This window comes from Hevea brasiliensis, chromosome 12 (assembly GCF_030052815.1).
Source record: "Hevea brasiliensis isolate MT/VB/25A 57/8 chromosome 12, ASM3005281v1, whole genome shotgun sequence".
In the NCBI taxonomy this organism is placed as follows: Eukaryota; Viridiplantae; Streptophyta; class Magnoliopsida; order Malpighiales; family Euphorbiaceae; genus Hevea; species Hevea brasiliensis.
The window spans coordinates 33,213,968-33,286,056 of record NC_079504.1 but is presented as its reverse complement, the minus strand read 5'-3'; the positions used below and the strand labels follow the sequence as shown (position 1 = coordinate 33,286,056).

Here is a 72,089-nt window from a genome sequence, read left to right as displayed (position 1 = left end):
GAAAGGGACTGTCATGCTAACTGTGGTTTCAAAACAGTTTCAAAAAAAATTTCCACTCAACAATCATGTTTATAAACCAATAAACACATTTAAATTCATCATAATATCCATATAAAAGTGGCAACACTCAAATTTCTCAAATGCAAGAGAAAAACCATATTTCAGTCAAAGTAAACTTGTTCAAAGCAAACTCATTCAAATAAACACATTCCAAACAATTTACAAGTTTAAAAACGAAGAAAAGGTTAGTTGTGCACAAACCTTCAATAATTCTCCTTCCTTGTTACCTACTTCTCCTTGTCCATTCCAACTTCTTTTTCTACTAAAAATACACAAATAGAATACCTAAATACCAATCTCAATTGCTGCCAAGAACTCATTACATGCATGTCTAATGCAACCCAAGTTAGCTTTGAAAATTTTAGAATATTTTGGTTTTGGGACAGCTTGGTGCCCCAATCTTTGAACCCAATTTGTACCTATTTTCGATCATAATTTGGTGAGGTGTTCTTCATAAAAATTGTTCATTTAGGTCTTAACTTTATTTTTCTTTTTGAATCGCCTAATTCGGAGCTGTGTAGCTCAAGTTATGACCAAAATATGATTACTATTCACGTCACTGTTCATGCTGCAGATTTAGTTCTGGTATATCAATCCAACTTCGTTCAGTAATTTAATCAAGTTAAGTCCATAATTTGGTCAATGTTCTACATACGAAATGTTCTACTATATCTTAAGTTTCCATCGGTTCAAGAATCGCCTAAATCAGCTTTTTCTAGAGAGAGTTATAGCCTTGCAAAGTTTACTGTTTATTTGGTCAATTTTAGGTGCCCAGATTCTGGTAGATTCGGTGACCCGAATTCATTCCGCAATTTGGTTGAGTTAAGTTCATAATTTGGCCTAACATTCTTCATATGAAATGTTTTACTATATCTTAGGTTTACATCGGTTCAAGAATCACCTAAATTAGTGTATTCTAGAGAGAGTTATGGCTTTTTAAACTTTATTGTTTACGTGCATAATTCTGCAGGTTCCAGAATTTTATCTCCCATTTCAAGGCTCATTTCGGGTATCTTAAGGTCATTTTCGGGGCAAGGTATCTTTATGAAAATTCTAGCCCTATGTCTTAAGTTTCGTTTCCAATTAGTTTCACACCAATTGGAGTTGTGTAGCTTAAGTTATGGGCTTCCAAACACACTGATATCAGTGAGCAAAATTCTGCCCTAAGTTCAAATTTTCATTTCTTCAATTACTTCCATTAACCAACCTCAATTCACATTTAATTCACCCAAAATGACTATAGTTTAGCATTGACACATCAATGGCACTTCCTAGCACAAACTCCACAATTTTCAAACACCAAAGTTTGCAATTTTTCCTAATCCTACCATTTCATTACTTCCATTCATCAACCCAATGTCAATTCAAACTAAATAAACCTCAAATGATCATAATTTATCACTACACACACTAATTTCACTCTCTATCACCAAAACCCAATTTTCCCATGAATCCTAATCTCCCATAATTAAATTTATACACATTTCATGCAATTTCTTTGCTCTAATCATGTATACTACCTCAATTTAACTTAGATTTATCATCAATTTAAGTAAAATACATCAAAACCCTAATTTTCCTTAAGTTGGCCAAAACCCTAGTTTAGATTTCCATGCATGTTTCCTTACATTTTCTTATGAAATTTCATCATAATCTAACTTAATTTAAGGTTTGTATAACAAAATGAGCATTAAAGAATTTACCTCTTGATGACTTCCTTCCAACTCCCCAAATCTTCAATTTTCTTCTAATCTCTTGTTTCCCCTTTGCTTTTAATCTCTAAATCAAATATTAATTTGATGCTCTCTACCAATTAGATTCAAAACCCATAGAGAAAAAGCAAGGAATTGAGTTTTGAGAATGGGTGTCAATGGAGAAAGAAGGAAGAAGAAGAAAGAAAGAAAGAGAGAAGGAGAGAGAGTGGGTGGTAACTAAATGGGAAAGAAAGGGAAGAAATGGCTTTTTAATTTGCCTTATCTTTTATATATAGTTATTCTCAAAATTAGTTTATTTCAATTAAAATTTTAATTGTGTCAAAAATGTCATAAAACTTACAATTTTATTTCCTTTCTTTTCTTTTTATATTTACACTAAATTTTCCTCAATATTTCTTCATAATTCAATATTTTATTTTCATTTAATTAAATTGATATTTTGGTCAAAAATCAACTCTTAAAGTGAATTGAATAAAATGCCCCTTATCGAGTCATAATCCCTCTTTTACAATATACCTGGTGAATCCTTATATTTTTGGGTTACTTGAATTTTTATTGTGTCTATCTCAATTAATTTTCTATTTATTTTTGGTCCTCAAGGTGTCTTTGAATAGTACTAGTCACGGACCAAAAATGGTACTATTCATAACTCGGAGGTTTGGGGTTGTAACACCCTAGGCAAATCCCACATCGACAAAACACGGGAGAGATGCTGGGTTCATAAGTTGACAGTTCGTAACCCCTATTGACGCGTTTTAAAACCGTAAGGGCTTCGGCCCAGAGCGGACAATATCACTAGTGGGCCGGGCCATTACATTTGTGGTATCAAAGCCGCTCCGCGTGCAACCTTGAACGATGGTGGGGCAAACCTCAGCGAGGACGGTGAGTCCCATAAGGGGGGTGGATTGTAACACCCTAGGCAAATCCCACATCGACAAAACACGGGAGAGATGCTGGGTTCATAAGTTGACAGTTCGTAACTCCTATTGACGCGTTTTAAAACCCTGAGGGCTTCAACCCAGAGCGGACAATATCACTAGTGGGCCGGGCCATTACATTTGGGTTAAGTGGTCTTCATGAAAAGTGTAGCCCTATGTCTAAACTTTCCATGGGTAAAAGTTTAGGTCATTTGGACCAGTATAGAGAGAGTTATGACCAAATAAACAGTACGTGTTCATTTGGTCATAACTCTCTCTATGCTGGTCCAAATGACCTAAAATTTTACCCATGGAAAGTTTAGACATAGGGCTACACTTTTCATGAAGACTACTTAACCCAGTCTTGCCTTTAACCAATTCAAATTATTAGCACAAGTCGGGTCACCAAATCGCCAACCTAAAATATCCCAAAATACTATTCCTTTGGTATTTTGACCATAACTTGAGTTCTATAACCCCAAATTCAGTGATTCAAAAACTGAAATTCAAGTTTAAACATAGAGGAGCAATTGTTATGAAGGAATTGTGATTAAATAGACATCCCAACCTAGTCAAATTCCTAGATAAAGATAACACATCAACATAAACCTAAAGAAAGGTTCATGGGAAAAATGCTATATATGATAATTAAAATACTCATAAGGAGAATTAAATATTAAAAATGATATGAATATGTAAATTGGGACTAATGTCCTATTAATATGAAATTAATGGTACCAATGAACAGTACTAGAAAATAGTAATAGTGAATAGTGCTAAATTAATTAAAAATGTTTAATTGCCATAGTATAACTAGACTTATTTATTTAGTTTGGATAAATTGGAATACCAATTAGGGACTTCAGATAGCAGTACTGCCTACCGAGAAAATCATGAACTGACAATATATGTCTGGTATGATTGTTCTACAGGCTATATGCCTACTTACTGGCCATTGTGCCTGTAACACCCTAGGCAAATCCCACATCGACAAAACACGGGAGAGATGCTGGATTTATAAGATAGAGGTTCCAAATGTAATGGCCCGGCCCACTAGTGATATTGTCCGCTCTGGGCCGAAGCCCTCACGGTTTTACAACGCGTCACTATGAGTTACGAACTATCAACTTATGAACCCAGCATCTCTCCCGTGTTTTGTCGATGTGGGATTTGCCTAGGGTGTTACAATCCACCCCCCTTATGGGACTCAGCGTCCTCGCTGAGGTTTGCCCCACCATCGTTCAAGGTTGCACGCGGAGCCGCTCTGATACCACAAATGTAACGGCCCGGCCCGCTAGTGATATTGTCCGCTCTGGGCCGAAGCCCTCACGGTTTTAAAACGCGTCACTATGAGTTACGAACTATCAACTTATGAACCCAGCATCTCTCCCGTGTTTTGTCGATGTGGGATTTGCCTAGGGTGTTACAGTGCCTACTTTATTTCTGGCTTTACAAGCCTGACAGCGGGTCTCGTGCCCGACAGCTGGCCTCGTGCCTGACAGATGTATTCTGGATAGACATATGGCTGTCTAACCAGTATACACCCGTGCATCCAGCCTTTATAAATTTGTTATAGGTTTCTTGGGCACTGATAAAAATTAATTAAGACTTAAAATACAATAAGTAATCATAAAAGATCCCGATAATGTTAATTGTTTCCAAAGAGCAATAAAAATATAAAAGATCAAGAAATTATGAGTTGCATATATTATTTCAAATTATTAAATTATTGTTATTATAAATTATGCACCACTAAGCGTTATGCTTAGCGCGTTGGTTTTCCATCACGTAGGTACTGGAGATCAGCCCTAGCAGCCGCAGTAGCACCACCAGTAGTGCACTGACAGAGCTCTGATCAGATCTGCCATTGGCCAGAGTCACCTCACTAGTCTTTTGTATTTTGGTAGGGCCCAAGTATATACTAGTATTTTGGTTCATTATGTTTAGTTATGATGTAATTACTAGTTTATGATGTATTTCATTTTGGACTTAAAATGAAAACTTATAATTTATTATCTATGAATTTCCATATGAATGCAATAGATGACACTTCATTTTGAGATCTCATAAATAATTGTGAACGATATGATACATGAAAATATGATATGGAAATGTGTGAAATGAATATGGACATGTTAACAGGTGATTAGTGGAACCCGCCAGATGCTAATAAAATAAGGGAGACTCTATCCGGGTCTCCACAGAAATAAGATATATAAAAAAAAAAAACTCTACACATAGAATACATGTTTTAAATGACATCAAAGGTTTACAATGGATATGATAAAACAAGATAGGGTGCTCCGGCATCGAATGTGGCACTTTTTGCTCGGTCATACGGTAGACAGGACAAATGTAATGGCCCGGCCTACTAGTGATATTGTCCGCTTTGGGCCGAAGCCCTCACGGTTTTAAAACGCGTCAATAGGGGTTACGAACTGTCAACTTATAAACCCAGCATTTCTCCCGTGTTTTGTCAATGTGGGATTTGCCTAGGGTGTTACACAAGCAACATATATCCGTAAAAATTAATTTATGTAAATTTAATTAATAATTTTATCTAAATTTAATTAATAATTTTAATATCAAATTCCTTTTGAATATGACTAGAATTTATTCTAAATTATCTGCACTCATCTAAAATTCGATTATCATTATTCAAATATTACTTGAATTCTTTTGATTTTATATGTTTTAGTTAATAAATTATATAAAAAATTGTCTACTAATTATTTATATTTTCAATTTTAATAATGTTATAAAATATTTAAATTCTATTTATTTAAAATAAAATATTCAAAAATTTATAAATATAAGTATAATATATATATATATATTTATTTATATATAATTATTTATATAAATATATTCAAGTAACGGTATCCGTAATACATAAAATCTAAACTTAATCCAAATTCAATGTGAGTATTATTTTCTTAATCATAACTTGTCTTAAACTTCATTATGTAATACTCAAGCTTCTTTCAGTAGGGTTTGATTAATTATCCGAGAGTACTCAACCCATTGCCATTCTTAGTTTTATCCAATTTTCAATTTCTCAACTTTTTCTAGTTTTGATCCAATTTTTACTTACTCAGCATTTTTCCCTGCGCCGTGTTGATCTAATCTTCACTTTCTTATCATTTTCTTTTGGTATGCAATTCAAACTCATAGCCACTATTAGATTTCAAATCAAAATTTATCCAGTTTTCACTTTCTCAGAATTTTATAGTCTTGATCCAATTTTCACTTAGCATTTTCCCTGTACAAAGTCTTCATCCAATTTTCACTTTTGTCAAGTGTTCAGACCATACCTGATTGGGCTTTTTCCTACTCACTTTTTCTTTTGATATGCAATTCAAACTCAAATCACTGTCAAATTTCATGTCAAACTTTATCATTTTCGAAAAAAAGTTGGAAAAAGAAGTTATCTTGTGTTTGGATTCATGGATTTAGATTTAAATTTTAGATATTGGATCTAAAATTTAGAATTTAAAATTTATAAATTTGAAAATATCTTGTTTAGATAATAAAAAAAATTTAATTTTTAAATTTAAAATGGAGGTGAGTATCCAATAAAAAAAAACTTTTATTAAGTTGAATTAGAATTTCAAATAATATTGTTAATGTTATTCTTTTAAATTTTTATATTTATTTTGGATTTGATTGAAATCCAAATATATATATATACATGGTTTTTTAATTTTAGGCAAAAAAACCTATTTCACCCTTAAAGTTTAGCCCAATAATCACATAAGTCCTTAGAGTTTTTCAGAGTTTAAATAAGCACTTTAAATTTAAAAAAAAAGAAATAATAAGTTTTTCAAATTTTAAAAATAGATCAAATAAATTATTTTATTATTTTGGGGATAAATGATTTTAATTTGACTCCAAATCAAATCTTTTAGTGTGCAGGCTACTCATCAGCTATCCTATGTATCTAATCTTCAACATACCGGTAGATATCTACTACATCTACAACTTAGAGTAGATTAATAAGTTGTTCTTTATTAAATGGGTATATTTGTCCCCAAAATTGTAAAAGACTTATTTGATATATTTTTAAAATTTAAAATACTTATTTGATGTTTTTTCAAATTTGAAGGGTTTGTTCGGAACCTCAAAAAAGTTTGAGAGCTTATATGACTATTGGCCCATACTCTAAGTGTCAAAATAGTCCTTTTGCCATGCCTTTATTTTATTTTGGCTAAATGTCTATTTTGGCCCTTAAAGTATGGGCCAATAGTCATAAAAGTCTTTAAAGTATTTTAGGGTCTAAACAAAGCCCTTCAAATTTTAAAAAAAAAATCAAATAGGTCCTTTAAATTTTAAAAATAAATTAAATAGACTATTTGACTATTTTGGGGACATATAAGCTCTTTAACTTTTAAAAATATATATATAAAAAAGCTAAATTATAATTTGTCTCTAATATAAATTCACCCAAGGCTATACACAAAGATCTTCTAATGCACAGAGTCCTCATTAGTAATCCTATATATCTAATTTGCTACATCCAATGAACATTTGTTGCACTCTCGAGTTTTCAATGGCAATTCCTAATATTTCATTTTGTTTTGTTAGAAAATCAGCGAATCAGTTAGCTCATTCAATTGCTAGAGCTGTTGTTCCTATGACTAATGAATTAGAGTAGAGCTATGTTATTCTAGATTTTCTTGAGAATGTAATTTGCTTTAATATGTCTTAATAATATCCTCTTTTATTTCAAAAAAAAATATACATAATCTTATACAAATAATAACTTATTTAGTATTTCGATGAAAATATTTAAAATTGGAATATGTAACATTTAATAATATACAAATTTAATTGATTGGATCCATATACTTATATTAAGTGTGTGTGTGTGTGTATGTATTGGCAGTTTATTAATAAGAATAATAAGATGAGTACAATATAATTTTTTATAAGAGAAAAAATTATAAATATAGACAATTAAAATCTTTTATTCAGAGATGATCTGAGTATAGCAAAATAATCTTTTGGATAGTAATTGATTCTTTTTCATTTTGGATGATCAATGCAACCTTCTACAATACTGCCATTTCAGGTATTCATTATCTTTATGGCCTGCAAAAGATATTAAACCACTAAATATTAATGGAAGAACAAGTCGCACTATAGACTCCAGGGATAGAAGATAATTACCCATACCTAAATATTTAAAGTCTTCAATAAAAAGAAATCAATGATTATTGTTGTATTTTGAACTATCAAATAGCGAATTCAAATACTAGAAAAAAATAAAATAAAAACCCGCTAAGGGAAGAACAGATCCCTAATATTGGGGAAAGAACCTTAGATTTATTCCTAACATACATAAATTTAAGGAGATAAACCTATATCTATTCTAAAGAGATATAGATTTGAGAGTTTATTAAAAAAAAAATAACAAAAAAAAATAAAGAAAATCAATATGTGGGCAGCCACCGGTGAGAACTCATTGGTGGATGACCAAAAAAGAGATCATACTAGGAAAAAAATGGAGAGAGGAATGGAGAATAAGTGTATAGTTGAACTCCAATGTAGTGGGAGTCTTTTTTTGAATCATTGTTTTACATTCCATTTTTGAAAATTACGACAAGGATATTGTTTAATCAACTTTTATATTTTAAAATCAGGTCTTAATTGATAAGTTTTTTCATTTATTCTCTTATATCAATTTAATACATTTCATATAAATAATTAAAGTGTTTGCCAACAAATTAAACCCTATTTGATCTGTCTATTGTATAGCTTATATTGTGTTTACATTAAAAAAAAGATGTAATTCTTTCTTTGCATAAAAAGGAATACTTAATTATCAAATGTTTTAAGGCAATTTATATTTTACTTCCTTAAAACATAATTTAGCTAGTTAACAGCTTAGGAAATGTGTGAGCGTGCTAGATACTGAATATATCACCTGAAATTGCACTCTGACTTCTAGATCAAACAATTGTGGAAACTGACTACAATGAATGTATTTTCGCAAATCTCACTCCAAAATTAAAAGGGCAAATAAATTGAAAATCGAAAGAACGTTTAGATTAATTAAAAAAAGAGTACAAGGTTTGGAATTAAATGCAAGAACTATAGAAAAATAAATGATTGATAAAATGAAAATAAAAGACTGCTAGAGTTTGGTTGAGTTGTTGTTGTTTGATGTTGTTGAGGGGGGTCTTCATGTTGCAATGTATCTAACTTTTATAGCTCGGCCTGCAAGTACCTAAAAGATTCTTGGAAGACTCTGGAATACACTTTGTCATGTTCTGCCATTACTTGTAGTTACCTGCCCACTCCTTGAAACTACTTGGAATCATTTGAAACTGCCACTAACTCCCCTCTTTCAGATAACCATCCAATAATCACCATTAATTTAATTATTAATTATCTTAGGCTATAAATTAATTAAATTTATAAAATAAAATTAATTAAATTAATTTCACAAAAAATTAATTTAATTAATTCTTAGATCTAAAAGCAATTAATAAATAAAATAATTATTTTTGGTTTAAGCAATTACCCCCACACCTAGATTGACTCACTGAGCCATTCTAGGCGAATAAGGACTGATTTTAACTCATCTCTTTGCTATTAAAAATTTAAAAAATAATCCAATATCCCCTATGATCTTCTGAGAATTTGAAATTTAAGCTAACTTTATCTAACAAGAGTTCAATTTCTTATAGAACTCTAATTACTGCAAATCATCATCCCCATAGAATTCTAATTACCACAAACTTCTTAATTATTGCAAATTTGTCATTCTAATGGGCACTTAAAATTTTTTTTTTTTTTTATTCTCTCAATTATCACCATTAAACCCAAAGAAACCAATCAATTTATTTTCTTTCTTTCCCTCTCCTTCTTTCTTTCCCGCTCTTTCTCTCTTTTTCTCTCCTTTCTTTTTCTTCCTTTCTCTCCCATTCGATGTGCCATTCTACTCATTGCTGATAAACCATTGCCGTTCATCTTGTTGGCATCTCATCCCATTGCCATCGATTCTCAACTCAGAATGACACTTCATCACCGTTTAGGCTATAGCTTCGACCATTGGTTCTCCCACTCGATCCACCTTATTCCACTGCTATGCAATTCTCTCTTCACTAGTTTCATCGACTCACTCTTCACCATAGCATTCTTTTTGCCATTAAGTTTCTTCCATGGTCCTCTTAGCCATCGACGGTACCATCTCAACATTGGCCACCAATTCATAACTTTCGATCACTAGTTCATGGCACTTGTGTTCTTGTTTCTCTTGATTTCAGGTAGATTGAAAATTTCCATCACTTTTTTGATGTAATCTTATCATGTAACATTGGATCATTTTGAATGGGTTTTGTTGACTATTCCTAGATTTGAGAATTTTGTAGTTACCTGTAATATATTGGTTAGTATTTACAGTATATTAGTCGGTACCTGCAATATATTGGCCGATACCTGCAAATTATCTATATCTTGTTAGGAATAAGTATTGTATATTCAACTTACATGTCGGTCTGTACCTGTAACACCCTAGGCAAATCCCACATCGACAAAATACAGGAGAGATGCTGGGTTTATAAGTTGATGGTTCGTAACTCATAGTGACGCGTTTTAAAACCGTGAGGGCTTCAGTCCAGAGCGGACAATATCACTAGTGGGCCGGGCCATTACATTTGTGGTATCAGAGCCGCTCTGCGTGCAACCTTGAACGATGGTGGGGCAAACCTCAGCGAGGACGCTGAGTCCCATAAGGGGGGTGGATTGTAACACCCTAGGCAAATCCCACATCGACAAAACACGGGAGAGATGCTGGGTTTATAAGTTGGTGGTTCATAACTCCTAGTGACGCGTTTTAAAACCGTGAGGGCTTCGGCCCAGAGCGGACAATATCACTAGTAGGTTGGGCCATTACATTTTTAAAACGCGTCACTAGGAGTTACGAACCACCAACTTATAAACCCAGCATCTCTCCCGTGTTTTGTCGATGTGGGATTTGCCTAGGGTGTTACAATCCACCCCCCTTATGGGACTCAGCGTCCTCGCTGAGGTTCGCCCCACCATCGTTCAAGGTTGCACGCGGAGCGGCTTTGATACCACAAATGTAATGGCTCGACCCACTAGTGATATTGTCCGCTCTGGGCTGAAACTCTCACGGTTTTAAAACGCGTCACTAGGGGTTACGAACCACCAACTTATAAACCCAGCATCTCTTCCGTGTTTTGTCGATGTGGGATTTACCTAGGGTGTTACAGTACCTATGTTTCTTGCTTGACTATTGTTGCTTGGGAATGCTCATTATGTCACTTCTATTTTTAGAGATGGCATCAGACCCTCTTTTGGTTTGTAGGTACTAGTTGGTACTCAGGTACCTGCCTAGGTACCTACCTAGGTACTTGCCACCTTGTAGGTATCTGTAGCTCTGTAGGTACTAGCTTCCCTGCTACAGTAACTTGACATTTGCATTTAAGTACCAGCATTTGGTGCAATTACTTCTGTCACTTTTGTACCTACTAGATGAATCTTGCTCTATTTTGTATTATGTGCTTTCCCTGTAGGTTGTGTTGATTGTTGTGTTGAAAATTAGCTAAATATTGAAAAGCTAATTTTCTATATGTTTGTATTGCAAAGGGGACTATGTCAAAATCTTTGCTGACTAGGTACCTTTATTGACCCATAGGTGTCTCATAGGTGTAGATACCTCTACAACTACCTGGAACCTGATACCTTTACAGGTACTTCTGCAGGTGCTTAGCCTTCATTTGCTCTTATTAAGGTTCCTATAAGTACCTGTAAGTGTTCAAATGACAATTGATGGATTTTTCTACTCACTTTTTCTTTCGATATGTAATTGAAACTGTAACACCCTCATAGTAGGTAGTTCCGTACAATTTACTATTTCGGCGACTGATATTTGTCTGAACAATAAGGGTGTTTAGAACAATAATTAAGTCACCTAGAAAAGCCATAAATAAAAATAAATAGCAATAACATGAAGGTAAAAAGAAAATAAAGAAAACAAAGTATAATAGGTTAAATGAGCTGAGGCCACAGCGATGGGTGACCAAACCGGGAAGTGACTACGAGCTCAGTCGCTACCCTGATTTCGTGTGGGACCCTATGGCACCTCAGGCTTAAGAAAAATTGCGAAGCTAATAGTAGTGTGAAAATCACAGAAAAGAATTGAGAACCAGTTTGAAAAATTGAATCACAGTTTGAAAAATTGAATCAGAGTTCAGGAAGTAACCTAGTGCTATTGAAAAAACGGATCAGACCGATAAGGGGCAAAATGGTTAATTCACTCTTAGAGGTAACTCTTAGCCTAAATGTCCATCAAAATATAGGAAATTATAATTATAAAAAAATAATTAAAAACATAAGAGGTATATGGAAGGAAAGGAAAAAAGAAAAGAAGAAGGAAAAAAGAAAAGAAGAAAAAAAAAAACAAAATGGAATTTAATTAGAATTATTACATATGCATGATGCAATTAAAAATGTCTTAGCCAATCACCATTAAACAAGCATTCATAACACAATTAAAAAGGGATAAAATTAAACCAAAAAGCCATTTCATCTTCTTCCTCATGAGCTTGGCCAAACCATCTTCAAAGTCTCTCCACCATTGATGAAGTTTGTAAGCTTCATTTTCTCCCTTATCTCACCTCAAAACTCCTAGTTGTCTTCACTAAAATTTCACCCTACACCTTGAGCAAGCTTTAGGTAGCAGAAAATTGAAGAGAGATTGAAGTTTTAACAAGTCAAGGGTTAGCCAATTCAAGGTTAGTACATGTTATTTACTTAATCTTATTTATTTCATGAAATTTAGTTTGAATATGAACAAATAATTAAGAAATTAAGATAAATCATGTGTGAAATTGAGAATGGAATTTTGGCCAGCTTTATGGGAGTGGTAGTTAATGGTTTTGATGGATTTAAAATGACTTAGAAATGGTGTTGATGTGTAGACATAAATTTGAAATGGATTAGTAAGCCTAATTGATATGTGTTATGTGAACCTTGAATTGGAGCTAGGGTTTTGAATAAAAAATTGGGGATTTGTTCAATTGTTGTGGAATTGATGATGTTAAGGTCAATTATTGACCTTTTGGCATGGTTGGACCCTAAAATGGTGTTGATTATGGAATTGGATTGTGAATTTAATAGGCTGCCATTGTGCTGAAATTTCTGGACCTTGAGTCCAGTGGGTTTGGCCAACTATAAGTTGACTTGTGTTACTCCAATTGGTTTGACGCCAATTGGAGATGAAACTAGGGTCATAATGCAACATTTTTCATGTAGAAATCTTGCCCAAAAACTGATCCCAAGTTGACCTTAAATTAGCTTGAATCCAAATCTGGTACCCTATTACTGGGCAAAATTGACTAAATGAACAGTATATGTTCAAATGGTCATAACTTTGTGTAGAGAGGTCCAAATGACCTGATTCTTGTGGCCATGGAAAGCTTAGACATAGTAAAACAACTTTCGTGAAGAACATAAACCTAAATTCTGACCATAACACATTCAAATTGTTAACCAAAGTTGACTCACCAAAACTGCCAGAATCAAAAATTGGCCTAGAATTCTGGAATTGACCAATCCGGCCAGTTATGGTTAAAGTGCTATAACTTGAGTTACAAAACTCCAAATTGAGTGATTCAAAAGGAGAATTAAATTAGACACATTAAGGAACAACTTTGATGAAGAAATTTTAGCCAAATTTCCATTGTAGATTGGTCTAATGGAACAGTAAACTTTGGAGACAAAAACTGAAATTTTGGAATTTCTCTTAGGAAGCTTTGAATTGCAATTGGCAACCAATGCCAACAAATTTGTGACCTAAAATGTGGTATGACCATGTGTTTAGAAATAATATACCTATTAATTATGAAAAAGTCAACATTTTGCATGAATAGTAGCCACCATAGCCATAAATACAAAGAACCCAACCTTAGGAGATTTTATAAGTAAAATTAAATATGCAAAATTTAATTTTTAGATTAATTATTAGAAATAGTTTGGATGGGTATTGAAACACTTTAAAATTATGTGTTTTAGTTGGAAAGGAGCCATCCAAGGAAGGAGGGAAATTTGGAATAGGTCAAGACAACCAAAGAGGTTTGTGCACAACTAATTCTTAATTAATAAGTGTTTTACATATTTCAATTGATTAAATGATTCTATTGTTTTCATGGATTATGTTTATCAAAATTTGATTTTATCTCAACAATTATCGAATATTGTTATGGTGTGAATGGAATTGGTTTTGGGAAATTGTGATTGAAATGGGGTTTGCATGAAAAATGAAAAATATTGCTTACTAAGATTGGCATGGAAACGATTTGTATTGTGATTATATGCTCACAAAAAGGGCAATAGATTTTCTGATGTTATTTTATATCTCACTACTAATGCTCGACATGGTTATTACTCATCCCTTATTCGTTGAGGAGACAATGGTGTTAGCTTTGTTTTGAATACCATGGTACGTGCAAATAGATGATTTGATCTTCCTCATCTAAGAGGTTAGATCTAAGTTGAAGATGGCCCCTCTCGAAATTTAATTTATTATGGTGTAATGGATGGAATGTGCATGATTCGATCTCCCCTACCATAGGGAGTGAGAATAACTTCAAAAATGGCCCTTACGGATTAGTCTTGCATTAAGTCAGTGAGAATAAGAATGGATTTGAAAGTGAGCAACCTTGCTTCTAAAATGATATCTTTGGTTTATATTTTTATACTTTCCTTTTTCATGAAATTGAATGCTTATTTTCATAATTTGATGTGAATATTTCAAATGTGCATTTATGATTTGATAAATCTTAATTATTGATCAATATCATTCAAATAAATGATTTGCACTATTGAAAACATTGACTTTGATTTTATGTATCATGAAGAAATTGAATATTTCTAATCTCTTTGTTATGATTTTGTCAAAGTATAGTGTATTAAATTTTAAATTATTAGTTGTGCACCACTGAGTTCACCGCTTAGCGATAGCTTTGTATCTGTCGCAGGTAAAAGGAAGGATAGAGCAGCTGAGAGAGATCACTTGAAGCTGTGTCTTGAAGACGTGTTGAGATTAATTTTGGGTATATTGTAAGCATACCTCTAGACATTAGATTTTGATGTAATTATGTAACTATTTGTATGTAAATACGTTCGAGCAGTTGTACAAAAACTCTTGTAATATTATTTTGGAATGTACTCAAATGCAATTATTGTAATATTAATATGAGATTTTATTTACTTGTATATATTTTTGTAAAATTAATTTTATCACCCTAATGAATGTAATATTTAAATTCCTTCTGAAACTTGTAGATAATGAATCATTTTCTTATGATGAGTTTTAGTGGGAATGGAATGAAACAAATTGAGTTGATTGCTTGAAATGAATTGTGAAATTATCGAGATTGGACTGGAATATTTTTGTATAAAATTCCTCTTTCAGGTAAATTGAAGAACTGTTTTTACCTAGTTTTAGCAGCAACCAAGCAGATTTTCTGCAAAATTTTAAAAATACATAATTATTCCAAAATAAGTTTTATGACATATACTTGAATTGAGACCACTTAAGATAAATTTTTATCACCACGCTAAATTTTAAAAATGCATTTGTTTTGTCAAAATCCCTTGTAGTATATTTACTAGATTATCGGTAAGTAAAATTCGGTAATTTATTAGGTATACTATGGGATCATATCATACCTTACAGAGGGGTAGGGTGTGATAGAAACTCTATGCCACTGCTAGATTTCATATCAAACTTTATCATTTTTGACAAAAAAGTGGAAAAAGAAGTTAGGTTGTGCTTAAATTCATAGATTTAGATTTAAATTTTGGATTTCAAATATTGGATCTGAAATTTAAAATTTGAAATTTATAAATTTGAAAATATATTGTTTGGATGAAATACTGAATTTCAATTTTTAAATTTAAAATGGGAGTATTCAATAAAAAAAAAAAAACCCTCTTATTAAGGTGAATTAGAATTTCAAATAACATAACATGGTTGATGTTGTTCTTTCAAACTTTAACCTTTTGAGTCCTTATATTTATTTGTCCAATATTCACTTTTGTCAATGCCTGATGGGTTTTTTTCTACTCGTTTTCCCTTTGATATGCAATTCAAACTCAGTGCCACTATTAGATTTCAAATAAAAATTTATCATTTTTCAACAAAGGTGGAAAAAGAAGCTAGCTTATTTTATTCTATATTATTCTTAAGAATTCAACAAAGGGAATAGTAGTACTGATATTCATTTATCCAATCAAACCACATTTAGGTTACATTTGATAAAGCGTAATGTAATCTAATATAATCAATTATATAATAAAATTATAGTTGTAATATAATGTAATGTAATTTTCATTACATTCCTATGTTTGGTTGTAAAATAAAAATATAAATAGTGTAATGTAATGATAATTTTAATTTTAATATTTAATTTCTTTATAATATTAATAATAAGTGTTAGTGGTTGTAGTTATTGGTAGTCAAGTGGAAATATTAATTAAGTGATCGTGGTGGCGGCGATAGTAATGGTTAGGTGGTGATAGTGGCAAAATGAGATAGTGGTAGTGGGGTAACGACTAGATGGTGGCAGATGTGACAGTAGCTAAGTAGTGATAGTTGTGGTTAAGTAGTGGTGGTGGTGATAGCGACAATGGTAACAAGGTGATGGTGGTAGTGGTGGTGACGGTAACAAGGCGGGATAGCGGTTGTCGTAGTAGTGGTAGCTAAGTAGTGGTGGTGGCAGTATTAACAATAAATGAAAAAAAAATCAAAATAAGTAATTATAATTACATTTATTTTTGTATGCAATGACTATTGCGTTACTTTAAGTATAATTGATTACAATATATAATTATTATTTCATTACATAAAATTTTATAGTTTTAAAATTTAAAATTTAAATTTTTTTAGCAATTTTTGATTTCAAATAATGAATCATATGAATAAATAAATAATATAACCTTAGTTAAAGATAAAATAACAAAAGATAGATAATAAAATTCTTGTATCTTGTTAGTATATATACATATATAAAAGTTCAAATATTTTCTCTAAATGATAATTATATCTATACGTTTTAATTTTGAATCATATATCTCAGCCTTTAATATAAATACAACAAGTAAGTTTTTATTGATTTTAATAAATATTTAAATATTCAAATTTTGGCGTCTAAAAGAAGAAAAAAAAAAAGAAGGCCACTGTTTTATGTTAGACATATTTGGAGATTAAATCTCTCGACTTTTACCCTTTTTTTTTTTTGTAATTTTATAAATTTCTTCTTCTTTAAATATCTAGAATAAAGTAAAGCATGACTAGAATGCAAAAGCAGAATCTAGCCAACAAGCTAAAAAAAACGGGGCGCTGAATGCTGACGACCGGTAATGGCCTATTAAGGGCCTGTTTGGATTAACTGTTGAATATGACTGCTATTGTTAGGCGATAGCGAATTCTTGTTAGGCGATAGTGATAATCGATAGCTGATGATAGCTATTTTATATTAAGTGTTTGGTAAAATTATATTTAGCTGTTGCTGTTAATATGTGAAAGACTAATAAGGGTATATATCATATAATTTATTTTTTTAAATAAATATAAAATTATAAATTTATTACATTATATTATTTATTTTATTATTAAATTAATATATTATATTATTTAAATAAATATATAATTATTAATTTTTTATATTATATCATTTATTTTATTATTGAAATAAGAAAATAATTACTTTTTAAGATAATTAAATAATTTTAAAAATATAGATAAAGTAATAAAATAATTATTATTGTTAATAGAAAAATTTATAATTAATTTTAAGTTTTTGGATATAAATAAATATTTTATATTTTATATTATTAATAAAAAATTATTTTAATAAAATTGAAATATGTTAATTAAAATATTAACATTACAAATAAAAAAAAATATTAATAATATTAATTTTCAAGTTAAATAAAAAAGGATAATATGGTCAAAATAAAAAATAAAACCAGATCAGCTATCAGCTGATAAGAAACAACTCTAAAAAATAGAGCTGATACAAACTGCAGCCGATGGGTATCATATCAGTTGCCCATCAGCTATCAGCTCTATTTTTTTAAACTTACCAAACACCACAATTTACCTGTTTGGGTGTCTATCAGCTATCAGCTACACCCAACAGGTAAATCAAACACCCCCTAAGTAAAGCAAACCCATTAAGTAGGCTAAAACAATTGTTTTTTTCTTGCAATATTCTGCATTCTTTTACTGTATATCTCTGTTGTCTTTTTATGCCCTTTAATAATATAGTTAAGATGAAATTTAAACATGAATTAATATATGATTTGCTATTTTAAGTTTAGTTTTATTTATAAATTAAGTTTTATTTCATTTTGATAGGTGAGTGCAGCATACACAAGGTTCTTCTGGAAGATTTTTTGTTCTTTTTAATGTTGTTAAATGTTTCTTCCAATTTTTAAGATTGTTTTTGAAATTCTTTATTATTTGAGATTTTTCTTGATTAAATCGATCTGCTATGGACTAATGACATAATATAAATGTAATGCTTAAATAATTAATTTAAAATAATATTTATTGTGAATATAGTTTCTGATTACTTTCCATGTTAATTTGTGATATACAATTAGTTTTTATAAAGTAAAAAAAAAATTATAAATAATATATCTTCTATCAATATTTGATATATTTGATAGTAATTTTCTTTCAAAACTTGTAAAATATTACAAAAGTACCTCATATTAATGTTTGTCAAATGTACATGGCCTTGTCCAATATTCACATTTGTCAATAACTGATGGGTTTTTTCTACTCTTTTTTTCTTTTGATATGCAATTCAAACTTAGAGCCGCTATTAGATTTCAAATCAAAATTTATCATTTTTCAAACGAAGGTGGAAAAAATTATTTTATATTATTTTTAAGGATTCAATTTTAAAGATTAAAATTTCATTCGCAAGGGTAGAGATGGCAAATCGAGTGAGTTTCAGTTAGGACCATTCGGATTCCAGTCAATTTGAACTTCATTATTCACTTTCTCAGAATTTTGTAGTCTTGATCCAATTTTCACTTAGCATTTTCCCTGTACTTAGTCTTGAACCAGTCTTCACGTACTTCCTTAGCATTTTTCCTACACACAGTCTTGATCTAATTTTCACTTTTGTCAAGTGTTCAGACCATACCTATCTGAGTTTTTTTCTACTCACTCTTTCTTTAACTCCAAGTCACTGTCAAATTTCATATCAAACTTTATCATTTTTGAAAAAAAGGTGGCAAAAGAAATTAGCTTGTGTTTGGATTCATAGATTTAGATTTAAATTTTAGATTTTAGATATTGGATCTAAAATTTAGAATTTGAAATTTATAAATTTGAAAATGTCTTGTTTGGATAATAAAAAGAATTGTTTCCCACCTAGAGGTGACTTTTTGAAGTTTTATATATAAATTGTTCTGGGTGGATGATTTATAATCTGTACTATAATCTTTTAATAAAATTAAATTAGTAGTATGTCCTAATCTAAACTGAGAGCTTCTTCTCACTTAAACTATATATATATATATATATATTATTGGAATAAAAATATGTAATATTAAATTAAAATTTTGAGATTATGCTATAGAGATAACAGTTGCTAAGGTTAAGGCTGCCATTTTTTTTTTTGGCAGCAGCGAAAAAGGGCTTTACTTTTGATATCAGATGAATGTAAAGGTATCAGATGTTCTTATTGGAAAAAAATGAGTCATAAAGACAGGGTCATAGTGTAAGGTATATATTGAAAGTATACTATATATGGACGATTATGATCATCATTTAATAATAATAATAATAATAATAATAATAATAATAATAATTATTATTATTATTATTATTATTATTATTATTAAGAGATAAACTTAACATATTTTAGTTAAATTATTTATAATTTTATAAAATTTAATATTTTGAAATACTATAATTTTAAAAATTTTTCATAATTAATGAACTCTTTAATTATTAATTAATTAAATGATAATTCGATATGACTAATTAAATATTGAAAAACAGTTACTTGTCAAAAAAAAAATCACTGTGCATGATATATAAACTAAATATTAATTTGATCTTTCAAATTGATAGTAAAATTTAATCAAGTACAAAATATAAAAATTGAATTAGTTATATTTTAAAATTGATAAATTGAGTTAATTTGTCTTCATTTTTAACTGTGTACTGCATGACTTGTTCAGGGACTAAATAAAAATTTTTACATTTTATAATTGGCTACTCAAAATTTATAAAACGTTATTTCTTTATAAACTTTATCTTTCTACTCTGTCTTTATAATTTACCTCCTAAAAAAACTATAACAATAATAGAAAAAATTAATTGAAAGTAAAATAAAAAAATTTATTTCATTCTTTTACTCTTTCAATCTCATCTTAAAATCGAAAATCGAAATTAAATATTCAACAATTATAACATCAATTTTTTTTTTCACAATATTATCTTAGAAAAACTATTTTTCAAAAAAATTAAAAAATGTAAAAACTTAGTTATTACTTCTATAAAACATTAAGGATCAAAAGAAAATTTAACATTTAAAGCAAGTAACCTTTCTCTCTCCTTTGTATACAGCTAAAAATTAGAGTAAATTGACCCAATAGCAACATATAATTAGCCCAATTTTTATGCTGTATGCTTAATTAACTTTGCTTTCAATTTCAAAGGTAAAATTAAAAGACTTTGAATTTTTCACAACGGGAGAAGAAAGCTTTTCCAATTTGTCACAACAAAATATAATTTTAATTAGGTTTTAGGAGAGTGCACTGTACAATGGAAAATAACTTCTATAAATACCAAGCTATGCTTATAGAAGAAAGACGTAACAAATGACCCATCAAGCTTCCCATTTAAACTATTAAAAGGCTTTTCATGGCTCTTAAGGCCATGAAAGAAAACTCTTCTTCTTCTTCTTCTTCTTCTTCTCAACAATGGAAATATGATGTTTTTCTTAGCTTTAGGGGTGAAGATACCCGTAAGAATTTTATCAGTCATTTGTGCAAAGAGTTTCGTCAAAAAGGAATCATAATATTCAAGGATGATCGAGAACTTGAGAAAGGGGAAACTATTTCTCAAGAACTCCTCAAATCAATTGAAAGCTCCAAAATTTCTCTTGTCATCTTTTCAAAAAATTACGCTTCTTCAACATAGTGTTTGGATGAACTCGTAAAAATTTTAGAATACAAGAACTCTGGCAACCAAATAGTTTTGCCCATTTTCTATGATGTGAATCCATCAGAAGTTCGAAAACGGAATGGGAGTTTTGAAAATGACTCTGAACATTATCAGCAGAACAACGAGAGGGTGCAACGGTGGAGACTTGCTATGACTCAAGTGGCCAATCTTTCTAGATGGAATTTACAAGACAGATCAGAATATATCCCATTTCTTTTAGTTATTTTAATTTAATTAGCATTTTCCTATATGTCCCTCACTAAACTCATGCTTTTCAGTTTTTCCCAATTTAACCAGAAAATTTATGATACTAGGTCCTGAGATGGATATATCTAGAGGCCAGGGGGCATTGGCTGCTGAAATTTTAAAATTTTTTAGGGTATAGTAGTAGTTTTTTAAAAAATTAATTTTTTTATTACTCTTATCAAATTTTAATGGGGCACTGAATCACTCAATTATTTTGAAAACTTTTATGGATTCATTACTAATTTTATTTAAAAAAAATCAATTTCTTTTATTATTGTATTAAAATAATTATATGTAAACAGTGAAATACAAACCCTCTTGTAAAAAAAAAAAACAAAAAAATTCAAACCATCATCGCCTCTTAATCTTTTTTTTTTCTTTATTAATTCTACAACCATCAATTTCTATTCTTCGAAATTTAAATTATTTGACAACATCATCAAAGGAAAGTCTAGTATAAATCTCTCATCATTCTTTTAGTCAATTTAAAATGATTTTTTTTTCTCATAATCTAATTATTATTGTTGGAATATTTCCCTTATCAAAATTTCTTCATACTCATGTTATATATATATTTCATAATATTAGATTTTTAATCTATAGTTTGAATTGAATTTGTTTTTCATTATTGTTTTGAAAAAATTTAATTTAAAGTAAATTGAACAAGTTTTTAATTTTAAGTCAATATATTCATTGAATGTTTTTGTTTTATAGCATGAAATGTTTTTATAGCATGACATTGTAAACGCAATAGCAATATTTGTTTCTCTAAAGATAACTCTAAACTATTATTATGAAAGGTATAAATTTATTATCGATATTTTTTTATAGTCAATTATGGGAAATGATTGTCCACTAAAAATTAAATAATATTAATTCAAATTTAAGAGTAAATTAGACAAGTTAATTAAATATTAAAATGATATATTTCTAATATATAAGCATTTATACAAAAATTAATTTATAAAAGAATATATTTATTAAGGTAATATTAAATTAATATATTAATATTTAATTTAATATTTTTATATTAATATTAATTTATAAAAGATTATTAATTTTATAAAATAAATTACACTAAAAAAATTAGAAATTAGAGATGAAACAATTAGCTGCATATGAAAAAAAAAAGTCTGTAAATGATAATTTTTTTGAACGTTTTGTTAAAATCATCCCTTCAAATGGAGAGAATTTCTCACTTCCTTTTCCCTCTCCCACCAAATATTTTGAGATGAAAATATTATTAAGAGACAATTTTATTGTGTTTCTCAAAACTTTAATTAGTTACGTCTGAAATTATCTGTAACACCCTAGGCAAATCCCACATCGACAAAACACGGGAGAGATGCTGGGTATATAAGTTGATGGTTTGTAACCCTTATTGACGCGTTTTAAAACTGTGAGGGCTTCAGCCCAGAGCGGACAATATCACTAGTGGGCCGGGCCATTACATTTGTGGTATCAGAGCTGCTCCGCGTGCAACCTTGAACGATGGTGGGGCAAACCTCAGCGAGGACGCTGAGTCCCATAAGGGGGGTGGATTGTAACACCCTAGGCAAATCCCACATCGGCAAAAGACGGGAGAGATGCTGGGTTCATAAGTTGATAGTTCCTAACCCCTATTGACGCGTTTTAAAACCGTGAGGGCTTCAGCCCAGAGCGGACAATATCACTAGTGGGCCGGACCATTACATTTGTGGTATCAGAGCTGCTCCGCGTGCAACCTTGAACGATGGTGGGGCAAACCTCAGCGAGGACGCTGAGTCCCATAAGGGGGGTGGATTGTAACAACCTAGTCAAATCACAAATATATAAAACACAGGAGAGATGCTGGGTATATAAGTAGATGGATTGTAACACATATTGACGCATTTAAAAACAGTGAGGGCTTCACCCGTAACGGACAATATCACTAGTGGGCCGCCATTACATTTGTGGTATCGAGTCGCCCGCGTGCAACCTTGAACGATGGTGGGGCAAACCTCAGCGAGGACACTGAGTCCCATAAGGGGGGTGGATTGTAACACCCTAGGCAAATCCCACATCGGCAAAAGACGGGAGAGATGCTGGGTTCATAAGTTGATAGTTCCTAACCCCTATTGACGCGTTTTAAAACCGTGAGGGTTTCAGCCCAGAGCGGACAATATCACTAGTGGGCCGGACCATTACATTATCTCTAATTATTTTGTGTTTAGGAACATTTTATAAAAAGTCTCTAAAAAGCCTTAATATCATTTGAGGAAGAAGTGCCACCGGAAGAACTCATGACTAGAAATTTAAAATGTATTGGAAAGACTACGTTTCCTATTATTGAATATGAGTACAATGAAACGCTTATTATATGTTTCCTATGATTGATATCTCAATTTGCGTAGGAATTTATTATTTCTTTCTCTCTATAATATACTCTTTGCATATTATAGAATTTTTGTGTGCGCGATGTGAATAAAATTGAACACTTGATATTTTTAATGTTATTTCTATATTTAAAATATTGTGTTATTAATGATAATAGGAAATTCTTATATTGTAGGGAGGAGTCAGAGTTTATTCAGGATATCACTACAGATGTACTTAACAAATTGGGAAGATTTAGTCATAGCATAGCCAAGGATTTTGTTGGAATGGATTCACGATTAGAGAAAATGAGATTGTGTATCAATATAAAGGAGCTAAATAATGTCAAAACGGTAGGTATTTGTGGGATGGGTGGCATTGGAAAAACAACTATTGCTAGTGTCACCAACAAGGAAATGCAATGCCAATTTGAGGGTAGTGCTTTTCTTGCGAATGTTAGAGAAACTTCAAGAAAATATGGTTTGTTCACTTTACAAAGACGACTTTTATGTGCAACATTGATGGAAAGAGACATAGATGTGTACGATGGATACAATGGAGTTTATCACATAAAAAATGGGCTATCTCGGAAGAAGGTTTTGGTCATTCTTGATGATGTTGATGAGTTAGAGCAATTAGAATTATTAGTTGGAAAAAAAGATGAAAACTGGTTTGGAGTTGGAAGTAGAATCATAATAACGACTAGGGATGAACATTTGTTGATCCAACATGAAGTAGATCAAATATATAGGGTTGAGGAGTTAAATCATCATGAAGCCCTTCAACTCTTTTGCTTGAAAACCTTTAAGAAAGATTGTCCACCACAAGATTACATGGAGCTATCCAACAAAGCTGTAAACTATGCAGGTGGCCTCCCATTAGCGCTTAATGTTTTGGGTTCCTCCTTGTATGCTAGATCTTTGAAAGAATGGAACAGTGCATTGAAGAGGTTGAAAGAAATTCCCAATGAAAAAATTCTAAGTAAGCTTGAAATAAGTTTTGATGGATTGGAGGAAATACAAAAAAAAAAATATTTCTTGACATCGCATGCTTTTTCAAAGGAAAAATGAAACGTTATGTGATGAAAGTACTGGAAAGTGGTGGATTATACCCAGATATTGGTATAAGGGAGCTTATCGATAAATCTCTCATAACTATTTCAGACAACCGTGTGTGGATGCATGATTTGCTAGAAGAAATGGGTCAAGAAATTGTTCATCGAGAATGTCGAGAAGAGCCTGGACGACGTAGTAGACTATGGCTTTATAAGGATGTCTGTCACATCTTAATGAATGATACGGTTAGTATTACTCAATATTAAGAATTATATTTGATTTGATAAACTTCCATTATAAATGTTATAAGTCTTTCAGTTGTTTTCACCATTAATTGTTGCCTTTGATTTTTTAGGGAACAAATCTAATTGAAGGTGTAGTCCTGGATTATATGTTTGATCAAGGAGACAGAAACATGAGTTCTAAAGCCTTCTTGAAGATGAAAGCTCTCAGATTGCTCATACTTCGCAATTTAAGGCTCTGCAAAGACATTGAATATCTTTCCAATGAATTAAGGTACTTGGAATGGCGTGGGTATCCTTTCAAATCTTTGCCACAAACTTTTCAACCAGATCAACTTGTTGAGCCCCATTTGTCTTATAGCAGAATTGAACAACTATGGAAGGGAGTAAGAGTATGTATGATTAACTCCTTATATCTGTTTATTACTCTGGTTTTACGGTTTCTTTCTGATTTCCTTTCAATATCTTTTACAGCCTTTAAAGTTGTTGAAGATAATTGATCTTAGTTACTCCAAAAATTTAATCAAGACACCTGACTTTAGAGAGATCCCATACCTTGAAGAGTTGATACTTGAATGTTGTACAGGATTACTTGAAGTACACCATTCTATTGGACTTCTAGAAAGGCTTGTTTTACTGAACATGAGGAATTGCAAAAGCCTTACAGCTCTTCCAAGTAGCCTGTGTAATTTGAAGTCTCTTAAAGTTTTTATATTGAGTGGCTGCTCAAATCTTGAAGAAATTCCTGATAACATAGTGGATATGACATCTGTGGATGTGTTTGAAATAGCAGGAATCGGTTCAACATCATTGCCATTAGCTCAGCCATGGGATTGTCTTTGCCCTTGGTGGCCAATGCCTAAGAAACCTACACCTGCCATGTCCTTTGAGTTGCCTTCTTTAAGAGGCTTTTGTATTCTTAGGAGACTTAATCTAAGTCATTGCGGTCTTACGGATGCAATGATTCCTTATGATCTAAGTTGTTTCCCATTTTTAGAATATCTAGATCTAAGAGGAAATGATTTTGTAAGCATGCCTGAAAGCATTAGTCAACTCTCTAAACTCTTAGTTGTTCTTTTTAGCAATTGTAAGAGGATTCGATCATTTCCAAATAATCTTCCTTCGGGTCTCAAAGTTCTTAGTATGGAGGGTTGCTCTTGCTTGGAAACTTCACTAACTACAAGCATAAGTAGAAATTTTAAACTTGAAAACCTTCACTTCGTTGATTGCAAGAAGCTTCAGTCCTTGCGTGATCTTTCATCAACCATTTTACAACTTAGTGCGGAATGTCTAACTACACAGGAAAGTATTCCAAATCCATTTGAAGCAAGCACTTCAAGAACTTCATCGTTCACTCTTATAAAATGGGTAAGGTTGATTGAGATTCAAGGCCAAAATCTTAGGCCACTTGCAAGGCTAATGAGTTACCTGCATTTCTTGTTGGTGCATAACTCTCTCTCTCTGGTCATTCTCTCATTCTCTCTCTCTCTCTCTCTCTCTCTCCCTCTCTCACACACACACACACACACATCTTGGGGGGCCCTAGATTTTTCAAAAAAAAAAAAGTCACATTTTTCAGTGTGTGTGTGTATATATATATATATATATATATATATATATATATATATATATATATACACTATCTTACTTTTTTTCTTAAGATATTATATATTTTGGTGTCATATGATATTGTATCATTTATTTATTCCTTTTTTATGTTATCTTTGTGGCCTATAGCAAATTTCATTATGTGCATTCTGACTTCTTGCCAAAGAACTTTAGAATTTGTGCATTCCATGACCAACTCAACTACTAAATAACTATCCAATTACACATGCATCCACCAAAAAAGTTTTATTTTCCCTTAGAATATTGCTGCAAAGCTACACATGTTAATTGTTAAGTAATAAATTTGGCTCAGGGACTCTTTAGTGCAAACACCCTTGTATCATTGTGTTTAGCCTCAAGTGAAGTTCCTGTGTGGTTCAACAATCAAGGCTCGGGGTCTTCATTAGAAGTGCAGCTACCTCCTTATTGGTTGAATTACAGAAGGGCAGGATTCTGTTTATCTGGAGTTTTTAGATTCCATCATGATCAGCTGCCTTCAGTGGATACTTGTACTGTTGTGTGTGACTTGCATGCATACAATTTGCCGTCGGAACAAAGTTTGTATCTAGGTCGCTTTACGATGGAAATCGCTCAAGATTTATGCATCACTACTGATCAACTTTGGGTTAGCTTAATGCCTCTTAGCTCCATAACTTGTCTAGATCAGTTGGAAGGATGTAATCAACTTAAGGCGTCTTTTTTTTCTGACCATTTAGAGGTGAAGAATTGTGGACTTCGTCTAGTATATTATGAGGATGAAGATGTAGAAGAATTAATGTGGTGCGATAAGCCTTTTGACGATTTGGGTCTCCCAGGAATAACTATTGCAGAGGTACTTTTAAATGGCCTTTTTCTTTCTTGTTTTTTTAAAAGTAGCTAAAGTATGAATTCATCATTCTTTATACATTTTAATTTGTAGATATTTGCATTTATTCACCGTTGTTGACAAATATGGGTAATTATATTCTTTATAATTCTGTCCTTTGGTCATATTTCATTACATCGTATGTTTGGTTATTGAGATTTCATAGCAAATTTTGACAAGAGATAAAAATCGAAAAATTGAGTCAGTAAAATACACAATAATTATTTTTCTTTATGGTTATTCAATTAAAAAAATTATTGTGTGTACACATGACTCGCATATTAAATTATTAATTCTTTTTTTTTTTCAATTTTCTTTTGAGAAATTGCTTTTTACATACAAATTAAAATTATGTTTCTGTTAAAAATTTATTTTATTTATTTTTTAATAGATTTCTTTTTCCTTTAATCGCTCTTTTTGCTCAGTTGACACTTAATTTATTGTTTATTATTTGTATTGTAGGATTAACTTTTTTTTTTTTTTTAAATTTGATTGTAGGTTTAAATTTTCTGAATTGCAAGGGAAACTATCAGGGGCCTCGATTGAGAGATGTTAATTAGGAAAATCAATGTTATGCTCCTTTTATTATTATTAGTTTTGTCAATTTTGTCTTTAATGTGCATCACATGTTATTGTACTTGTTATATAGACTTGTAAATAAATTTTTAAGTGAAGGCCTTTGAAATTTGGCAAACTCTATAACTTAGTTCTCGTATTTTTAAAGCTAAACATTTTTGTTTCAAAAATTTGGCAAAACCGACAATTTAGTCTCTCTATATAATTTTCCATCTAATTAACCATTAATTAGAGTAAAAATGACCAAAACTCTTTAATCTATATTTTCTAACTAAAATGATTAAGTCCCTAAGGTTTTGTATTATAATCCTTTAATTTAAACTTTATAAATAAAATAGTCTCTTGATTTACACTATTTTGGTTATAATACAAAACCTCAAGAACTAAATTGTTTAAGTTAGAAAACATATAGAGTTAAAGGTATTTTAGTTATTTTCGCTATAATTAATAGCAAATTGGATGAAAAATTAAACGGAATGACTAAATTATAAGTTTTACAAAACTTTAGGAACTAATTTTATTTGTTTTGAGAATATAAGAACTAAATTACAGGTTTTCTCAAATCTCAAAATAAAGTATTATTTATCCTTAATTTTTAATATATAATTTTCTATTAATTTTTATATATGATATAATATTATTATAGGATTATAAATATTATATTTAATTATTTAAATTAAAATATTAATTGTAATTTGTTTTAATTAATTATATAAGTAAAATATTTATTAATTTAAGAATTACTATTACTTTTTATCATTTCTGTATTATTTTATTAACATTTAATATTAATTGAATTTAAGCTTAAATGTAATTTTAAAAAAGAGTAAATTATAATTTAGCCTCTGAAATTTGACAAAACCTGTAACTTAGTTCCTTTGTTTTTAATACCAAGCAATTTAGTTATCAAAATTTGATAAAGCTTACAACTTAATCCCTACTGTTAGAAATTTTGTTAATTACCGTTGATTCTAAGAAAAAGACTAAAATGCCCTTAACTCTATTTCAATATGAAAACAATTTAGTCCCTAAGATTTTATTTTATTGGCAATTTAGTCCCTAAAATTTAGTTAACCTATAAATTAGTCTCAGTAGTTTTAAAATCATACAATTTAGTTCTTGATATTTTAATAAACCTACAATTTAATCTCTATCATTAGAATTACAATTAATTCCCCAATGAATTTAGCAAAGATACCAAAATAATTTTAACTTTATTTTTAGTATGAAAATAATTTAGCTCTTGAAGTTTTATTTTAATAACGATTTGCATTCATATTCATACTTTTTTTTTATATATATAACAATATAATATAATATAATATATGAAAATATCATAAATTGATATATACACACACGCATATAATTATTTATATATTATTAAAATAATAATGACATAAGGCTTATTTATAAATAGTTATAATATTTAAAGATCAATTTGTAACATATATGGATATTTTGTAATTAACCAAAATTTTTAAGGACCTTAAAGTAATTAATCTATATTTTATTAATTTAAATTTAAATTTTTTTAATTTAATAGACTCAATTTCAAAAATGCAATGACTAAATTGTTAATGAAACAAAATATCAAGGACTAAATTATTAAGAAAATAAAACTTTAAAGACTAAATTGTTTTTAGATTAAAAATAAAGAAAAGGGTATTTTAGTTATTTTTGCTAAAATTAACAGTAACTTAACAAAATTCTAATAGTAGGGACTAAGTTGTAGGTTTTGTCAAATCTCAGGAATTAAATTGCTCGGTTTTAAAAATACAAGGACTAAGTTATGGATTTTATCAAAACTCATGGACTAAATTGTAGTTTACCCATAAAAAAATATAATAATAAGTTTTAAATGGTGAAGATGTTTAAAAATTAAAATAATTTAATGATAAATACAAGTTAACTCGCTGAATTAAATTTGTTCAAAGTCAGTTATTTTTTTTCATAATTTAAAATAATATTAGCTTGCATAAGTAGATTAATGCGTGAAAGAATATTATTTATAAATTTTAAAAAATAATTTTAAAAATGTATTTTATAATTTAATGCACTATTATTATAAAATTTTCATTTTCACCGTATTAATATCTTGAAATTTATATTGCGATATTGTTTAATGCAGATAATTTCAAAATCTATTTAATATATTATAATGGGTTAAAGGCATTTCTAGCAAAGTCAATGTCCCCTTAATACATTTATTATTATAATTATTATTATTATCTTTTGGGTGCTTGTTTTTCAACACCCGACTTTATTTTCAAACTTTTTTGTTTCTTAATTCTTAAAATGCATTTATAATATAATAATAACAAATTGTTAGGTCTTCTAATTGCCATAAAAAAAAAAGTGAATGGGAATGAATATTTGACTATAAAGTTAGAATTGAATAATTAATGACACCTATAACAAATATTTATAATTGTATACATGATCATAGTAATGCATAGGAATTCATCTATAGTCATCCATAACATGAAAGTAAATATTATTATAACTGTATCTAACTTATAGAGACAGATAACTAATGGAGTTTCCTCTAAAATATTGCTCATATAATTTTGGATATTCAATTGGCTGGTTGCTACAATGGTTCTCATCCTTAATTCCTTGGCAAGAGAAATTTACTCCTAATCAATATGTGTGGGTAAGATGCCATGGTAGTCCTTTATTAGTGGTGTCCTCACTTCTTTATTTGACTAAGTTATTTTTTTGAAGACTTCATATCCAATGATGAATGTGCTTCCAAGAAAACATGTCTGGTTACTGGATGAATTCTAGTTTCTATATCTTCACTTGATTTTGTTCACAAAAAGGTTGCTGAGGATGCGGGAGAAGCCAAATTTCACATAACTCTAATTAAAGATTGTTGTGAAGTGATGCCCACCTCTGTGACATGCAAGCCACCTGTAACTTCTTTTAAATAAAAAAAAAAATCAAAACAAGTAGTCATGATTACATTCATTTTTATATATAATGATCGTTACGTTACTTTGAGCATAATTGATTACATTATATAATTATCATTTTATTACATAAAAATTTTTTGTATTACTAAATAATATAATCAAATATATAATATAAACATAATTACATTACAACTTTAATTATGTTTTATCCAACATAACCTTAGTGCTTGTGAGGATACGCTGCGTGGCCATGGAACAGAGTAGGGACAGCTAAGCGGCAATTGGCTTGGGGGGATGCTATGTTTATCTATATCGGTGATAGCAATTATTTGGACTTATTCCCAATATTGCCCCATTAAATTTAGACAATTTTGAAAGGAGACCAGACCCTAGTGTTTTACTTCCAACTGTAGAGTTGGTCGAAGAAACACAAGTAGCTGTAGTAGGGGCCCATTACAAAAGTCCACTAGAAAATGAAGAAGATAATCAGCTAGCATTCGTGAATCTGGACAATGGGAGCCTCAATCTTTTAGGTCCACTCTCCAACATCAAAAGAAAGTTGAAACGTCTAGACTATTAAAGAATCGCATGAGGTACAAGCTCTAGTCTGACTGGGGGGTTTTTTACAAAAAATGTGTAATCAAAAATAAAATTTTACAAAAAATGGTGAGTTTGAAATTAATTACCAAAAATGGGTGAATTATGCTGAGTTGGCCAGCTGAGTGCGAGACGCTAACTATAATAGCGTTTTTAAGGTCCGGACGCTATTTATAATAGCGTCCGCATAAAAAATTTTCAACGAAAACTAGATGCTATTCAAAATAGCGTCCAACTTTTCTTTAAATAATAAAAAATTACTTTAAAAAAAATTTAAAGGTTGAATGCTACTTATAGTAGCGTCCAATCTTTTTTTTTTAATTATTTATTTTATATTTTAAATAAAATATAAATATTATTTTAATAAATAAAATTATAATATTTCATATTATATATTATAATATTTTTATTACAAATATTATTTTTTAATTTAAAATTAAAATATAATTTAATAAAATAAAAAATTAAAATTAAAAATAAATAATTAAAAAAATTTAAGAAAAGTTGGAGCTACTGTAAGCAGCGTCCAACATTTCTTTAAATTTTTAATTATTTATTTTATATTTTAAATAAATTAAAAATATTATTTTAATAAATAAAATTATAATATTTAATATTATATATTTTAAATTTTTATTATAAATATTATTTGTTTAATTTAAAATTAAAATAAAATTTAATGAAATAAAAAATTAAAATTAAAAAAATTTAAGAAAAATTCGACGCTTCTTTTAAAATTTTAATTTTTTTATTTTATTAAATTTTATTTTAATTTTAAATTAAAAAATAATATTTATAATAAAAATATTATAATATATAATATTTAAATATTATAATTTTATTTATTAAAATAATATTTATATTTTGTTTAAAATATAAAATAAATAATTAAAAATTAAAAAAAAAGTTGGACGCTACTATAAGTAGCTTCCAACCTTTAAATTTTTTTTAAGTAATTTTTTATTATTTAAAGGAAAGTTGGACGCTATTTTGAATAGCGTCCAACTTTCGTTGAAAATTTTTGATGCGGATGCTATTATAAATAGCGTCCGGACCTTAAAAACGCTATTATAATTAGCGTCTCACACTCAGCTCGCCAACTCAACATAATTCACCCCTTTTTGATAATTAATTTCAAACTCATATTTTTTGATAAAATTTTATTTTTGATTATACCTTTTTGGTAAAAAACCCTGACAGGGAGAAATTTGCCTCTGATAAGCATATTGATCTTCTCAAGCTATTTGCTCGATAGCATTTAGTAGTACTTTTGTAGGGTAATAATCCAAATGCGATGGGCTTCCATTTTGGTGCATAGGAGGAGGTGAGACAAATGATTCTTCTAGGTTATGGTCTGTTGCTTCTGTTATCCATCTCATGCTCTGCTGCTGCCCGTTTTGATCTATGCTACAAATCTTGGGCAATGTCTTGACATTGGTTTATTTGGTTAGATGAATTTTGTCTTGACAATATATTTATTCTTCAATTTTCTATCAACCTTTTAGGTCTTTAGGCAATAAGCAAGTTCCCTTCTCATTGTCATCAGTAGCCTATGTTGTTTGGTTTGCAGGCTGTATTAGGTAGGCCTTGGTTTTCTTGTTTTGTGTCTTTTCTCTACTCTTTTTCTCTTCAGCATACCTTCTCCATTGGTATGCTAGGTTCCTTTTTGAACTCATACTTTTAATAAAATTTATTGCTTACCAAAACAAAAAAGAATGATACTCAAACAAAACATCAGGATTAAAAAGAATATGTCTACAGCCCAATAATCAGGCAACCTAAACATACACATATAAGACAGTCCCGAAAAGGATCTCAAATTTCAAATGAAGCATGTTGGCCAAACCTTCATTAAACCTGAAAGCTACTAAAGACAAAGGACTACTAGTACAAGAAACACCAAAAGCTCTGAAATATTAAAATAATTGGGTGAGTATAAACTCAGTGAATAACACCATGGTAGAAATCACTTACCTAGCATCCATTGTGAAATTAAACATCAAAACTTCAGAAATTAAGGAACTTTTGGGCTGCCATCATGTTCTTGAAACAACACAAAGCTGGATTTTTGTCAGTCTTCCTTCAATACCTGATGAAATCAAAGTGTAAAGGACATTTCTTGATTTATAGATGACAGAAGGAAGCTGCTAGGGGGTGGTTTTAACTTCATGAACGCTGGAAATGGCTAAAGGGCAGCAGCGGCAAGAGGGAACATCAATGATAATTTTTATTCTTCCTTTCTAGAAGCAGGGTGTGACAAATATAAGACTGCACTATCATTTTATAATTTTTTAAATTTATTTTAGTTTATTCTTTCATTATTAAGGAGTATAATATGAAAAATTAAAGGATGCATCTGATTGAAATATTTCCATGTAAGAGCATCTGAAAGTCATACTATGGAGTTGTGGGAGAGAGTTATAGAACATCGACTACGTCATGACACTTCTATCTTTCCCAATCAATTTGGCTTCATGCCCGGTCGTTCAACTATGGAAGTGATCTTTCTCATTAGAAGCTTGATGAAAAAATAAAGAGATGTGAAGAAAGATCTACATATGATTTTTATCGATTTGGAGAAGGCTTATGATAGTGTTTCAAGAGATGTCTTATGGAGAGTGCTAGAATAAAAGAGAGTATCTATTAGGTACATACAAGTGTTGAAAGACATGTATGAAGGAGCAACTACTATAGTGCGCATCATAGGAGGGGATACAAGAGATTTTCCTATCTCAGTTGGATTACACTAAAGTTCAGCTGTAAGCCCTTACCTTTTTACATTAGTTTTAAATGAATTTGTGAAAAAAAGAATAGAAAAAGAATATTGAGAATGTGAAAAATAGAACAGAAGAAGAATATTGAGAATGATTGAAGAGCTTGATTATTCCCTCAAGCCAATGGTGTCAATTTATAATATGTACAGGACAACTAAATGGGAAATACAATCATAATTAAATACATAATTGTAGCCACAATTTTAGCACCTAAACATATTCACACAATCTGTCACGACCCAGGGATGGGGTTGGGACGTGCTTGTTCAACCAGCTACGCAATGGAGTGAGCTTCGTGTCCCACATCGGAAATGGGAAGAAAAGATTTGGGCCATATATGTGGGAGTCTTCCTCACCTGGTCAGCGCGCTTTTGGGAATGAAACCTCCCAAGGGACAAATCCGTGAGGCCCATGGGCCAAAGCGGACAATACTAACTGGAGAAGGATTGGGCTGTTACAATTTGGTATCAGAGCTGGACTCCCTCTAGTACGGTGTGTGGTGCGAGGACGCACCAGGCGGAAGCTGGTGGGCTTGTCACGACCCAGGGATGGGGTTGGGACGTGCTTGTTCAACCAGCTACGCAATGGAGTGAGCTTCGTGTCCCACATCGGAAATGGGAAGAAAAGATTTGGGCCATATATGTGGGAGTCTTCCTCACCTGGTCAGCGCGCTTTTGGGAATGAAACCTCCCAAGGGACAAATCCGTGAGGCCCATGGGCCAAAGCGGACAATACTAACTGGAGAAGGATTGGGCTGTTACACAATCACTACAGATACACATATCTTAGCTATTTATGGTACATATCTTAACACTCCCCCTCAAGCTGGAGCGTACAAATCATATGCTCCAAGCTTATAACAAATATATTCAATCCGAGAGCCTCTGAGAGACTTTGTCAGGATATCTACTAATTGGTCATTTGAGCTAACAAAGCTAGTGGCAATACACCCAGATTCAATCTTTTGTCTGATGAAATGACAATCCATGATGGCTGTCGAATTTACCAAAAATTAAATTAACTGAAATTACCAATTATGAAATATTTTCTGCAGTAAGTGGTAAATCTAGGTTGAACCCTAGAGATTGAATTATTAAATTTCATGCACTTGTGTAATAGAAAAAAAAAACAAAGGTTGGGGGGGGGGGTGATTCACAATCCAAAGAAGAAATCAAAAATCAGAAATTAAGAACTAAAATTAAATATGAAATTCTCAAATTAAAGAAACTTCAGTCCAAGGTAATTCGCATTCCAATGCATTGATTTGATCATAGACAAAAGAAATACAATTATCTCTTATTGAATACTTAACGTAGATTTACCAAACAGTGAGGTAAAATCCTTAACTTTCCTATACTCATCAATTCGAGCCCAGCACTCTTGTTGACTCTAATTATTAACTGAATTGGAATTAAGCAATCTTCATCAAATTAATAACTGCCTTAAGAATAGGAAGTAGTTAAGCTGAACAATAATTTATTAAGCATAAATCATTTAATTCACCCTATTATTTCCATAGGTTATTATCGAAAACTGGGATCATAATCAATAAAACCTAATTGCTACTCATGTTCAATCTTATACAATAATTACGGATTATGAAGATGAACTAGCAATTGATCACATCAAACAATTAACTAATAGGCCTTTTTAGCAAATCATTCAATAGATCAAAGACAATGAAATCATAAAATAATAGATATTCAAAAGACATATATTAAATTAAGAACCTGGTCTCACAAATTACGCAAAAGAACTTGAATCCCTTGAACTAAATTAAAAACTTAGCCACTCATATTCATGGCTTACAGAAAATTAAAGAAGAAAATTGAAGAAATCTAGAATGTGAATGGAGAATGAAGGTCTAATCTTTGTGTGTTGGCTGCTACCTCTTTTATATATAATAAATGGCCTAGCGTTAGGTTTAAGAGTCTTTCTCTCTGTCAAAAACTGCAGCTGGAGCAAAATCAGGAAACTGATTATCGACAGATACATGGCCCGTGTATCACTACACAGCCCAGGGCCATGTGACTTACTAGAGCTGAGTGGGTATATCTTGCATTGGCATAGAAGGTTATACGGGTCTCCAGGATTTACACGGGTCAAGTTACACGGCCCGTGTACTTTGTTTCTTCCTCGGTTCTCTGGATTTCTTCTGGCAGAATGTTACACGTGTCCATGGTTGTGCTTACACGACTCATGTACTTTGTATCAACAACGGTTGTCAATCCTTTGACCTTTTCAAGCTTCCTTCCACACTTCTATGTTCTGGAACTTCACCAAAACCTTGAAAAATATAGCAAGAGTCAAATTAATGCACATGCTAAAAATTTATCCATTTAACACAATTATTTCAACAACTCTCTAAACATATGCCTAATAGATAATTATACTTTAATCAACTGAATTAGGCATAAAGATACTCTAGAAACACTAAATGTGATGGGAGTAAAATTAATAAATTATGCACTTATCAAATTTCTCCACACTTATTCCATGCTTGTCCTCAAGCATGACTGAAATTCTCAATCAACTCCACTTAGAAGTTCACTTAACTTCATCCTATCACAACATTCTCTAACAAAAGATTAAAAGTTTAAAAGAAGAGGCAAGTAAGGTAATAACCATCACAACAAATTCCATCAACACCATACCAATATATCAACAATTCTCCAACACAAAATAAAAGGCTTGAAATCAATTAAGCTCACACAATTAAAGTTCCATAAAATTTTAAATCAATGCACACCAAAACACAAGGTTAATTTATCAAGGCACAATAATTATAGCTTTTTGCAAATCTTAGGGGAGATAGAAATGAGCTTTTTTTTTTTTTTTTTTTTTAAATTGGTACTTCTCTCTCGTCACAGTTACTTTTTTTTTCTTTATTTTAACCGTCACCTTCAGAAAAGTACCTTGCTCATATCCTAGCTAGCTTTTGGGCTAAGAATCGATATGGGGTTTATGAAGACCCCTGATTACTTTGCTTAACTTAAAATAGTAGAGCAATTTTCAAGTTCAACCTTTTATTTTCCCCAATTTATGCATCTACATGTTATAAAGTGCCCTGATAGATTAAACAAAGTTCTGAAATATACATGATACTAGTTTAAAGCACACATAACTGATCATTTCACCATTAAATCAAGCATAAATGATTTATACATGACAAAAAATTGCTCTATGGTATGGAGAAGAGGGAAAATCCATCATTAAAGTTACTATTACCTTGCCTAAAATTTCAAAAATTCAACGTAAATAGAAAAGTCATTTCAAGGACAAAGCATTTCTCTCCGGGAGTTAATATAAAATCATGAATCAAGCTTATGAGAATGATTTATTTTTTATTTATTTATTTTTATTTTCAAAATTGCAGCAACAAATTTCTCCTCCCCCACACTTAAAACTTACATTGTCCCCAATGTAAAGCCCAAATGCAAAAGAAAAGAAAAAAAAAATAAATCCTAAAAAATAAAATAAGATAAGGGGGAGAAAACAAATCTGATTGGGGCTAACAAGCCACCCATGGGTTGCCTCCCAAGAAGCGCTTTTGTTTATCATCGTTAGCTATACATGGCAAAGCTCCTTAATCCACATAAATTGGGTTACTCAATTTGAGCTACTCTACTGTATGCTCCCAAAACCCCTCATAAAATGGCTTGAGTCTATGATCGTTCACCTTGAATACCTTATTAGTTCTTAAACTTTAAATTTCAACTACACCATAAGGAAACACATTAGTAACAACAAAGGGTTCAATCCAATGAGAACGCAACTTACTAGGCATCAGCTTCAATATGGAATTATACAATAAAACTTTTTGTCCAATCACAAACTGCTTCCTTAGAATTAGTTTGTCATGGAATGCTTTGGTCTTTTCTTTATAGATCTTAGAGTTCTCATAAACCTCAAGTCGAATTTCCTCTAATTCCTACAATTGTAATTTTCTTTCCACACCGGTAGTATCCAAATCCAAATTACAATGTCTAACAACCCAATAAGCCTTATGTTCTAACTCAACAGGAAGATGACACAACTTACCAAATACCAATCTGTAGGGGGACATACCTATGGGTGTCTTATAAGCAGTCCTGCAAGCCCACCAAGCATCATCAAGTCTAAAGCTCTAATCTTTTCTATTTAGCTTTACTGTTTTTTCCAAAATATACTTGATCTCTCTGTTAAACACCTCTGCTTGCCCACTTGTTTAAGGATGATAAGCTATAGATACTCTATGGAAAACACTATATCTCCTCAACAATGCCTCAACAGTTCTATTACAAAAATGTGTGCCCCGGTCACTGATCAAAGTTCTAGGAACTCCAAACCTGCTAAAAATGTTTGACTTAATAAAACCTATAACAGTTTTAGAATCATTAGTCCTGGTGGCTTTGGCTTCCACCCATTTCGAAACATAATCAACAACAAGTAATATATAAACAAAGCTAAAAGAAGAAGGAAATGGACCCATAAAATCAATACCCCACACATAAAAAATCTCACAAACAAGTATTGGATTCTGAATCATCTCATTCCTACAAGTTAAACTTCCTGTTCTTTGATATTGTTCACAATTTTTGCTAATCAAATATGAATAACGAAATATAGTGGGCTAGTAAAAACTACAGTCTAATATTTTTCTACCTATTCTCTTAGGTCCAAAATGACCTCCACACGCATAGGCATGACAAAAAGAAAGAATAGATTAAATCTCATTATTAGGAACACATCTCCTAATAATTTGATCTGAACAAAATTTCCACAAATACTGGTCATCCCACACATAATACTTAGCTTCACTTTTCAATTTCTCTTTCTTAGTTCTACTCAAATCAAAAGGCACAACCTTAGTAACCAAATAATTCACCAAATCAGCATACCAAGGGATCATACCTTGCAATTTAAATAACTGCTCATCAGGAAAAAATTCCTGCAAAGGAATTAGTTTTTCTTGTGTCACTAACCTGCTTAAATGATCTGCTACCAAGTTCTCAGCTCTTTTCTTATCCTTGATTTGAAGATCAAATTCTTGCAGCAGAAGGATCCATCTAATCAATCTTGGTTTTGCTTCCTTCTTTGCCAAGAGATACTTCAACGCTGCATGATCAGAGAAAATAAATATTTTAGAATCAATCAAATATGATCGAAATTTATCTAAAGCAAAAACTATAGCTAAAAACTCTTTTTTGGTTGTAGAATAATTGCGCTGAGCTGAATTGAGTGTTCTAGATGCATAATAAATCACATGAAAGAGCTCCCAACACGTTGCTCCCACTGCATAATTACTTGCATCACACATAATTTCAAATGGTATTGTTCAATCAGGAGCCTGGATAATAGGGGGTGATGTCAATGCAGATTTCAATTTGTCAAAAGCCTCCTTGCACTTTTCACTGAACTCAAAAGAAACATCTTTTGGCAAGAGTCTAGACAAAGGCAATGTTGTCTTAGAGAAATCCTTAATGAACCTGCGATAGAGACCTGCATGACCAAGAAAAAAGCATACTTCCCTCACAGTTGTGGGGTAGGTTAAGTTCACAATTAAATCAATTTTAGATTTTTCCACCTCAATACCCCTATTAGAGACAACATGATCCAAAACAACCCCCTGTTCCACTATAAAATGACACTTCTCATAATTTAAAACAAGATTTTTCTCAATGCATTTCTCAAGAAAAGAAGTCAAATGATGTAAACTTGCATCAAATGAATCACCATACACAGTAAAGTCATCCATGAACACCTCAATGCAATTATCAATGTAATCTGAAAATATGCTCATCATGCATCTCTGAAATGTGGCAGGTGCATTACAAAACCCAAAGGGCATCCTTCTAAAAGCAAAAGTTTTAAAAGGGCAAGTGAAGGTAGTCTTCTCTTGATCATCTGATGCAATCACAATTTGATTATATCCAGAAAAGCCATCGAGAAAGTAGAAATAAGACTTACCTGCTAACCACTCAAGCATTTGATCAATGAATGGCAGTGGGAAGTGGTCCTTCCTTATTATTGAATTCAGCTTGAGGTAGTCTATGCACATTTGCCATCCCCTCTGAATCCTTGTTGGAACAAGTTCATTATCTTGATTTGCTACCACAGTGACTCCTAATTTTTTTGGCACTACCTGCACTGGACTTGTGACACCCCTTACCCGTCTACAATGTAACCGAGTAAGATATGCCACACAGTGTATCGGAATCACCCTATTTCATTTCAATCATTTTCATTCTTCCTAATTTATTTTTTTATTAATTTTTTTATCATAGTTATGAAGTGCAATTGATGAAGTATAATTCATTTCAATCATTTATGGAAAACATCAATTTATTTGAGGTTCCGCAAATTTTATAGAAAATCCGACAAAATACCGGCTAAAAATGGAGAAAACAGTTCTTCGGAACCTGTGAAAAACACTTCCAATATTTTCAATTATTCCCAAACTCCAATTTATTAATAAAATCTCAATATTTTTCAACAACAATTCCATTTCTCATTCATTCATTTCATATGATATTCATATGTAAGTCATAAATAAATATTCACTTTTTCATTCATAAACACAATTTTCACTATTTACATTAATACCAAAATACATTACATAAGTCTTAATTACACAAGAGAAAATAAAAGTTAATTACAAAATATCAAAATAAAACCTAGTGTCCTACCAATGCACTGATGATGGTGAGGTGACATGGACACTATGCAGAGCTGCAGATGGTCTCACCCATTCTGTGGTCTACCGGGCTCTCTATCGGTCTCTCCAGAACCTACGCGTGGCAAAAAGCAACGCGCTAAGAAATAATGCTTAGTGGTGCCAATAATAAAATAAAAAGAACTAACAGGAAATAAATATGCAGTGCATGTTCTGATGTCTTATACATACAATTTTTCAATAATTATTTAGGGTCTTATTTATTTTGTACTTGTTAAATTCATTATTTCATTAAATTTATTCACTTTTTTTTTTGTTGCCCAAGTAACCTATACTAGATGACTGGACTGGATAAACGGGTAAACTGGCACTGGGTATCAAGTACCTCGGGCCGTCGCACCATTGGTCACATATGTATCTCTCGGTGCGCAACAGAATAGCTAATAAGCTGTAATATAATTAGGCACAAGGCCAAGTATCAACACAATGTCAGAATGACTAAAAGCCATGAAATCACAGAATGGCATAATGCCATGTGCAATACTGCTAACTGAACCCTATTGGCACGCCAACCTATCCAAACTAATCTTGCTAGGTGTACTAGGACATGTTACACTTTTAAATTGTACAATTCTTGAAATTTAAGTTTAGGTGTTACTATTTATTTCATTAGGCAACTAAAATGTTGACTTTTGCATAAACAATAGGTACATTGGTTCTAATACTCCCAACATACCACATTTCGCATTCTAAAGTTGTTGGTATTGGTTGTCAATACCATTTCTAAACTTAATGTTAATTATTCACAATTTTCAGATTTCAAGCATTATGTTTACTGTTCCATTGGTCATTTGTACAGTAGGAATTTGGCAAAGTTGTCTACATGAAAGTTGCTCCTTATTGTGCCTAGTTAATTTCTTTTTTTGAATCACTCTATTTGGAGTTTTTTAGCTCAAGTTATGGCCTAAAAACCATAACTGGACGGATTGCAATTCTTCCAAAATTTTTGGGTAGAATCAATTCTGCAGATCAGTTTTTGGACATGTTATGGTCAAAATTTGGGTTTGTTTTCTCCATGAAAGTTGTAGGGCTATGCCTCAGCTTTTTGCTGGTAAAATTTTAAGTCAATTGGACCTTTCTGTACTGAGTTATAACTAAATGAATAAACATTGTTCATTTGGTCATTTTCCCCAAGTAGAATGCAAGTCACCCGGATTAGGATAATTTTTAGGTCAACTTAGTTTGGTTTTCTGGGCAGGGTTTTTATACCAAAGTTGTGCCATTATGTGTCTAGTTTCATGTCCAATTGGCTTTACACCAATTGAACCTCTACAACTCCATTTATAACTGCTCAAACCTACTGGACTCATGCTCAGTCCTGCAGGTTAGCCAAGGCAGCTCACCCACACTCAAATGACAAGCCTCAACTCACTTCATTTCCTCATCATACACATTTAAATGGTCACTAATTGACCATTACAAGGTTAATGAACCATCACATGAGTAAACCCTAATGTTGTTAAGTGTCCATATTTTTCCATGTTCATACATGCCTAATCTTTGCATTTCACCTACACAACTAAGTTCAATCATTTATTTAGCACCAAGGGCTGCTTATCAACACTTTGCTATTAAGCAAAATCACCAACCCTAACTAACCCTAGTTACCTAAATTTGTAGGGTGCACACACACACTTATTTGTTTCATTTTCTTACATTTCCTACACATATCATGCCATTAAACATGAATTAAACTAAAAATAGCAAAAGTTTGGTCACTTACAACTTGGAGCAGAATTTTCTCCCTTCACAAACTTCCTTTTTTCTTCCTCTTTTGGCTGCCTAGAGGATATTCAAGTTGCTAGGTTAATTTTTTGTGAAGCTAGGTTAAGGTTTCAAGTGAGTTTTGGTGGGTTATAAAGCTTGTATAAGCTTTAATGGTGGTTAGGGCTAGGAGAGGTGTTTCGGCTTATTGAAGGAAGGAGAAGGGCAACTGATTTTTTTTTTCTTTTTTTCTGCCCATTAAGGCATTTTAAATAAGTTAGTGCCATGTGTCAAAGTTTGATTGGGTGGAAGGATTTTTAATGACAACATAATGATGTCATAATTCCAATTTACTTAACTGGACAAGTCAGCTGAAAATCACCTCTGAAGGCAAAACGATCAAAATGCATTTTGTTTGTCTTAACAGACTAAAATTGTTTGTACCGATTGAAAAATTTTTCTAAGCTTTTTCTTGGCATTCTAATGCCATAGAACCCTCAATGACCATTCTCTAGAGTGCTCAAAATTATTTTATGAATTTTCTCCCAGGTCTAGGGCTCCTAGTTGCGAGAACCACAACTTCCCACTAGGTTACCCATCGCTAGGGCACCAGCTCATTTAACTTGGTTGTATTTTATTTCTAAAATTTTTCTTGTTAATGTTTGAGTTAATTATGGTTCCTCACTTTAGTTTAAATTTTTTTTTTTCCGGACGTTCTAGCTGTCCAGACCAACACTGGTCACCAGAACAGTAGAATGTATGGAGTTGCTACAGTGAGGGTTGTTACAACTCTTCCACTCTAATTTAAATTTCTTCCTCGAAATTTACCTGATGCAAACAGTTGAGGGAATTGTTACCTCATCGTCTTTTCACTTTCCCAAGTTGCCTCCTCAGTGTTGTGGTGTCTCCAAAGCACTTTCACAGTGGAATCTGCTTATTCCTCAACTCTTTCATTTCCCAAGCCAGGATCCGTATGGGTTCTTCTTCATATGTCAAATCCAGTTGTACTTCAATTTCTTCCATGGAGATGACATGTGAAGGATCTGAGCGGTATCTTCTTAGCATGGATATATGAAACACATTATGTATCTTGTTAAGCTCTGGTGGTAAAGCTAGCCTGTAGGCCACTGGACCCACACGTTTGTTACACTCATTTCATATAGGCATTTAGGGTAGTTTTGCATCCATTTTGCCCTCATATTTTAGTGTATTTTATGTTTTTAGCTTTCTTTTATCTTATTTGTTAATTTTAGATACTTTATATTTGATTTTCGTAATTTTGTTATTTTTGATAGGATTTTGTAGCAAATTGAAGATCAAAGAGTGCATTAGGAAGTGATTTGAAGAAATTTGGAGTCCTTTAAGCATAGAGGAAGTTGAAGAAATCAAACCTTGAAAGAGCAAGTGAGCTGAAATTTGCTTGAGACTTTGCTTAAGATCATGCTTAGGGTAAAGCGACAGTGCTTAAGGTGCAGCACAAGTCAAGCATGAGCAGAAAAGTCCATTTTACTCTAAGTCTGTCGAGATTTGCTGAGGGTCTGCTTAACCTTAAGCAGACAGTGCGACCAGAAGCTGAAATTTGCTAAGAAGCTGCTTAGGGTTAAGCCGAACCCTAAGCAGACTGCCCAGAACGTGAAAAATGCTGCTAACTTGGATAATTTTACACCTCATTTCCTATCCACTCCTTGCCTCTTATTTACTTTTAGGGCAGCTTTTTGGGACCATATAAATTCATCATTTCCTAATTTTTGCCAAAAGAGGAAAGGGAGGAAAAACAAAAAAAGAAAAGAAAATTTAATAGAAAGAGAGAGAGGAGACGCCATTTTTCTCTTAGAGAGGAGCTGCTGCACCAGTTTTGGAGCTCCAGAAACCAGAGATTTTGGTTCTTCCACCTGGGTTTTTCTATTTCAGTCCTCTTATCATGTTTTTCTTTACTTTTCCATCAATATTTCTTGTAAATACTATCATGAGTGAGTAAACTCTTTAGATTTCAGAGTTGGGAAACATGTTTTAGATTAATTTGTGGATTTGGACTGGGTATTTCCTTATTTTACATAAATTTGAGTTTTGATTCCTTCCCTGTGTGCTTGATTTACTTGCCTAATATTGGTACCCATTGGGTATTGTGTTAATCTTTGATTGAAGGACCGAAAGGTGAAAGTCATTGATAGATAATCAAGGATTGGAACTTAAAATCACCTAGATTTAGAAATAAACTAGGATTTTAGGAGGAATTAATTATTGGTTACAAAACTTAATGGGTTCTAAAGTAATCAAATAACATACGAAAGTAGATTTGGTTATTTTAGAATACACTTTGGTTTGCTTAAAAAGATATCAAAGGAATTCAGAATCAATTTCCTTCAAACTCTATTTTTCCCTAAAAATTGGAATGCCCAAGACAAATCCCAATTGATTTATGCATAAACCCCCAACTCTGGAATCACTTTTAACATAATTAGACTTTGATTTGAATTACCCATTGTTAATTTAGTTTAATTGAAAACTAGATCTAGAATTTATTTGTTTGCTCTTTACCCATTTCAATTAGATTAATCAATTTACCTTGTTTATTTATATTTACCATTTATTCATCAATCATTAGCCCAAATAATCGCCTCATTCATAGTTTGGTAATCAAACGGCAAATCCTCGTGGGAACGATACTTGATTCATCACTTTATTACTTGAGACGACCAGTATACTTGCGGATTCGCCACATCGAGTTTTTGGCGCCGTTGCCGGGGATTTGATTTTTGTTTGATATTAAACGATTGTTTGTTTGGTTAATTTGGGCACTTTATTTTATTTTCTTTTTACCATTTTATTTTGAGAATTTGTTTATTTTATTTTTCAGGTGTTTTATTTTATGAGAAGGTCAAAAAGTGAAGAAATCAATCTATTCTTTGATCCAAAAATAGAAAAGACAGCAAAAGCTTTAAGAGCAGAATCTAAGAGGAGAAAAGCTGAAATTAAAGCTCAACAACAATAAGAAAGAGCACAAGAGCAAGAGCAATTACAAGAAGAAATGGCCAACAACAATAACAACCGCTCTGTGAAGGATCATGCCTATCCTAACATTGGGGATTTCATGCCAAGTATCACAAGACCAAGAGTAGAAGCTAATAATTTTGAATTGAAGCCTGCACTCTGTCAGATGGTACAACAATCACAATTTGGAGGAAATCCAAGTGAAAGTCCACATGTGCATCTAGCACACTTTCTTGAGATCAGTGATATGTTGAAGATAAATGGAGTTTCTGATGATGCAATTCGACTCAGATTATTTCCTTTTTCTTTGAAGGACCGAGCTAGAGAGTGGTTACATTCTTTGCCACCGGGTTCTATCACAACATGGGATGAACTTTCTCAAGTATTTTTAGCTCAATATTTTCCACCAAGCAAGACAGCTAAGCTAAGAAATGAGCTGACTTCTTTCAAACCTAGAGATGATGAGAGCTTGTATGAAGCATGGGAGAGGTACAAGGATTTGCAAAGGAGATGTCCACATCATGGGATTCCTAAGTGGATGCTTGTTCAACACTTTTACAATAGAGTTTCACCAGGTATTAGAAGTACAATTGATGCATCTTCTGGAGGTGATCTGATGGAGAAATCTGAAGATGAAGCTTTTTCTGCTCTTGATAAAATTGCTTATAACAACTACCAATGGAGTTGTGAGAGGAATGAGATCAAGAAACCAGCTGGTATGTTTGAGCTTGATGCTATGAATATGATTAATGCTAAGTTTGATGCTTTGACAAGGAAGATGGACAAGCTAAGTATGAAAGTAGATTCTTTAGCTGGAGGTTCTAGTAATTCAGTAGAAGTTGGAGCTGCAAATGTCAATTGTGCAGCAGATTTTTCTGCACTTAATCAAGATTTTTCAAGTGAGCAAGTGGATTATGTGGGGAACTACAATCAAAGACCAGGTGGTAACCCATTTTCTGCAACTTATGATCCAGCATGGAGAAACCACCCCAATTTCTCTTGGGGAGGTAGACAAGGACAGAATCAGAATTTTCAGCAACCTTCTGGGTATCAAAAACATCATAATTTTCAGCAGAATAGAGGTCCTCCTCCTGGAATTTCTAAACCTTAAAATGCTCCTGCTCCACCTCTACCACAACCAGACAAGACAGCTAGATTGGAAGCTATGATTGAGACTCTACTTGTGAGCCATCAAAGTCAACAAGAAATGATTTCTCAATTAGCATCTAAAGTGGATCAAATGGAAACACACAACAAGATGTTAGAGAATCAAATAGCTCAACAAGCTAGCTCTTCAAGTAACAAAGCATTTGGGAAGCTTCCTAGCCAGCCAGAGAATTCAAGGGAGTATTGCAAGGCTATTACATTGAGGAGCGGAAAAATATTGGAGAATGGAGATAAAAAGATTGAAGAGAAAATTGAAGAAGAGAAAACAGAGAAGGAGATGAACAAACTGAAGCTGAGAAAGAAAATTTAGTGGAAGAAAAAGGAAGTAAAGAGAGGGAGAGCAAAGAGGAAGAACCTAAATATGTTGCACCTAAAGCCTATATGCCACCTTTACCATTCCCACAAAGGTTCCAGAAAGTAAAATTGGATAAGCAATTTGGGAAGTTCTTGGAAGTATTGAAGTCTTTGCATGTGACTATTCCTTTCACTGATGCCTTAGCACAAATGCCTTCATATGCTAAATTTTTGAAGGAGATTTTATCTAACAAGAAGAAATTGGAGGAATTTGAGACTGTAGCTCTCACGGAAGAAAGCAGTGCTATTTTGCAAAATAAGCTTCCACCCAAACTAAAAGATCCTGGAAGTTTTTCCATACCATGTCACATTGGGGATATCAGTATAGATAAGGCTTTATGTGATCTTGGAGCTAGTGTTAGTCTAATGCCATTGTCTATCTATGAGAAAGTGAAGATTGGAGAAATGAAGCCTACTACCATCTCACTACAGTTAGCAGATAGGTCTATTAAATTTCCAATTGGGGTAATTGAGAATGTTCCTCTGAAAGTTGGAAAATTTTTCATACCAGTGGATTTTGTAGTATTGGAGATGGAAGAGGATGTACACATTCCTATTATTCTTGGTAGACCTTTCCTTGCAACAGCTGGAGCTGTGATCGATATAAAAAATGGGAGGCTTACATTAGAAGTTGGGGAAGAAAAAGTTGAATTTAATTTTTTTCAAGCAATGAAAAAGAAAGATGATTCAAATTCATGCTTGAGAATTGATGTGATAGATGAAGAGGTTAGAGAAGTGCTTAAAAAGCAACATCCTAAAGATCCTTTAGAAGCTTGTTTGGTTCATAACATCAAGAAAGGGGATGAGATTGAAGAAGCTACAGAATATGCTACAATTTTGGAAGGAAATCCACCTTCGCCTATGTCTGATATTGAAAAGATTGGGGACTTGAAGCAAGAGACGACTTCATCATCAAAGCTTGAAAAAAGTGAGGCACCTAAGGTAGAGTTGAAACCTCTTCCAACGAATCTCAGGTATGTTTTTCTAGGTCAAAATTCTACATATCCTGTAATTGTTAGTGCTAAATTGAATGATTGTGAAGTTGAAAAATTATTAAGAGTTCTTAGAAAGCATAGAAGGATAATTGGTTATACCATTGATAATATTAAAGGAATACATCCTTCTGTGTGCATGCATAGAATTTTGTTGGAAAATAATCATAAAGCCTCTAGAGAGTCACAAAGGAGATTGAATCCAAATATGAAAGAGGTTGTGAAAAAGGAAATCTTGAAATTGCTTGATGCAGGTATCATTTACCCTATTTCTGACAGCAATTGGGTAAGTCCAGTTCATGTTGTACCTAAGAAAGGGGGCATCACAGTAGTGAAAAATGAAAATTATGAACTAATACCTACAAGGACTATAACTGGATGGAGAATGTGTATAGACTATAGGAAATTGAATAATGCAACTAGAAAGGACCATTTTCCATTACCATTTATAGATCAAATGCTTGAGAGACTAGCTCATCATTCTTATTTTTGCTACTTGGATAGCTATTCAGGGTTCTTTCAAATTCCTATTCACCCAGATGATCAACATAAAACTACCTTCACATGTCCTTATGGTACCTTTGCATATCGAAGGATGCCATTTAGACTATGTAATGCCCCTGCTACATTTCAAAGATGTATTGTCACACCCCGGCTTAGGGGGCCCCAGCTCAAGCCCCTCTATGGGTGGCCTTCTTGCCAGCGTACCCTTCTAGAGGCCGGACCTGCGACTCACAAGGTACTGTCCGCTTTGTGGAATTAAATCCCTTCGCTTCTGCAGAGCTAGGATTCGAACCCTTATCACTCACGGTTTTGCTTCGCCTCTCACCAGACATGTATGATGTCCATATTTTCTGACATGATTGAGGGTATTATGGAAGTGTTCATGGATGATTTTTCTGTGTATGGTAAATCTTTCGATGAATGCTTATCTAACTTGTCTAAGGTTTTGCAGAGATGTGAAGAGTTCAATTTAGTTTTGAATTGGGAAAAGTGCCATTTTATGGTACAAGAAGGAATTATTTTGGGACATCTTGTGTCAAACAGGGGTATTGAGGTGGATAAGGCAAAGGTAGAAATAATTGAGAAAATGCCACCCCCAACATCCGTGAAGGGAGTGAGGAGTTTCTTGGGGCATGCCGGATTTTACAGGAGATTCATTAAGGATTTTTCTAAGATTTCTAAGCCTCTTACCAATTTATTGAGTAAAGATGTGGAATATTTTTTTGATACTATATGAATGCTTTTTGCAGGATAAAGGAAGCTTTAATATCTGCTCCTATTATGCAGCCTCTCGATTGGTCATTACCTTTTGAGTTAATGTGCGATGCTAGTGATTATGCCATTGGGGCTGTTTTGGGAAAAAGGAGAGATAAGAAGGTGTATGCAATATACTATGCAAGTAGGACCTTAGATGATGCTCAAATAAATTACTCTACTATAGAGAAAGAATTTTTGGCAGTGGTATTTGCAGTAGACAAATTCAGGCCCTATCTTGTGGGGTCAAAGGTAATAGTGTACACAGACCATGCAGCTATCAAGTATCTCCTTCAGAAAAAAGAGGCTAAACCTAGATTGATAAGGTGGGTGCTACTCCTTCAAGAGTTTGACTTAGAAATTAAAGACAAGAAAGGAGTAGAAAATGTGGTAGCAGATCATCTGTCTAGATTGAGGCAAGAACAAGGAGATAATTTGGGAAAAGAGCCCCCAATAGATGATTATTTTCCTGATGAGCAACTGTTAGTAATCATGAATGCAAAAGCCCTTTGGTAAGCAGATTTTGTGAACTATCTAGTGTGTGGAATCCTTCCACCTGACCTAACATGGCAGCAAAAGAAGAGATTTCTTTTTGATGTAAAGGATTATGATTGGGAAGAGCCATTTTTGTTCAAGAGATGTGGAGATGGGGTGATTAGAAGATGTTTAGCTGATGAGGAGATAGGGAATGTTATTAAAGATTGCCATTTTTCACTTTATGGAGGTCATATGAGTGTGAGAAAGACTGCAGAAAAAGTTCTCCAAGCAGGGTTCTTTTAGCCACACATGTTTAAAGATGTAAGAAAGTTTGTAAATGCATGTGATAGGTGTCAAAGGATGGGTAATATCTCGAAGAGAGATGAAATGCCCCTCCAAAATATATTGGAAGTGGAACTATTTGATGTGTGGAGCATTGATTTCATGGGACCTTTTCCATCGTCCTTTGGACACAAATACATTTTAGTTGGAGTAGAATATGTGAGCAAATAGGTTGAAGCTATACCATCTCCAACTAATGATGCTAGAGTTGTGATTAAATTCCTTAAAAAGTTCATTTTTACAAGATTTGGAACTCCACGTGCCATTATAAGTGATGGAGGTTCTCATTTTTGCAACCATCAATTTGAAAGATTATTACAAAAATATGGAGTGAACCATAAGGTTGCAACACCCTACCATCCATAAACTAGTGGTCAAGTTGAGATCTCAAATACAGAGTTGAAAAGAATTCTTGAGAAAACAGTGAATAGTTCAAGGAAAGATTGGTCACTAAAGTTAGATGATGCTCTTTGGGCCTATAGAACAGCTTTTAAAACTCCTATTGGCACCACCCCATTTAGATTGGTTTATGGGAAAGCTTGTCATTTGCCTTTGGAGTTGGAGCATAGAACATATTGGGCCATAAGGACACTGAATTTTGACTTAAAAACTGCAGGAGAAAAAAAAATACTGCAACTAAATGAACTTGAGGAACTTAGATTGGATGCTTATGAAAATGCCAAGCTTTACAAGGAAAGAACTAAGAGATGGCATGATAAGCATATTAGGAGGAAAGAATTTCAGGAAGGGGATGTTGTTCTCCTATATAACTCCAAGTTAAGGTTATTTCCCGGAAAATTAAAGTCAAGATGGTCAGGGCCCTACACTATTATAAAGGTATACCCCTATGGAGCTGTTGAGATAGGCAATGAAACCTTAGGGACTTTCAAAGTTAATGGGCAGAGATTAAAGCATTATATTGTTGGAGAACCCACACAAAAGGTTATAGAGGTTTCATAGCTTGGTTCTCCAATCAGGGATATTTAGGTGATTTGGAGTGGAAGGTCAAGCTTAAGACCTTAAACAAGCGCTTCTTGGGAGGCAACCCAAGCGTATCCTCTTATAGATTATTAATTTTCCATTCCATTTCATTTTCAGTTTTTACCCTCACTAAACTCAAAAGTGATATTTGTTTATCTTTTGTAGGTCATTCATGAAGATTGGGCAAATTTACACTTGTGGCAAAAACAAAGAATTGAAAGGGAGCAAGTATAAGCAAAATTCTGCACTTTATCCATTACCTGTGAACAGTAACACCTTTAAACTTATGCTAAATTATTGATATTGCAATCTACTTGATGGCACATGTTTGATTTTGTGTCTTGTGTAAATTCTGTGAAATGCAACTTGAATGAGGATCAATTTTGATATTTAGGACTGATGTGAGCTTTATTAAGGTGCAAAAATAGTGTTTGTTAAGTTTTACCTTTTAGTATATATATAATTTTGTAATCTGTTAGGAATTTACATGTTTTTTTTTTAATTGCTGCTAGTTTTTGTAATCTGTAGATTTTTGTTATTGTTTATGCTACTGTTCATGCTGCTTAAAAAGTCAATTTCTATGTCTTTTCTGCAATTTTTAAATATTTGGAACTTGTCTCAAATGCTGCTGAAAATGTGCTTTTGGTATAAGTTTAGAAAGAAGACCATTTCATTAAGTATGCAAAAAGGTAGTCACAATTGGTGCCTAAATTGAACAATGATTGTAAAAAGCTAAATGAACATGTGCTATGCTTACTAAATTTATGAGAGATGAATAGCTTAAATTTTTCAATTTGGTAGTATTAATGTGTATTTGGTAATTGCTGAGGGTCATGATAGCATTCCATAGCATTTGGACTGTTTTTGGTAAGTAAATTCACAATTTTTCACAAAACCTGCCGAAACTTACTGATGATGTTGCTTACTAAGCAGTATCCTAAGCAAATTTTGCTGAACCCTATGCTTAACCCCAAGCACAACCCAAATTATCAGTTCTCTATCCCGCATTTTAAAAAAACCCAAAACTTTCGCCATTTTTATAAAACCCTCACCCACACTCCCGATAAGCCACAACTCTCATTCTACAGACTTCCTTCCTGCACCATTCTTTCCAGTAAATTTTAAGGGAAGCTGAAAAGTCTTTTTCTCTTCATTAAATGGTGAGAACCAAAATGTTTTCCACCCACAAACCCAAACCCAGAAAATTTCGATACTCTGTCAAATCGAAAATGGGTATTCCATCTTCTCTACCCATAAACCCTAACCCCAGCCCCAGTCCACCACTCCCTCAGTCACCACCACCGCAAACTCCACCGCTACCTTAATCACCACCCCCCACAGGCCAAACACCAACCCTGATTCCGCCGACCCCCCTTTCGCCACAAACTGAGCCCTAAAATGAGACACCCATTTTCGACAATCAGTTCCTAGAACCAATGCCTGAACCTGCGCCTACTCAAACGAAGTCTGAAGGTAAAACTAAAAAGGCTGTAGGTAAACCCAAGAAAACCCCTGTCGGAAAACGAAAAAGAGCACCCTCTATTCCTTTCGACCTAAACTCTCCACCTCAACCTTCCTCTGAACCAGTCAGCAAAAGGACTAGGTCCTCCTCACAAATTCCACCACCAGCGGTCCAAACCCCTGTATTAGAGTCACCCTTAAACTCTCCAGTAGCACCTGCGTCATCTGCCAATGATATAGAGGAGGTACTTTCTCCATTACCTTGGCCTTTTAAGGATATGGATATGAAAAATGCTTATGAGAGAGTAGTTTCTAAACTTATTTTGGCAAACAAATATATGGATGAGTAAATTTTAAAAGAATTAGGCATTTATGACTCTGTATTTGCCTATTTAGATGCTGTCAACTGGACTAAATTTGCTAGGATTAGGGAACCAGTGTACAAGGATTTGACCCTGGAATTTTTGAGTTCCTTAAGGCTGAATTTCAAACCAACAGTACCTGAGCATAAGGATGTGATATATTTTCGATGTGCTGGAATTGATAGGGAGTTAGACATGGATGCTATGAATGCAATTTTTGGTTTTCAGGGTTCGGGCTATAAAAATATTGAGTGGCAACAAACTATCTATGACCCTGTTCAATTCTGGAAAGACATTGCACCTTTTGGGGGTTATTACAGACAGAGGACTGCAAAAGCCTCTAGAATAGTTGATCATGTGTTGAAATACCTCCATAGGTTCATTTCTTACACTGTTTTAGGAAGGGGACACAGTAACAGCATTGTGGGTGCTGGAGATTTATTTTTCCTGTGGTGCATGAAGGAGAGAAAACAAGTAAGCACAGCCCATTTCATAGCTACTCATGGCACCAAATTTTAACAAAGCATACCAAAGGTAGTATAGTTTTTGGAGGATATATCACTGCCATAGCCAACTCATTTAGCTTTGATGCTAGTCTATATAAGTCTTGCCATTTACAGTGAATCATATATAGACAGCACAATGTTGCTACACATGGATGTTTGTGAGAAAGTAGGCCATACCTATGCTTTGTTACAGTAGCATCCTGAAGCCAGTGGTACTGCAGACCCCACTACCTTTGCACCAGCAGAACCCTAACCAACCACTACCCCACAGTTTTCAGCAGACATTTTGTCCCTCTTAAGATCCTTGGAATCCAAAATAGCAAGTTTCACTGTCCAACCATCTGTTCCCTCACCTGACACCACAGAAATCCTTGCTACCTTGAAGAGCTTAGAAGTCAAAATTGATACCATGGGTCAGCAGCAGGTCAACCAAAAGAAGAAGCTAGAAAAGAAACTTAAAAAGAGATTTTCATCTCTTAAAAAGAAATAGAAGCAGCAACAACTTCTAATGCTGGAGCTCTACAACAAATTGGCCCAATCCTATAACAATTTATATCATTGGGGCCAAGACATGCTTCAAGAAATGAAAGACCTCATAGAAAATTTAGAAACTGCTTCTGAAACTTCAGACCACAATGAACCTACTGCAGAACCTGAAGCAGACCCTAATGCAGCAACAAAGCCTTGACAGCAGAGCTTGAACAGTAGCAGCAATTTAATATTAGTTTTAGTGCAGTTGCAGTAGCAGTAATTGTACTAGTTTTTCAATTCAGTTTTAGTTTCTGTGTTAGGTTTATTTTGTAATCTGTTTATTTTAATCTTCAAACTTTTATTTTATTTTCTGCTATGGACATAGTTATTCTGTGAATGCTTTTTGGTTTAATCCTTTATTTAACTGTTAGATCTTATTTCTTTACACTTTTTCATCTTCTTGCACATTATTTTTGCACTTTATCTTTTTCTTCAATTCTAATTTTGTTGACATTGATGAGTCGCACAATTTTCTTTGAGCCGCATCTGTTTCACATCATTTGGAGGTAACAGCTTACCCTTTTACTATTTATGCCTATGGTATGTTGTCAATGCTTATGCTTTTGCTTTACCCTGCGCAGCAGGTTAAGCAACATCTTCAGCAGTGTAAATTCATACATTTGGGATACTTTTCCACATTTTTCTCTCTAAAGCTTCATTGTTAATATCACTTTGAGCTAATTTTGGAATTCTTGAGCTTATATTGATTTAATCCCCAATTGTATATATTTCATTAATTGATTAGTTCACACAATTTTGCCTATCTTTGCATTCATTTTAAACATTGAGGACAATGTTTCATTTGAGTTTGGGGGTGAGGGCAAAATTTTTGCAAAATTTTTTTAAAAAATTTTTCTTTCATTCATTTATTGCATTTCATTCATCCATATATAGATAATTCATACACTTATACATATACCACACACATGTCTATACTCATATACATACATTTGCATATAGTTTTCATATAGATTACACTTAGTTTTAATTTGATTTATGCATTCATTTTAAGGTCATGCATATCATAAAAATAAAATTTTACCTTATCCTTAAAGGATTGAGAGTTGCTTGAAAGAGCAATTGAGCTTACTTTTAGAAGGGTTTGATGGATTGAAAGTTCTAGATAGGTGCAAAGTTATTAGATTCTTGCTTTAGTTTATATCTTCTTAGCCAAGGGCCACCCAATCAATTGCATTGACTTTGAGTGCTTAGAGAAAACTCTAAGGTGAGAAGTAGCTAACTGATGTCTCACCAATCCTAGAACAATCTTTCTAAACCTTTCAAGGCGAAATCATAGCATGCACTCGAGTAAGAAATGATCTAGGCATTCTTTGAATTTTAAACCCATATTTTAGCCTTAGCCAACCTCACCTTAAAATTTCCCTTTGGAACCAATTTGAGCCCACATTTATCCCTCTTATTTCTTTGGAACCGACATTAATGCCTAGCCATAAACCCAAACACTTACCTACCCTCCATGAGAATAATTCTTTGAGTGATAGATACGTTTTGATTAAAAAAAAAAAAAAAAGAGCTAGCAAATTCAATTATGGTATGTAAAGTAATTCACCACCCAAGTACACAAAGAAATGAGTTTGGGGGTGAATTGAAAGGGACAATTGTAATTCAAAGTCAATGTTATTTATGTAGTCCCTCTAAAAGCTTCAAAATTATATGCTAGTTTTGATTTAAAAAAATAAATAAATAAATAAATAAATTTTGTGTCTTGATCTTTTAATAATTTGATTATTCTCATATTTTGTTACCCTTATCCCTTTCTTGTTAGCCACATTATCACCCCCTTAGCCCCATTACAACCCTTGAAAGTCCTTTTGATCTTTTGATGGTGTCTTGCTACATTAGTGGAGATTGGAATAGGAAAATTGCCTATGGGATTGTGATATCATTAATCCATTCATCTACTTCCATCATTATTTGAGAAACTTTAGCTTATGGATTACCCTATAGTCTATTTAGGCATAATTATTCTTTGTGATTGATTGGTTTGGGCTTGATAATATGGATAATTGACCCAAGGCTAAGCGGTGATAACTTTGGTTAGGATTGAATTCTTTGTACCTTGAAAGTGGGTATATAGTGTGTTGGTGGCTAAAAGTAAGTTTAAGAGTTTGGATAAGTAATTTTCGTAAATTTAAGGTAAGGTACCCTAAATTGTATTAATTGTTTTAAATTTGCTTGAGAACAAGCAAATGTTTGAGTTTGGGGGAATTTGTTACACTCATTTCATATAGGCATTTTAAGGTAGTTTTGCATCCATTTTGCCCTCATATTTTAGTGTATTTTATATTTTTAGCTTTATTTTATCTTATTTGTTAATTTTAGATACTTTATATTTGATTTTCATAATTTTGTTGTTTTTGATAGGATTTTGTGGCAAATCGAAGATTAAAGAGTGCATTAGGAAGTGATTTGAAGAAATTTGGAGTCCTTTAAGCATAGAGGAAAGTTGAAGAAATCAAACCTGAAAAGAGCAAGTGAGCCGAAATTTGCTTGAGACTTTGCTTAAGATCATGCTTAGGGTAAAGCGGCAGTGCTTCAGGTGCAGCACAAGTCAAGCATGAGCAGAAAAGTCCATTTTACTCTAAGTCTGCCAAGATTTGCTGAGGGTCTGCTTAACCTTAAGCAGACAGTGCGACCAGAAGCTGAAATTTGCTAAGAAGCTGCTTAGGGTTAAGCCGAACCCTAAGCAGACTACCCATAACGTGAAAAATGCTGCTGGCTTGGATAATTTTACACCTCATTTCCTATCCACTCCTTGGCTCTTATTTACTTTTAGGGCAGCTTTATGGGACCATATAAATTCATCATTTCCTAATTTTTGCTACAAGAGGAAAGGGAGGAAAAACAAAAAAAAGGAAAGAAAATTTAATAGAAAGAGAGAGAGGAGACGCCATTTTTCTCTTGGGGAGGAGCTGCTGCACCAGTTTTGGAGCTCCAGAAACCAGAGATTTTGGTTCTTCCACCTGGGTTTTTCTATTTCAGTCCTCTTATCATGTTTTTCTTTACTTTTCCATCAATATTTTTTATAAATACTATCATGAGTGAGTAAACTCTTTAGATTTCAGAGTTGGGAAACATGTTTTAGATTAAATTGTGGATTTGGACTGGGTATTTCCTTATTTTAGATAAATATGAGTTTTGATTCCTTCCTTGTGTGCTTGATTTACTTGCCTAATGTTGGTACCCATTGGGTATTGTGTTAATCTTTGATTGAAGGACCGAAAGGTGAAAGTCATTGATAGATAATCATGGATTGGAACTTAAAATCACCTAGATTTAGAAATAAACTAGGATTTTAGGAGGAATTAATTATTGGTTACAAAACTTAATGGGTTTTAAAGTAATCAAATAACATACGAAAGTAGGTTTGGTTATTTTAGAATACACTTTGGTTTGCTTGAAAAAGATATGAAAGGAATTTAGAATCAATTTCCTTCAAACTCTATTTTTCCCTAAAAATTGGAATGCTCAAGACAAATCCCAATTGATTTATGCATAAACCCCCAACTCTGGAATCACTTTTAACATAATTAGACTTTGATTTGAATTACCCATTGTTAATTTAGTTTAATTGAAAACTAGATCTAGAATTTATTTGTTTGCTCTTTACCCATTTCAATTAGATTAATCAATTTACCTTGTTTATTTACATTTACCATTTATTCATCAATCATTAGCCCAAATAATCGCTTCATTCATAGTTTGGTAATCAAACAGCAAATCCTCGTGGGAACGATACTTGATTCATCACTTTATTACTTGAGACGACCCGTATACTTGTGGATTCGCCACATCAACATTCAATGACTTCATATGGGCCAATGAACCTAGGGCTTAACTTACCTTTTCTTCCAAACCTCAATAATTTTTTTCCACAGTTACACCTTGAGGAACACCTTATCTCTAATTGCATATTCTATTTCTTTTCTCTTTAGGTCGGCATAAGATTTCTGTCTATCTGAGGCAACTTTCAGATTGGCTTTGATTAACTTTACCTTCTCCTCAGTCTGTTTCACTAGGTCTGGCCCTACCAGTTTGTCTTCGCCCAATTCAGTCTAACACACTGGAGTTCTACATTTCCTCCCATACAGTGCTTCATACGGGGCCATTTGGATGCCAGCTTGATAACTATTATTATATGCAAATTCTGCCAATGGGAGATATCTATCCCAATTTCCCTCAAACTCAATGACACAACTCCTCAGCATATCCTCAAGGACCTGGATTACTCTTTCTGATTGCCCATCTGTCTGAGGATAGAAAGCTGTGCTGAAGTGGAGTTGTGTACCCAAGGATTCATGCAACTTCTTCCAAAATCTTGATGTAAACTTTGGGTCTCGATCTGATATGATGGAAAGTGGAATTCCATGCAGTATAACTATCTCATTGATATACAATTCTGCTAACTTCTCAAGTAAGTAGTCAATTCTAACTGGCAGAAAGTGTGCTAACTTCGTCAATCTATCTACTATTACCCATACTACATCATGCTTCTTCTGGGTGAGAGGTAGACCACTTACAAAATCCATGGTGACCCGATCCCATTTCCATTCAGATATGCGTATGGGCTGTAGCAAACTCGATGGAACTTGATGTTCTGCCTTGACTTGCAGACATGTCAAACATTTAGTCACATAATCAGTTATGTCCTTCTTCATACCAGGTCACCAATACTGAAACTTCAGATCATGGTATATTTTTGTACTTCCTGGGTGCATAGCATAAACACTGGTATGTGTCTCTTTCAGAATATTGACTTTTAATTTCCCATCATCTGATACACACACGCTTTCTTTGTAGTACAGACACCCGTCTGCTTTCACCTCATAGTCAATTGCCTTCCCTTATGAGATTTTACTCATAGTAGCCATTAACTTCTCATTTACCTTCTGCACATCTAAAATCTATTATAGCAGGTTTGGCCTCACTTACAACTCAGCCAAAATAGCTCCATCTCGAGCTAAGGATAGACGGGCATTCAATGATCTCAAAGCCATGATGGGTTTTCGGCTCAAAGCATCAGCAACTACATTTGCCTTCCCAGGATGGTAATCAATCACATAGTCATAGTGCTTCAGGAACTCAATCCATCACCTCTGTTTAAGGTTGAGCTCCTTCTGGGTTAGCAAATATTTTAGACTTTTGTGGTTTGTGTAAATGTAACACTTTTCACCATACAAGTAGTGCCTCCATATCTTCAGTGTGAAAATAATTGCTGCAAGTTCTAGATCATGGGTATGGTAGTTCTGTTCATGTGGCCTTAGCTGCTTGGAAGCATAGGTGACCACCTTCCCCTCTTGCATCAATACACACCCTAACCTATTATGCGAGACATCACTGTAGACCACAAAGTTCTTTCCTGACACTGGCTGTGTTAACACTGGTGCTTCTATCAACATAGCCTTTAACTTCTCAAAATTGGCCTGACACTTGTCATTCTAGTCAAATCTGACATTCTTGTGTAATAACTTAGTCATTGGAGCAGCTATTAAAGAAAATCCCTTTATAAATCTTCTGTAATATCCAGCTAGCCCCAAAAAACTTTTGACCTCAGTTGTATTTCTGGGAGGCTTTCATTCCATCACTGCTTTTATTTTCTTGGGATCCACCCTAATCCCATCAGCTAACACTATGTGTCCAAGGAATGCAATTTCATTCAACCAGAAGTCACACTTGGACAACTTAGCATGCAGCTTCTTTTCTCTTAGGGTTTGCAAAACAATCCTCAAATGCTCATCATGTTCTTCCCTGGTCTTGGAATACACCAAAATATCATCAATAAAGACCACTATGAACCGATCTAGGTATGGATGGAAGATACGGTTCATAAGGTCCATGAATGCCGCTGGTGCATTTGTTAGGCCAAAGGGCATTACTAGAAACTCATAATGCCCATACCGGGTCCTGAATGCAGTCTTTGGCACATCTGCATCCTTCACCCTCAACTGATGATACCCTGATTTGAGATCAATTTTAGAAAATACTCCTGCTCCCTTCAACTGATCAAACAGATCATCAATTCTAAGCAACGGATATTTGTTCTTCATTGTCACTTTATTCAACTGCAAGTAATCAATGCATAACCTCAAACTCCCATCCTTCTTTTTCACAAACAGCATTGGAGCTCCCCATGGTGACACACTGGGGCGTATGAACCCCTTATCCAGCAACTCCTGTAACTGGATTTTCAGTTCCTTCAATTCTATGGGTGCCATCCTATAAGGAGCAATAGAGATTAGTGCTGTACTCGGCAGTATCTCAATAGCAAATTTGACTTCCCTTTCTAGTGGCAAGCCAGTCAATTCTTCAGGGAACACATCGGGGAAGTCTCTTACTATGGGTATGTCACACAGATCTGGCTTAGCCTGCCTAGTATTCACCACATGTGCTAGGTAGGCTTCACAGCCTTTTCTCATCAATTTTCTTGCAACTGTGGCTGAGATGACATTGGACAAGAAATCTGTCCTTTCGCCCACAACTGTGATCTCATTGCCCCCAGGAGTTTTCAAGGAAATTCTCTTCAATTTACAGTCAACCATTACCTAATGACATGACAACCAGTCCATTCCCAAAATTACGTCAAACTCATGGAAAGGCAATTCAATCAGGTCTGCCAAGAATTCATACCCCTGAATCCTTAACGGGTAACTTTTGTACACCTTGTTCACCACTACACTGTGGCCTAATGGATTAGTGACCAGAATGTCTTAGTCACTCTCCCCTACTAGTATCCCCCTTTCTACGGGTCAGTTGATGTAGATATATGAATGAGTGGATCCTGGATCCACCAATGCATGCACAGATATATTGTAGAGGGAGAACGTACCCCTAATAACGTCCGGGGCATCTTACTCCTCCTGTGCTCTCATGGCATAAGCTCTAGCAGGTGCTCTGGCCTCTAGCCTCTCAGCTGGCTCAGATGCAGGTCTCAGTGATGGACCAACTGCCTCAGATTTACTGGACTTCCTACCCCTATGAGGTGCAGGGGCAGGCCTATCTGCTTATGCTAGAGCAGCTATAGTAGTTCTGCGTGGACAGTTCTTTAACTGATACTCTGTTGACCCACACCTTAGGTAGGCACCCGTCACTCTCCAACACTCCCCCTTATGCCACTTCAGGCAATGTGGACAAGTAAAAGATGTTGGGGCTGATCCCCTAAACACCGTTCCTAGAGAGCTGCCCATTGATAGTGTGGATTGGCCTCTCCAAGGTTTAAACTGTGGTCTGGGCCCCTAGGACTGACCCTGACCTTGAGGCTGACTTGAACTCTGAGCAGGTAGACCTCTGAACTTCTTTCCTAATGCAAGAGATGAGCTAGACTGACCCGGGCCCCTCTTCTGCTATCTCTCTCTTCTAGTCTGCGTACTTATTCTGACTTTCTCAACTTTTACTGCAGCTTCCACTAACTTGGTGAAGTCTGTGATTCCCAAGGCAGGGATCATTATCTTTATATTGTCATTTAGTCCCTCTTCAAATCTTTTACACCTTTCGGCCTCATTAGGGACTATCCTCCTTCCATAACGGCTTAGTCTAACAAATTCATTTTCATACTCTGCCACTGTCAGTTGTCTTTGCCTTAGAATAATGAATTCTTTTCTTCTCTCCTCCAGATATACACTACCCACATACTTCTTTTTGAACTCTGAGAGAAAGAAGTCCCAGGTTATTTGTTCTAGCTGCACTTCACTGGACACTGTATCCCACCATTGATAGGCATCATCTTGCAGTAGAGATACAATAGCTTCTAGGTTTTGCTCTGGGGTGCAATGGAGTTGTTTTAAAACTCTTCCTGTTCTGTTCAACCAGTTCTCAGCTGCAACAGAATCATCTTCTCTCTTGCCAAAGAAATCCACTGCTCCAAATTTTCTCAGTCTTTCTAGATGGGATTTCTACTGTGGAGGTGGTGGTGGTGGCATTAACCCCTGCCATTTATCTAAAAAACTCGGCCATTTGCTGGAACATGGCCTGTAGAGGCTGAGCAGGCTCTGCTGGAGCTGGTGGAGTAGGTTCTCCCCTACCTCCAGTCTCAGCTGTTATAGGTGGAGCATGACTCTCCACTTCCTTCTCAACTACTCTCTGTGACGTGGGGTCCATAACCTAATCAAAATAAGAAAACCAAACAAATCTGCATTAGTGTCATCGCGACTCTTACAAATACAATGCATGGTATGGACTTGATCTAGACCCAGAAATGCCTAAACCGTGCACTGATACCACTAAATGTGACACCCCTTACCCATCTACAGTGTAGCCGAGTAAGATATGCCACACAGTGTACTGGAACACCCTATTTCATTTCAATCATTTTCATTCTTCCTAATTTATTTTTTTATTATTTTTTATCATAGTTATGAAGTGCAATTGGTGAAGTATAATTCATTTTTGTCATTTATGGAAAACATCAATTTATTTGAGGTTCTGTAAATTTTATAGAAAATCCGGCAGAATACCAGCTAAAAATGGAGAAAACAGTTCTTCGGAACCTGTGAAAAACACTTTCAATATTTTCAATTATTCCCAAACTCCAATTGATCAACAAAATCTCAATATTTTTCAACAACAATTCCATTTCTCATTCATTCATTTCATATGATATTCATATGCAAGTCATAAATAAATATTCACTTTTTCATTCATAAACACAATTTTTACTATTTACATTAATACCAAAATACATTACATAAGTCTTAATTACACAAGAGAAAATAAAAGTTAATTACAAAATATCAAAATAAAACCTAGTGTCCTACCAATGCACTGATGACGGTGAGGTGACACGGACACTATGCAGAGCTGCAGATGGTCTCACCCAGTCTGTGGTCTACCGGGCTCTCTATCGGTCTCTCCAGAACCTACGCGTGGCAAAAAGCAACGCGCTAAGAAATAATGCTTAGTGGTGCCAATAATAAAATAAAAAGAACTAACAGGAAATAAATATGCAGGGCATGTTCTGATGTCTTATACATACAATTTTTCAATAATTATTTGTGGTCTTATTTATTTTATACTTGTTAAATTCATTATTTCATTAAATTTATTCACTTTTATTTTTTTTTTTATTGCCCAAGTAACCTATACTAGATGACTGGACTGGATAAACGGGTAAACTGGCACTGGGTATCAAGTATCTCGGGCTGTCACACCATTGGTCACATATGTATCTCCCGGTGTACAATAGAATAGCTAATAAGCTGTAATATCATTAGGCACAAGGCCAAGTATCAACACAATGTCAGAATGGTTAAAAGTCATGAAATCACATAATGGCATAATGCCATGTGCAGTATTGCTAATTGAACCCTATTGGCATGCCAACCTATCCAAACCAATCTTGCTAGGTGCACTAGGCCATGTTACACTTTTAAATTGTACAATTATTGAAATTTAAGTTTAGGTGTTACTATTTATTTCATTAGTCAACTAAAATGTTGACTTTTGCATAAACAATAGGTACATTGGTTCTAATACTCCCAACATACCACATTTTGCATTCTAAAGTTGTTGGTATTGGTTGTCAATACCATTTCTAAACTTAATGTTAATTATTCACAATTTTCATATTTCAAGCATTATGTTTACTGTTCCATTGGTCATTTGTACAGTAGGAATTTGGCAAAGTTGTCTACATAAAAGTTGTTTCTTATTGTGCCTAGTTAAATTTCTTTTTTTGAATCACTCCATTTGGAGTTTTGTAGCTCATGTTATGGCCTAAAAACCATAACTGGCGGGATTGCAATTCTTCCAGAATTTCTGGGCAGAATTAATTCTGCAATTTTTATACACTGATTTCAGGTCAGTTTTTGGACATGTTATGGTCAAAATTTGGGTTTGTTTTCTTCATGAAAGTTGTAGAGGTTGTCTCAGCTTCTGATGGTAAAATTTCAGGTCAATTGGACCTTTCTATACTGAGTTATGACCAAATGAATAAATACTGTTCATTTGGTCATTTTGCCCAGGCAGAATGTATGTCACCCGGATTAGGGTAATTTTTAGGTCAAATTGGTTTGGTTTTCTGGGTAGGGCTTCTATACCAAAGTTGTGCTATTATGTGTCTAGTTTCATGTCCAATTGGCCTTGCACCAACTGAACCTCTACAACTCCATTTATAACTACCCAAACCTACTGGACTCATGCTCAGTCCTGCAGGTCAGCCAAGGCAGCTCACCCATACTCAAACTTCATTTCCTCATCATACACATTCAAATGGTCACTAATTGACCATTACAAGGTTAATGAACCATCACATGACCAAACCCTAATGTTGTTAAGTGTCCATATTTTTTCATGTTCATACATGCCTAATCTTTGCATTTCACCTACACAACTAAGTTCAATCATTCATTTAGCACCAAGGGCTGCTCATCAACACTTTGCTATCAAGAAAAATCACCAACCCTAACAAACCCTAATGCCTAAATTTGTAGGGTGCAAACACACACTTATTTATTTCATTTTCTTACATTTCCTACACATATCATGCCATTAAACATGAATTAAACTAAAAATAGCAAAAGTTTGGTCACTTACAACTTGGAGTAGAATTTTCTCCCTTCACAAACTTCTTTTTTTCTTCCTCTTTTGGCTACCTAGAGGATATTCAAATTGCTAGGTTAATTTTTTATGAAGCTAGGTTAGGGTTTCAAGTGAGTTTTGGTGGGTTATAAAGCTTGGATAAGCTTTAATGGTGGTTAGGGCTAGGAGAGGTGTTTCGGCTGGTTGAAGGAAGGAGAAGGGCAACTGATTTTTTTTTCTTTTTTTTTGCTCATTAAGGCATTTTAAATAAGTTAGTGCCATGTGTCAAAGTTTGATTGGGTAGGAGGATTTTTAATGACATCATAATGATGTCATAATTTTAATTTCTTTTATTTTCTTTCCTTTTCTTGTCTACTTAATTTCAATTTAATTTTCAGTAATATTTATTCACACTTTGTGTCATGATAATTATTTACTTAACTGGACAAGTCGGCGAAAAATCACCTTCGAAGGTGAAAATGACCAAAATGCCCTTCGTTTGGCTTAACAGACTAAAATTGTTTGTACCGATTGAAAAATTTTTCTAAGCATATTCTTGGCATTCTAATGCCATAGAACCCTCAATGACCCTTCTCTGGAGTCCCAAAAATTATTTCATGAATTTTCTCTTGGGTCTAGGGCTCCTAGTTGCGAGAACCGCAACTTCCCACTGGGTTACCCATCGCTAGGACATCGGCTCATTTAACTTGATTGTATTTTATTTCTAAAATTTTTCCTAAATTTTTCTTGTTAATGTTTGAGTTAATTATGGTTCCTCACTTTAGTTTAAATATTTTTTTTTTCAGACGTTCTAGCTATCTGGACTGACACTGGTCACCGGAACAGTAGAATGTACAGAGTTGCTACAGTGAGGGTGTTACAGGACTTACCCATTTGCTGTCTGAAATTGGGTAAATAACTCCTACATCCAGTAGCTTTAAAATCTCCTTCTTCACAACCTCCATCATTTGTGGGTTCAACCTCTTTTGAGCTTTTCTACTTGGTTTTGTAACACCCTAGGCAAATCCCACATCGACAAAACACGGGAGAGATGCTGGGTTTATAAGTTGATGGTTCGTAACCCCTAATGATGCGTTTTAAAACCGTGAGGGTTTCGGCTCAGAGCGGACAATATCACTAGTGGGCCGGGCCATTACATTTGTGGTATCAGAGCCGCTCCGCGTGCAACCTTGAACGATGGTGGGGCAAACCTCAGCGAGGACGCTGAGTCCCATAAGGGGGGTGGATTGTAACACCCTAGGCAAATCCCACATCGACAAAACACGGGAGAGATCGGGTTCATAAGATGGAGGTTCCTAACCCTATTGACGCGTTTTAAAATCGTGAGGGCGGACAATATCACTAGTGGGCGGGGCCATTACATCCGCCCACTAGTGATATTGTCCGCCTGAGCCCTCACGCTTTAAAACACGCCATTAGGGTTACGAACCTCCATCTTATGAACCCAAGATCTCTCCGTGTTTTGTCAATGTGGATTTGCTAGGTGTTACAATCCACCTTATGGGGCGTCTCACTAAGGTTTGCCCACCATCGCTCAAGGTTGCACGCGAGCGCTCGATACCACAAATGTAATGGCTCGACCCACTAGTGATATTGTCCGCTCGAGCCTCACGGAAAACGCAGTCAATAGGGTTTAGGAACCTCCATCTTATGAACCCAGCATCTCTCCCGTGTTTTGCCGATGTGGGATTTGCCTAGGGTGTTACAATCCACCCCCCTTATGGGACTCAGCGTCCTCGCTGAGGTTTGCCCCACCATCGTTCAAGGTTGCATGCGGAGCAGCTCTGATACCACAAATGTAATATCCCGGCCCACTAGTGATATTGTCCGCTCTGAGCGGAAGCCCTCACGGTTTTAAAACGCGTTACTATGAGTTACGAACTGTCAACTTATGAACCCAGCATCTCTCCCGTGTTTTGTCGATGTGGGATTTGCCTAGGGTGTTACAATCCACCCCCCTTATGGGACTCAGCGTCCTCGCTGAGGTTTGCCCCACCATCGTTCAAGGTTGCACGCGGAGCGGCTCTGATACCACAAATGTAATGGCCCGGCCCACTAGTGATATTGTCCGCTCTGGGCTGAAGCCCTCACGGTTTTAAAACGCGTCAATAGGGTTTAGGAACCTCCATCTTATGAACCCAGCATCTCTCCCGTGTTTTGCCGATGTGGGATTTGCCTAGGGTGTTACAGGTTTAGCGTCATCTTCCAGTAAAATCTTGTGCATGCACACTGATGGACTTATACCTTTGATGTCAGCTATTGTCCATCCAATTGCTTTCTTGTGTATTCTCAGAACTCAAATTAATCTTTCTTTTTGAATCTTTGTCAAATTACTTGAGATGATAACTAGAAGTGTCTCATTGTCTCCCAAGTAAACATACTTCAAATGCTCAGGTAAAGGCTTGAGTTCAAGAACTGGTGCCTGTACCACAGAAGGTAATAATTTTATGTGAGATATAGGTAAGTCAATCTTTGATACTCCATACTTTTTTGGAACAGGAGGTAATGACTACAATGCCATTACTGCCTCTTGAACCTTTACACTTAATGGCTGATTGGTACTGATTTCTTGAATTCCTTGACTAATCACCACTTCTAACTCATCCTCCATACTTAACTCAAAAACATCCTGCACCAATATATCAACAACATCAATAGAAAAAATAGAATGGTCATCAGTAGGATACTTCATGGCATACAAGATATTAAATTTGACAGTCTCTCCATTAAACTCCATAGTTAGGGTACCATCATTCACATCAATTTTCATCTTGGCAGTTTTTAGGAAAGGTCTTCCAAACAAAATCAAAGCTGACTTTGATGTGGGAACACTATCCTCCATGTCCACAATGTAAAATCTGCAGGAAAAATCAATTCTCCAACCTGCACCAACACATCTTTAACTACTCCTAATGGGTAAGCATTAGAATGATCAGCTAACTGAATAATGACACTGGTTTCTTTTAAAGGACCCAAATTTAAAGTTTGAAACACTGAATTTGACATAACATTAATAGATGCTCCTAAATCTGCCATTACACGTTCAAATTTAGAATCACCTATTCTACAGAGAATAGAAAACGAACCTGGATCCTTACACTTAGGGGGTAATTTTTACTGAATTAATGCTGACACTTTTTCTCCCACACTTATCTTCTCATTATTCCTCAACTTGCGCTTTGTAGTGCATAGTTCCTTAAGGAATTTAGCATACTTGGGAACTTATTTGATCGCATCAAGTAAAGGTATATTCACTTCCACCTTTCTGAAAGTCACCAAAATTTCTTTCTCTTGTTCTTCTTTTTTAGTCTTAGCCAACCTGCATAATGGAGGAAGAACATAATTATTAACCTCATTCAGTTTAGGTTCAGTATTTACCTCAACTTCAGGAACTTCATATTCTTTTGCTCCTTACTTCTTCTTTTTCATTGACTCATGTGGAGTCTGGTTATCAACTTCTTTCCCACTCCGCAACACTATAGCACTCGCATTTTCTCTGGGATTCATGACTATTTGTGATGGGAGGTTTCTAGAACCTTGAGCTTTAAGTTTGCTCACAAATGAAGCTAACTGACCAATCTACCTCTCTATATTTTGAATGCTATTTCTGGTCTCCTGTTGAAACTGTTGTGTATTGTTAGCCAAAGCCTTAACAATTTCATCAAGTGACATACCTTGATTTGAGGGAGGTGGAGGTGGAGGTAGTTGACTCACTTATGGTCTTTACTGCTGGTACCGATTTTGCATCGGTTGATTCCCATAACTTAGATTGGGATGATCTCACCATCCTGGATTATAAGTATTAGAATAGGGATCATACATGCATTGTGGATGTCTATAATGTCCTACTGCATTAGCATAATACATTGATTCATCCTCTTGTAACACAGGACACATGTCAGTAGCATGACCAGAACCCGAACAAATTCCACATACCTTAACAGTTTGCATATTCCCTACAGCCAATTGCCTCACTAAAGAAGTTAAATCAGAAATCTGTTTCTCAAGGTTAGATGTACTTACCTCATTAACCTTCATAGTTGTGTAATCCATTCTCATACCAAACTGCTGAGAATTTACTGCCATGTTAGCAATCAGCCTCCTTGCTTCTTCTGGTGTCTTGTCAACCAAAGCTCCTCCAGTAGCAGCATCTATCATACTACAGTCCATTGGTAGAAGTCCTTCATAGAAATATTGAATCAAGAGCTGCTCACTTATTTGATGATGGGGACAGCTTGCACACAATTTCTTAAATCGTTCCCAATACTCATACAAGCTCTCTCCACTATATTGCCGAATGCCACAAATTTCTGTTCTTATGTTGGCAGCATGGGAAGTAGGAAAATACTTCTCTAGAAATATATATTTCATCCCATTCCATGAGTTGACAGATCCGGAAGGAAGGTAATATAACCAATCCTTAGTTGTGGCCCCCAATGAGGAAGGAAAAGTTCGAAGCTTGATTTGGTCCTCTGAAACTCCTTGAGGTTTCATGCTAGAACACACAACATGAAATTCTTTTAAATGCTTATGTGGATCCTCACCTACAAGACCATGAAACTTAGGCAACAAATGGATTAGTCCAAATTTCAACTCAAAAGCAACATTTAAAGTAGGGTATTGAATACACAAAGGTTATTGGTTTAGATCAGGAGCAGCCAACTCTTTCAAGGTCTAGCAACCATGGTTTCATTTTCGGAATTTGAATCCAAATCCGAATCTGAACTTAACTCCCTTGGAGATTGGACTCCTTCAGATGTACTCGGAATCTACTTAGCCTGCTTAGCCAATTTTCTCAACTATTTAGCTATTTTTTCTACTTCTGGATCAAAAATCAACTCACCAGATTGAGAAGTTTGATGGGTGTCGAATCCACCAGAAATTAAATTAGCTGAAATTACCAACTATGAAATATTTTTTGTAGCAAATGGTAAATCTAGGTTGAACCCTAGAGACTGAATTATTAAATTTCGTGCACTTGTGTAATGGAAAATGGAAGAGACAAAGATTGGGGGGGGGGGTTATAATACAAAATCAGAAGAAATCAGAATTTCAAGAACTAAATATGAAAATCTCAATTTAAACAAACTTCAGTCCAAGGTAATTCGCATTCCAATGCATTGATTTGATCATAGACAAAAGAAATACAATTATCTCTTATTGAATACTTAACGTAGATTTACCAAACAGCAAGGTAAACCCTTGACTTTCCTATACTCATCAATTCAAGCCCAGCACTCTTATTGACTGTAATTATTAACTGACTTGGTATTAAGCAATCCTCATCAAATTAATAACTGCTTTAAGAAAAGGAAGTAGTTAAGCTGAACAATAATTTATGAAGCATAAATTATTTAATCCACCCTCTTGTTTCCTTAGGTTATTATCGAAAACTGGGATCATAATCAATAAAACCTAATTGCTACTTATTTTAATCTTACACAATAAATACGGATTATAAAGATGAACTAGCAATTGATGTCATCAAACAATCAACTAATAGGCCTTTTTAGCAAATCATTCAATAGATCAAAGATAAATAAATCAGAAAACAATAGATATTCAAAAAGACATAAATTAAATTAAGAACTTTGTCTCACAAATCAAGCAAAAGAACTTGAATCCCTTGAACTGAATTAAAAAGTTAGCCACTCATGGCTTACAGAAAAATAAAGAAAAATTCTCAAAGATGAATGGAGAGGCTGCTGAATGATTTTGGGGCTGTCCGAATGCTCTCTAAGTCAGCTGCCATCTCTTCTATTTATAATAAATGGTCTAGGGTTAGGTTTTTTAGAGTCTCTGTCAAAAACTGCAATCAGAGCAAAATTAGGAATATGACCGTCAACAGATACACGACCCGTGTATCACTACACGGCCTAGGGTCATGTAACTTACTGGAGCTTAGAGGGTCTGTCTCGCATTGGCACAGAAAGTTACATGGGTCTCTAGGATTTACACGGGTCAAATTACATGGCTCGTGTACTTCGTTTCTTCCTCGGTTCTCTGGATTCCTTCTGGCAGAATGTTACATGGGTCTCTGGTTATACTTACATGACCCGTGTACTTTGTATCAACAATGCTTCTCAATCCTTCGACCTTTCTAAGCTTCCTTCCACACTATATTACTCCAGAACTTCACCAAAACCCTGAAAAATATAGCAAGAGTCAAATTTCTCCAGTTAACACAATTATTTCAAAAACTCTCTAAACATATGCCTAATAGATAACTATACTTAACCAACTAAATTAAACATAAAAACACATTAAAAACACTAAATGTGATGGGAGTAAAATTAATAAATTATGCACTTATCAAATTCCCCCACACTTATTCCATGCTTGTCCTCAAGCATGACTTAAATTCTCAATCAACTCCACTTAGAAGTTCCTTAACTTCACCCTATCACAGTCATTCTCTAACAAAAGATTAAAAGTTTGAAAGAAGAGGCAAGTATGGTAATAACCATCACAACAAATTCCATCAACACCATACCAATATATCAATAATTTTCCAACACAAAACAAAGGGCTTGACATCAATTAAGCTCACATAATTAGAGTTTCATAAAATTTTAAGTCAATATATACCAAAACACAAGGCTAATTTATCAAGGCACAACAATTATAGCTCTTTGCAAATCTTAGGGGAGGTAGAAATGCCCTTTTTTTATATATATATTTGAAATTGGTACTTCTCTCTTGTCACAGTTATTTTTTTTTCTTTTTTTTTTTCAATCGTCACCTTCAGAAAAGTACCTTGCTCATATACTAGCTAGCTTTTGGCCTGAGAATCGACATGGGGCTCATGAAGACCCCTGGTTAGTTTGCTTAACTAAAATAGCGGAGTAATTTTCAAGTTCAACATTTTATTTCCCCCAATATGTGCCTCTACATATTATAAAGTGCCCTGATAGATTAAACAAAGTTCTGAAATATGCATGGTACTAGTTTAAAGCACACATAACTAATCATTTAACCATAAATCAAGCCTAAATGATTTATGCAGAAACAAATTGCTATATGGTATGGAGAAAAGGGAAAATCTATCATTAAAGTTATTATTACCTTGCCTAAAATTTCAAAAATTCAATCTAAAATAGAAAAGTCATTTCAAGGGCAAAGCACTTCTCTCCAAGAGTTAATATAGAATCACGAATCAAGCTTATAAGAACATTTTTTATTTTTATTTTTATTAAAAAATTTTTTAGCAATTAAAAAGATTACAGCAACAAATTTCTCCTCCCCCACACTTAAAACTTACATTGTCCCCAATGTAAAGCCCAAATGCAAAAGAAAAGAAAAAAAATACTAGAAAATAAAATAAAGTAAGGAAAAGAAAACAAATCTGATTGTGGCTAACAAGCCACCCATGAGTTGCCTCCCAAGAAGCGCTTTTGTTTATCGTCGTTAGCTTGACATGACAAAACTCCTTAATCCACTGAATTCTCCTGAAACGCCTCATAAAATGGCTTGAGTTCATGACTGTTGACCTTGAACACTTTGTTAGTTCCTAAACTTTGAATTTCAACTACACCATAAGAAAATACATTAGTAACAACAAA

At 33.7% G+C, this 72,089-nt stretch overlaps 1 protein-coding gene, 2 non-coding genes and 1 pseudogene across 3 annotated transcripts; 3 read left to right on the top strand and 1 right to left on the bottom strand.

Moving 5' to 3' along the window:
* Positions 1–20,594: 20,594 nt before the first annotated feature.
* On the top strand, positions 20,595–26,241 carry LOC131171254 (TMV resistance protein N-like; annotated as a pseudogene).
* Positions 25,441–27,352, top strand: LOC131171204 (disease resistance-like protein DSC1). Its single transcript, XM_058130673.1, has 3 exons — positions 25,441–26,166; positions 26,720–27,238; positions 27,326–27,352. The coding sequence occupies exons 1-3, from the start codon at positions 25,441–25,443 to the stop codon at positions 27,350–27,352; spliced, it is 1,272 nt and encodes a 423-aa protein (XP_057986656.1).
* An 18,612-nt stretch (positions 27,353–45,964) lies between these two features.
* LOC131171521 (small nucleolar RNA R71) lies at positions 45,965–46,071 on the bottom strand. The gene has a single exon (XR_009142181.1). It is a non-coding gene; the product is annotated as a small nucleolar RNA R71 (small nucleolar RNA).
* Positions 46,072–68,743: 22,672 nt separating this feature from the next.
* Positions 68,744–68,850, top strand: LOC131171533 (small nucleolar RNA R71). Its single transcript, XR_009142193.1, has one exon. It is a non-coding gene; the product is annotated as a small nucleolar RNA R71 (small nucleolar RNA).
* The last annotated feature ends 3,239 nt before the right edge of the window (positions 68,851–72,089 follow it).

Excerpts from the sequence above, each read along its gene's own strand:
- LOC131171204 (XM_058130673.1), top strand. The coding sequence starts at position 25,441 with ATGAGGAATTGCAAAAGCCTTACAGCTCTTCCAAGTAGCCTGTGTAAT. Across the intron at positions 26,167-26,719 it reads CGTTCACTCTTATAAAATGG|GGACTCTTTAGTGCAAACAC; the intron begins GTAAGGTTGATT and ends AATTTGGCTCAG. Across the intron at positions 27,239-27,325 it reads CAGGAATAACTATTGCAGAG|ATATTTGCATTTATTCACCG; the intron begins GTACTTTTAAAT and ends TTTAATTTGTAG.